This window comes from Dasypus novemcinctus, chromosome 28 (assembly GCF_030445035.2).
Source record: "Dasypus novemcinctus isolate mDasNov1 chromosome 28, mDasNov1.1.hap2, whole genome shotgun sequence".
Classification (NCBI taxonomy): Eukaryota; Metazoa; Chordata; class Mammalia; order Cingulata; family Dasypodidae; genus Dasypus; species Dasypus novemcinctus.
In genome coordinates this window covers 44,476,481-44,542,046 of record NC_080700.1, presented here as the reverse complement: position 1 = coordinate 44,542,046, position 65,566 = coordinate 44,476,481, and the positions used below count along the sequence as shown (strand labels likewise).

Here is a 65,566-nt window from a genome sequence, read left to right as displayed (position 1 = left end):
ACGGAGAGGCTGGCAGAGCCGGGGCTCATCAGATCGCGCTGGAATTACCTCAGAAGAACCAGAGAATCGGAAATGACTCAACTTCAACAAGGAAACCATAGTCTAGCTCCACAGAGAACATCTCGCAGCATTTACTAAGAATTAGAAAGCTCTCCATACACTGAGATGTAGAGAGAGCCCGGGACAGAATTTAGGTGTAAAAAAGATAAAGTGCATAAACTGTGTTATCTTTTGTTTAAAGAGAGGGACATAAAAATGTGTATCTGCATCAAGAAACTCTGGAAGGAGTAGAGAGATGGAGAGACCCAGTGTTGACCTTTTCATACTGCTTTGATGTTTGAAATTTAAGAATTATTAGCCATTAAAAAAGAAAAAAAAAAGCCTGGGGAAAACAGAACAAACAAAAAAATACCCAGCCTTCAGAACAAGGCAATGACTGCACGTACCATTCTGTGGTGTGCGTGTCCCAAGCCGGGTGACCCCAAGCTGGGGTCCTGGAAGGAGAATCCTCGGGGCCCATCGGCCGAGGCCGCTCACCTGGGCAGGTAAGAGGAGGGCACGGGGCTGCCACCTGTGCCCTCGGCCCGAATGTGGCTGGAGAGCACAGCCAGCCGGTGTGCACGACTCGGCGGCTTTTGGATAGTGAGATATAAAGTCTGTATTGTCACTGGAAAGAGTAACCTTTACAAAGGACAACCACCTCCTAGGAAGCCTGGAACTCTTCGAGTCCCGCAAGGCCCAGGGCTGACTGCTGGCCGTCGGGGCTCCGGGCTTTTTAACGTTCTGAACACACGTTCCCTGCTCCGCCTCCTGCCCCGGGAGCTCCCGGAGCCCGCGCACCCCGCAGCGAGGCGCCGGCCCAGATGCCCCTTTACAGAGCAGCACGGTGCTGTGACATGGCCACCAAGGGAGGACGTCACCAGAGCAACAACGAACCTCGATTACATCTTTTTCGCGGTAGGTTTAAAGCGCTGCGCCTCCCGCTCTCTTGGCGGCAGGAACTTGTAACAAGTTCCCTGGGGCCACTCTGACCTGATGGATACTGAAGAGGGGCCTTGGCCGCCGACTCCTCTTGTGCCCAGCTGAGCTCTGCTCTGGGCGCTCGCGGTCCCGAGCCTTGCGGCCCACCCGCCCCTGCCCTGGGGACCGGCGACCTACAGGGGACGCGGCGCACAGGGCGTCCCCGGGCCCGTTCCAGGCCAGCGGTACCGCCGCTCCCGTTGCTTTAAGGGCCCGTATAAGGCACCGCCGCCAACTTCCTGCCTGCGACAGGGGGCGCCTGGTGTGCCGGCCTGCGCTGCGTGATCTCCTGCGTGCCCGCGACGTCAGCTTACACTTTTTAAAAAGCTGGCCCTGTTCACTGGGAGACGCCTACACCAGACAGAGGGGTGGTTTGGCAACAGCTAAGGCTGCCGCTTACATGTCGTTGCTCTGGTGACTTCGTGGTGACTTCGTGGTGGCCGTGTCTACGCCGCTTCCTGCGTCCGTACTGGGCAGGGGGCCTGGCGTTGGGTGACCCGGGAGCACCTGTGCCTCAGGCCACAGTAGGCGCCAACTCCCTGAGAGCTCCTCCTGCCGGGGCCACCCCCTCCGCTGGGTGCAGGGGCGTCCCCAGGGCGCGCGCCAGGCCCCGCTGGCACCTGCAGGCTCTGACGTGGGCTCACCTGCCACCTGTGCCGTCTGCTGAGCCCAGCGCGATGGCTCCGAGGCCGTGCAGTGCCACCCGGCAACGGGGCAAACCCGACGGCTGCGGTGGGACCCGGTGAGGGTAGAAACCCCCAGCACACGCCCGCCTGCGCTTCCGGCTTAGGGCCCCCAGAACAGCGACACACGGGAGAAGCCTGAAGCAGGGTCAGCGCTGAGTCACCAGCAGCCCTGGGAGTAGAAAGGGAAGAGGCGGCCGCCCCAGAATAACCCTTACAGGGAAAGGAAAAGGCCCGGAGAATAGATAATGCATTTCTTCTTTAAGGACTAAGCTAAATAGACTGAAACGAGATGCAGCAGGGACAAGGGCTAGCTAGGGTCAGCAGATAGCACAGGGCAGCTGCTGAGAAACACAGGAGACGCCGCTCTCGAGGGCGCAAGCGGGGCTGTGTGGGGTCAAGTGCAGCCTCCCACCGCCAGGACAGCGTCAAGTGCCAAGAGCAGGGAGATTTGGACACACACCCTGTAAGCCAATCAGCATGCACGTTAAACTTGGAATTTCAATTTACTGAGGGCGGGGTCAGAAAAGCAAGCTGTTACACTTGCAAGTTTTAAAAAAAATCAAAACACGGTTTCAGTGATGAAATCAACTTATTCCCCACCTCTAACAACTTAGCACTAAAGGTATTTTAAAAACGAAAAACACACTTAGCAGTTAAAATTTAAGAACTGTTTATAGTTCTTAAAATTCGAAAAGACATTGTGTTTGGAATTTTCGCAATAAAATGTTGATGATAAAAGATTCCCCTGCCAGGCATCCCTGCATTTGCCCAACTTTGCTGTGCCGCTGCCCCCCCCCACCGGCCACCCCAGGACCCCCACGCTGGCCCCTCAGTGCTGAGATGGGCAGGAGCTCTGGAGAGGGTTATTTTTGAATTTAAGTTAGATGCTCAGTATGAGACTACTTTAAGCTGTAAGAAATGCTGTGCCCCTTTGGGGTTTTGTTGTTATAGACATTTCAATTGAGAGCATTAAAAATGAGGTTCTTGTTCATCTAAAAACTGTCCAGTTGGGAAGCAGATTTGGGTCAGCCAATAGATCGTCCGCCTACCACATGGGAGGTCCAGGGTTCAATCCCAGGGCCTCCTGACCTGTGTGGAGCTGGCTTGTGTGCAGTGCTGACGTGCACAAGGAGTGCTGTGCAATGCAGGGGTGTCCCTGCATAGGGGAGCCCCATGTGCAAGGAGTGCGCCCTGTAAGGAGAGCCGCTCAGCGTGAAAGAAAGTGCAGCCTGCCCAGGAGTGACACCACACACAGGGAGAGCTGATGCAGCAAGATGATGCAACAAAAAAAAGAGGCACAGATTCCCAGTGCCACTGACGAGTACAAGCAGACACAGAAGAACACGCAGTGAATGGACATAGAAAGCAGACAACTTGGGAGGGGGGGGAAGGGGAGAGAAATATAAACAAACAAATAAATAAAAACTGTTGAGTAATTTCTCCTCTAATTCCTTTTAAAGGAAAGTGGGCATTAAGTTCTCCACTTTGACAAGGGGTTGGAAATGTAGCAAACAACAAAAGAAGCAACTGGCAACTGTAACAACCTGCAGTGGGATTTCTCCAGATACAAATGAGAAATTCTCATTGCTCAGATGTTTTAGATGAAACAGTTGATCTTTTAAAATTAGGGTAGGAAAAGTATTATTTCCCATTCCAATATTCTTTCAAAAAGGTGGTTAGCGCTACTGACTTTCAAGACAATCACAGCTCTGGCTTCTGCGTCAGCACCGGGACTTGTCAGTGCAACCGAGCACGTGGGATGAAGAGCAACGACTGATCTGACCTCTCACCCCGATGGGCACTGCTGAGCCATGGAATGTGCCACCCACGGCAGCTGATACAGGCCTGGCCTTAAAAGCAGATTCAAACAATGATCTCTGTTGCCTCTCAGTCCTTTAACCTAAAGCTTCCCAATTTTACACTAACAAGCCGTGCTGCGAGAGGCAGAGAGAGGTCAACAGGGCAGAGAAAATTCACAAGGACACTGAACCCCTGAATGTAAACCAGGTCAGCGGGGCCCTGTCCTGCGCCGACACGGGCACCGCCGCCCCCAGGAGGGCCCACTCCCGGGGTTAGCTCGAGGGAGCTTGTGGGATTGGCTGACCAGCGAAATCTCGGTACTTCTCCACTCCCAAGTCGGGTTTATGGGGACATGCAGACCTGGCCATCTGTCCTTCCACAGCGTGCACCGCGCCCTGGGCACACGGGAGGCCCCAAGGAGGCCCAGGCCTGGACCAGGAGACAAAGGGATGCGGCCAGGGTCCCGGGGTCAGCACAGAGGGGCCGGTGCGGGGAGGGCAGTGCGAGCTCAACCCCCAGGGCCCGGCGGCTGCCCGGCAGCGGACGCGGGAAGCACCACGGCTGAAGGGACGGACACGCGGGGGCTCGGGGGCAGCCCAGGACCACCGCCAAGTCCCCCACTGATGCTCCATTTCCCCAGGAAGCAGGGCAGCAGGCGGGCACGGCATGCCCATGAGGGCCACAAAGCCAAAACGGTTTTTCTAGAAAAGGGAATAAAGTGGTGACCTACTTTGAAGTAATCATACTAGAAAATTTCCTATTCAATGTAAAACAAATTTGAGGGCTACCCACCAAATGGGGAAATTGGCATTTTACCCTCCTGTATTTTTTTTAAAGAATTATTTTAGTTCTCCCTCTCCATCCCCTCGATGTTTGCACTTGCTGTGTCTGCTCATTGTCTCAGTTTCTTTAGGAGGCACAGGGAACTGAACCCAGGACCTCTGATGTGGGGGGGGGGGCACCTAATCTCATGAACCATCTCTGTTCCCTGCTTTGTTGTGTCTCTCATTATGTTTTTCTTCTTGTGCATCATGTTGCATCAGCTTGCCGTGCCTGTATCTTGTGTCAGCTTGCTGTCTTGTCTTTAGGAGGCACTGGGAACCTCTGCTCCCTGCTTTGTTGTCTCTTTTTTTTGTTGTTGTTGTCTCTCTCATTACGTTTTTCTTCTTGTGCCTCTTGTTGTATCATCATGTTGCGTCAGCTTGCTGTCTTGCTTGTCTTCTTTAGGAGGCACTGGGAACCTCCACTCCCTGCTTTGTTGTCTCTCTTATTATGCTTTTTCTTCTTGTGTCTCTTGTTGTGTTACTTTGTTGCATCAGCTTCCCACACCTGCCTGTAGCACCAGCTCGCTGTCTTCTTTAGGAGGTCCTGGGAGCCAAACCAGGGACCTCCATGTGGTAGGCGGGAGCTCAGTTGCTTAAGCCACATCCACATCCCCCTCATGCATTGTTAACAGAGCCTTCAATATTGAGTGAACATAATTATCTCCACGATAGTTTGGAATGTAACATCTCTAGAGATTTAGCACATTTTTTCCCTTTATTCTAGTTATCTTTAAAAATGAAAGTTACACTTTCCATCAGTAAGTTAGAGAAAAGGAGTTGTGGAGCACAGGTTTCTAGTTATTTTTCATTCAACTCCCTACAGCAGTTTAATGACAATATCCTCGAGCATGACAGAGCACACTGTAATTTCTGCAAGTTTCTGGTCTGGCTCAACTCCAGCCTCACAACTTCACAGCTGATCAGGGTAAGGCGTCAGAGTGCATGTGTCAATGCTAAATGTTTCTTTAGATAAAATGGATTCTTCACGACAGGATATAGACATGTTGAGAAGATTTAGATGAAACACCTCATGTTTCTAATGGATAATTACAACACTAACACCCAGTATGGCAATTGCTCAGTTGCCCAGAGGCCACGCGGGCTGGGGATGGCAGCTGGTGGCTGGTCTGTTTGTCTGTCCGTCCATTCGTCTGTCCCCCCTCCCTGGCTCTGGACAGCACTTCTGGTATAACTGGTACGAGCTGGGAAACCACCTCCTTCCATACTGCAATAAAGAAGCACTCTTAGTTTTCCCAATACATACCCAAAACCAACTTTATAAACTTGCAAGATAAGAAAAGACAGCCATTCTTGGCTTTGGAACAAGGTCTTTTTAACAAGGTCCCAGTCTTATGGTGATCATATACAGAAAAAAAAAAGTTTATTCTTATCAGTTGGAAATACATACTGAATTATTTTTGGGTGAAATGACAGATGCTTTGGATATTTTCAAACCCTACAGCATAAAAAAATTGGAGTGAAGATAGACAATACAAGATTTGCACAATGCTGGCCATTGTTGAAGCTAGCTGATATAGTGGTTCATTGTATTAGTCTCTCTATATTTGTATGCTTAAAAATTTCCCATACTAACAAATTAAAAAGTACATAAACATTACTTTAAAAGAAAAAGAGATACCCTAATTACATTCTTTTCTACCAGTAGGCGGTTTTTTTGTTTGTTTGTTTTTAAGGAGGTACTAGGGATTGAATCCAGGATCTCATACATGGGAAGCAGGTGCTCAACCATTTGAGCTACATTTGCCCCTTAATCCGTATTTTTTAAGCTTAGAGGGTGGCAGCTGACAACTTAGTCACTGTCTTACCACAACTGGTTAAGTATAGTGTTCTCAGATAAATTCCTCTAAAATCCTAAAAATGACTCTTTAAGGAAGTTAATGCAATTAGGAGGCAGCCGAGTGACAACGGGGACGAGCTCAGTTTCTACCACATGAGCAGTTATACTGGTTAGTAAAGAGGCTCATTTCACAACTGGAGCAAAACATTACTAGAAATTAACGTGTGTTCAAAAATCCCCTCAAATCTTTCCTCTAAAAAGGGGGCAAAGAGGACAGAAAATGAAAATCCATCTACTATGCCACAGTAGGAGTCACAAATCATAGGTTTCTAATTTTGGCATCAGATTCTTTATGCTGAATATTATTACTCTGCTAATCCATCTTAGATTTCAACAAATGTTAACAAGACACAATATGTTTTCAACAAAACTATTACCAACTCCCAAAATGTGATGTCATTTTTACTTAAATGCTGGATGGTAAAAAGAATAAATTCAATCTCAAGGCTAAATGGACTTTAAATCTTTTTCCAGGAAGACCGAAAAGTTACTTTTCTAGAAATGTAAATTAAAGGCTTCCTGAAAACTCAGAAAGTTGAGGGAAATGTATACATAATGTATAAATGTATATATTTATTACTAGACTGACCAAAACCAAATGATCTTCTCCTTCTGCTTTTCCTGCAGGCAGGAGCTATCATTGACCACCATGGCTTGGCTCCTCAGCAACTTTTATTGGTCAAAGGATGTGGATGGTACGTGGTACCTGTTTTTCAGTTAATAGGCTCATTTATAAACCAAATTTATTTTAAAAATTCTTACTCTCAAATAAACTGATTTGTTAGGATAGACATGCTCCCATCCCATGCAAAAAACTGTTAAAAAAAATGAGTAGCTAAGCAAAATGATCACAAACGAGGTGTTAAGTGAAAAATTCTTCTGGCAACATCCAAGAAGTAGTTCGGTCTGAAAATGTGCTTCAGATTTTGTTTCAAAATAAAATATTCAAGGCCTAAAAAACCAAAACTTAAAAATATCTAAAACAGATATATGCAGATGTTTTCAAAAGACACTTCCCAGGGTTTGCTGATTAAAGTGAAGCAACAAGAGAGGCAGTGGACACGTGCTGACTGAAAGTGAAGTGAATTTACCATCAGTGGCAGCTACCATTTACGAACACATGTAAAGGGAATAGATTTTAGCTTACAGAATTAAATAACACTCCATTCCAAGTTTCAAGCAAATTTCCATTATGTATTTTTTTGTATTGACATTTTAAGATATTAAAACAAGTCTTAGTAATACAAAATCTATTATGCTTCGACATACCCCAGGGGAATTAAAAACCAGTTGACTTGATGACTGCAGTATGGCATGTAAGTATTCAGCCAACCTATAAGGAAACTTCTTCATGAGTGGGGTCCCTTTGGTAGTAACTGAACTTAGTGGTTTTCTTAAAATTAACATGAAACAATGGAAGACTTAGTAAAGAGACAGTGATGCTAGACCACTGAACTCAGACAAGGCGTTTTCTCGCAGGGAGACCAGACCGACCGAGGGGCCGGCGGAGCTGCCCCGAGCCCCAGGTCTATCGCGACTCGCCAACCGCTGGGAGCCGAACCCAGCAGGCGGCTGGAGGGCCTGGAACCCACGCCTTCCCGCGGCCAGGCCAGAGCAGGCTCGAGAGGTGTGTTTCCTGAGTTGAGCTGGACGAAGATGCTTCGAAACCAACAGAGCAGGACAGTATAAAGTTAATGGGAAAAACTCCATTCTTTGCTTTATTTTGGTATGTTAGTGAATAACTACTGATCTAGCATTTCAAGCGCAGGCCGCATCAACACTATGTAGAATGTGGTAAACAGAATTAAATGAGGAACGCACTGGTCATCAATGCCAGAGTAGAGTCTCTGAATATCAGGTCATAAATATAACCAATATGTGCAATATAATTGACATGATGATAAAAGCAGACCTCACAATTAACAAATTTTAGTTCATATGATTAAAAAAAATAAAATACTAAACTGCATGTAAGGCAACATTCTAATATATCATACATCATATACCATGCTGAGGGGACCTACGGGGCTACGGGATATACAGTACATAGCCATGTTTTAAACTAAAGGTAGAAGGAAAACTGGGGAACAGGAAATTTGTACATACATGTATACATCTAATGGTATTGTCCATTGAGTTAGATTATATAGTTTGCTGTGCCACATCTACTAGCTGGCATTATACCCCAAATTACTTTTTCCCACAAAGATCTACTTCTGTGTAGAGTAGAAAAAGATGGTGGTAAAAAAAACCTTCAGATTCTTCCAGCTCCAACAATTGTGTCCCAAATACCACTGTATGTACACCTAAAAAAATATTAAGAACAATTTAGATAATTATCTAAAGAATTACAATGTATAAATAAGTGTAACTTAGTAGCCCAAGAGGGAATTAGAGAATATTGCCATCTTTAATTTAGTGCTTACCTATGCCCAGTAGATAAAGGTGACCATACATAAAAAGTCCAGCGGTAATGGGGAAAAAGAGGAAGCTTTAAAACATTAAAAACCTGCACTGGCTAACTTCGTAAACGAGGCTTCTATTGTAGCAAAGGGCATGCTCATTGAGACTTTAACCAGGACAGTCTCTCACGGACATAGAGGCAAGAGACTCTGTCACTCCACGGATGCGTGTCCTTTCCTTCCAGCAAGAGCGCTAGGCGTTCCTACAGTTTAAATCCTTGCAGTCACAACTAAGCTTCAATTGTGTCATCATATCTCCTTTTTGGAATTTAGCTGCAAAAAGCAGCAGAACAGCCGCTCGGGCTAATTCCACCGTGAGGAGCCCGGTGTGGAGAGGCCACGCGGCCATCGGAGGGGACGGGGGTCCAGCACCGAGGGGACGGACGCCACTCACCTGCGCGGCCGCGCCTAACAGCCGCACTCCTGCGCCCCGGGCCCTTGGGCGCGACGGGGCGACCGCAGCTGCCTCAGAGCGGCGTCCCCGTACTGGATCCCTGAGCCCATTCTTTCTGGATCCAGCTCACCTGAGGACCAACCGAGAAGTTTTTTGAGAAAGTTTCATGTTTCTGGGACCTTCAAAATATATTAAGTGGGAAAAAAGCAAGACAGAGAGCGCCGTGGGTGTGTATGCCAGCATCTTAGTGGAGGACACATCAGCCTGGACACGTGCGTGCTTGCCTGCACAGGCACAAGTAGCACCTCTGGAAGGGTGGTGACGGTGGGTGACGCCAAGCGAGTCCCCATGGCTTGGGGACAGGGAAGGCGTGGGAAGGGAAGGGACCTTTCACCCCAGGCGCTTTTGTACTTTTTGCATTTAGAATTACGTGCATATGTTATGCACACACAAATAAACACCGTCTTTTCTGCACTGGGATTGCCCTCCTGTCCTCCGTGTTATCTCCAGTACCAAATGTAATTCCTGGCACAGAGTGGGCTCTCAAAATGCATCTGGTCAATGAATCGATAAACTTTTTACAAAGAAGCTGAGGTTCTACCACGTCAATTTATATAATTAAAAGACGAGGGGAAAGGGAAACGGACTTGGCCCAGTGGTTAGGGCATCTGTCTACCACATGGGAGGTCCGCGGTTCAAACCCTGGGCCTCCTTGACCCGTGTGGAGCTGGCCCATGCACAGTGCTGATGCGCGCAAGGAATGCCCTGCCACGCAGGGGTGTCCCCGCATAGGGGAGCCCCACACGCAAGGAGTGCTCCCCGCAAGGAGAGCCGCCCAGCGTGAAAGAAAGTGCAGCCTGCCCAGGAATGGCGCCGCCCACACTTCCCGTGCCGCTGACGACAACAGAAGCGGACAAAGAAACAAGACGCAGCAAAAAGACACTGAGAACAGACTACCGGGGGAGGGGGGGGGGTGGGGATTAAATAAATTAAAAAAAAAAAAGACGAGGGAAAAAAAACACATCTAAAACTAAATAAAACTACAGAGATACTATTTTTCAGTGATCAGATTGGCAAAAATCCAAACATGATAACATACATTGTATTTGCTTGGCTTTAGTGAAATAAGCCCTTTAATTCATTCCTAGCATGATTATAAATTGCTACAACCCCAAAAGGAGACAACTGGACAGCCTCTATTCCAAACCTTATCCATGTGCTTTCACCCAGCAATTCCACTTCTGGGAATCTATCCCACAGGTATACTCTCACATAAGTGAAATGATACATAAAAGGCTATTTACTGCAACATTGTTTCTAACAGCAACATGCTGGCAACAATCCAAATGCACAAGGTAAACTGGTAAGTAATGGTCACACAGACAAGGGAGTAGTCTACATTTCACATACACATTTACAGTGTGTGCATGTGCGCACGTGTTTATGGAAGCTCTCTTACTACGGTACATGAAAAAAGCAAAGATGTAGCAGTTAAAAAAACACTAATTTGTGTATATGGGGGAATAATGGTTTTTGAACTATGTGGATGTACTGCCAATTTAAAAACTAAAAATAAAAAATTACTGCTTGAGAATCCTTATTTAGGGAAGTGGACTTGGCTCAATGGATAGTGTCAACCTACCACACAGGAGGTCCAGGGTTCAAACCCAGGGTCTCCTGACCCACGTGGTGAGCTGGCCCATGCGCAGTGCTGATGTGTGCAAGGAGCGCCATGCCATGCAGGGGTGTCCCTTGCACAGGGGAGCCCCACGTGCAAGGAGTGCGCCCCATAGGGAGAGCCGCCCAGTGCAAAAGAAGTTCAGCCTGCCCAGGAGTGGCGCCGCACACACGGAGAACTGACACAACAAGATGATGCAACAAAAAGAGACACAGATTCCTGGTGCCACTGACAAGAAGAGAAGTGGACACAGAAGAACACACAGTGAACAGACAGAGCGGGGGCGGGGGAAGAGAAATAAATACAAATAAATCTTAAAATAAAAAAAGAATCCTAATTTATATCTTCATAATTTTGTATGTTATTACTTCAGAAGATGTATATCTTAAAAGGGTTTACATGAGGCAGCTTACATCTGTGTTTATGGATGTGATGATAAAGTTGCAAGATAATTTAAATAAAGTGTCATGTTGAACCTAATATTCGACACTAAACCAAATTTATGATAAATGTTTCTTACAGCATCTTTAAGAGTTCCTGTACCAAGTTTAGTAATTTTCTTTTCAGAGTGAAAAAGTACAAAAGGAGGAAGTGCCTTTTTCTGTTGAGATCCAGTCCCCCGTCTGCGCCCTGGACCGGCTCTGCTCCTTGCCCAGCGCCCCCTTCTCTCTCGCTCCCTCTGCGCAGCTCCTCCACGCAAACCCTCCGTTGCCACGGCCCCTGTGCCCTCCCGACAAGCCGCTCCTCTCACCCCTTCCCACCTCCCGCCGGTCGGAGCTGGCGGCTAGTGTTCCACCTTCCCAACCTGGAACGGTTCCAGGTAACGACGACCTCGACTCCCTAGTGCCCCACCTCCCGGCAGGCGCGCCTCGGCTTCTTAACCTCCTCTATCGCATCTGATCTGAACACGCCTTCGCCGTTCTAAAATCTGGGCTTAAACGACACCCACCTCGCTCCTGTTTTTTCCCTGTATCTCTGACCATCTCCTGTTCTCCTTCTCAGCTCCTCTCCTCGGCTCCTCTCCCGCTTGTGCTCGTGAGCCACTGCTCGCTCACTCTGGACTCTCTGGATGGGCACCTCCTTTCTCAGTTCCAACCATTCCGACAAGCTGGTGACTCCCAACGGTCACTGCAGACCCAGAATTCTCCCCAGAGCCGGCGAGGGAACTCGGCGTGTCCGCAGAGCCAGCACGCCAAAGCCAGCCTCGCCTCTGTCCCCGACACCTGCCTGTCCTCTGGCTTACGTGGCGCCCCTTTACCGACTTGCTCAAGGCCTCAGCCCCCGCTCTTGGCCCCACGCGCACACACCCTCGCTCCCCCGCGCAAAGCTGCGGCCCTGCCCCAGTGGGCACTGCCCAAGTGTCTTAGACTCATCGAGACCTCTCCATCTACTTGAGTCTGGTTCGCTTTATTCAGCCACCTTGACTCAGATTGCCCCAAAACGCCATCACCTGGGCTGTCCCCTCCCCCCCAGCACAGCCCCCTCTGTCCACGACTGACCTGAACCCACCAGCCCCACCACTCGCCGCCCAACACCCTCAAGGGTCGGCGGCCTCCATCTGGGGAGCCCGCGAGGACCCTTGGGGGGCTTTATGCTCGCGCCGTGTTCCGGGCTCACTGTTCAAAGCCCCCGAGGTGGCCCCGGCAGGGACGAGCATTTCCTAACGCGTCCCCGGGACACTCGTGAACAGGCAGGGCTGAGAACCGGCCGCCGGCGAGGCGGGAGCGCCAGCTCCGTGACGAGGCTGAGCGGGCGCCGCTCCGGCTTCACCCCTGCGGGGCGAGGGCTTAAATGTCGCTTTCTCCCCATCTCAATCACGCCGCCCCTCTGCTGAACCCCTCCTTCCCACTCTCCCTTGGACTTCAAGAGATGACACTTAACTCCTCACCTCTCCTGGAAGCTCTCCCCAGCAGCTGCAGATTCCCTCTCTTTGTGTGACCGTGAGAGCCAGCGCATCTCAAAATTACTACATCTACCACACCAGCTCACAATGTCTTTATCTTTTTTTTTTTTGGAGGCACCAGAGATTGAACCCAGGACCTCGTACGTGGGAAGCAGGCACTCAACCACTGAGCTACACCTGCTCCCCAAAGACAGTTGTTTTTTTGAAATTATTTTTTATTAGACAAGTTTTAGATTTACAGAATAATGCATAAAGTTCAAGAGTTCCCATACCCCTCTCACAAACTCAATTTTCCCTGTTATTAACAATTTGCATTAATGTGATACTTTGTAACAGTAGATGAAACAGTATTATAATAATTACACTGTTAACAATAGTCCATAAGCAACTGTGGGGTTGACTGTGTTAACAAATCTCTGATTAAAAAAATATTCTGGGACAACCTAAGTTTTCTGTCTTGGCCACTTTCAAATGTAAAATTCAGTGGTGTTAACTATAGTCACAATGTTGTCACTACTATCTGCTACCAAGAGTTTCCATCACCCCACATAGAAGCTGACAGTTTTTTTGTTTGTTTGTTTTTAGGAGGTACAGGGGATCGAACCCAGGACTGCGTGCTTGGGAAGCAGGTGCTCAACCACGGAGCCACATCCGCTCCCCGTAATTGTCTTTTGATTGTATCCCATGAAAGCTTGTTGAGGGAAAAGACAGCAGTTTATTCTAGCACCTGACAAACACTACGCACTCAGATACTTGAATGAATTAATTAAAAAGGCGGATGCCCACATAAAATTTTGGTAATATTTAAATAATCCAATTTAAGAAATGACAACTACATAGTACTTTAGTTCACTATTTCTAAATTAGGAGTGACCTTAAATTTATTTTTACTGAAGCAATGCTCACAACAATAACAGGACAAATTACAATTCAGGCTCAGTTAGCTCCAGAACTAAAAATTTACACTTGATCACACTGCTGATGACCCAATCTGAAGCTACCAATGTGACATAATTTATTCAAAACCCCATCAACATTTCATAACTGATCCCCCAGCCAGGACAGATGACAACTCGTTCAACAGGATGAGCAGGCTTTTGAAAGAGTAGGCAAAGGCCCGTTTCCAAAAACAAACACTGCCTGAAACTTGTTTCAACTGGCTTATTTATTCTCTTTTATTACTGGCCCGTGGAAACCTTCCTGACGAGAGCGGCAGGCTTTCTTCACCTACATGAACATGACCTTCAAAACAATAAGTGGCGGGAAACGGACTTTGGCCCAGTGGTTAGGGCGTCCGTCTACCATATGGGAGGTCCGCGGTTCAAACCCCGGGCCTCCTTGACCCGTGTGGAGCTGGCCATGCGCAGTGCTGATGCGCGCAAGGAGTGCCGTGCCACGCAAGGGTGTCCCCCGCGTGGGGGAGCCCCACGCGCAAGGAGTGCGCCCGTGAGGAAAGCCGCCCAGCGTGAAAAGAAAGTGCAGCCTGCCCAGGAATGGCGCCGCCCACACTTCCCGTGCCGCTGACGACAACAGAAGCGGACAAAGAAACAAGACGCAGCAAATAGACACCAAGAACAGACAACCAGGGGAGGGGGGGAAATTAAATAAATAAATAAATCTTTAAAAAAAAAAAAAAAAAAGCAAAACAATAAGTGGCAATCCCAGGATGCAGAAGGTGAGAGAATATTTTTGGGGAAATCCCTCCTAAAAACATTAAAAAGTGATCCTATTGAACTCAAAAGCGAGATATGCAGAAGTTTATTAACACAAAGCTTTTTACCTGATTCAATTTTGTTAAGTATTTTTCTTGCACACTGTACAAAGGCCTCTTCGACATTCTCCCCTGTTAGGGCACTTGTTTCCAAAAACATCAGCTCTAAAATTGACATCAAACAAAATACAAAGCCGTGTTTAGAAGACGATCATAATTTTTGAATTATTAAAAGCCCATTTAATATCCTCTTAAAGGAGCAGATGGAGTGTAAATGATGACTTAAAACCATATGTTTCTGTAAATAAAAAATCAATATATGCCAATATATATTTTTAGATGTGCTAGGAGAACTCTAGCCCTCTGTGAACAGTGACTCTCACTACACGAGCACGTGTCAGTAGGGAGCAGGCTGGTTAGAGCGACGGGTGGGGGCTCAGATGAAGGGCCTCCCTTCTCTAAACGGTCTCCCACCACGAACGCCGCTGACGCGTGCAGAGGCACGTCTGGGACGATGCAGTTTGTCTGTCTGACCTCACAGAATTCACGTTCCTTTGTCCACCAGAGCAGGAAGGACAGACCCTACCACCCGAGCCTGTTTTCTTTTTTGTAAAAATGAGATTCACCTAAATGGCATCTCTAATATTCTATGCTTCTCTGTTTCTAAACAGCTTCTTTACAAACTTCTGTGATGGCTTATGCTTCCCATTCATGTTTATGTTCTTACTAGAAAACCAGTAAACTTGTAAAAACATAATCTGGTAGCCCTAGAGTCTAACTGAGCACTGACGCGAGGACGCTCTCGCTCTTGGCGAGTTGTGTCGACCCAGAAGTAAACTTGGCCGCGAGGCTTTGCTTGGAGTCGCAGACCTGGTTCAGGAGGCCAGGTTCGTGCCTGCCAGGCTGGGCCCGTCTGGGCGCTTCGGGCCAGGGTTTCACGGAACGGACCGTGGGGTGCTCTGGCTGTGCCGGGTTGGAGAGCCGGGTCTGGGGGTGCCTCTGGCACCTGGGTGTCTGTGGGTTTGGAGGAGCAGGCTGGCTGGAGCCTCTGCAACTTGGCGGTTTGGGAATCTAGAAAAACCACCCAGCTCCCCGCCAAGTCCCTTAGCCGGAGGAACTCTAGTTTGCCATTTCTTCTTAAAGTTCTAGAAATTAAAATTATTTTTAAGTGTCTGAATTTTTTTTGAACTTTATTCAACTTCCAAAAATAAAATAACAGACAAAAGGCAGTTAAGCAAATTACAGAAGCAGTACCCTAAAAAAATTCTGTCCAGGCACATTTATCTCATTTAGTCTTAAAAAATAAACTCAGTTGTTTCTCCAGGGTTCAGATTGGTTAAACGGCATGAAGAAAATGAAGGGAAAAAGCTTGCCCATATTCACATCTCATAAAACAAAATCCCATCTTCTTTTTTTGACCCTTAGCATTGACATAATATCTTCTCTACCTTTGCTACAAAAATATTACAGTGTTACTGTTAAGTATAGTCTGAGCTACATTAGTTGTATTTTCCCCATGTATCACCATATTCTTAAAATCTTGTAGACGAATATTCTTGCATTTGTATTATCAACCACAATCCTCACCTACCATGAAAATCACTGTTACACAGTCCCTAGATGATCCTCCAGCTGTCGTTCAATTGATATTAACCTCCTCAGACGACCCCTTTCAGCCACAACCCCATTTATAAGCCCGCAGAGTTAGTTACACGCATCATGAAGTGCTACCACAGTGACCTGGGAAGCACGACCACGGGGCTGAACCCTGAGGACATCGTGCTGAGTGAAATACGCTGACGCAGAAAGAGGAATATTGTACGATCTCACTGATGTCAGTTAAATACGATGAGTAAACTTAGGGGGTTAAACCACAGAGCTGGGGCTCTGAGCCTGTTGTCCTTGGATTTCCATTTGAGCTCACAGACCCCTGGCTAAAAACCTCCGCCAGGGAATACAGGTGAGCAGGACTGAGTAGGGGGAGCTGATACTGAACGTATGTGTAATGTTTAATAAGGTCAATTGTAAATATGTAAAAATCTCTGAATATTTATCTTGCAATCATTAATTTTATGTGGCATTTGTTTTAAGAGCACCTATAATCAAATGACTTAAATTTAGTCCAAGTAAAATATGACAAATAAATCCACTATTTCATCTGTTGCTTTTTTAAAAAAAATTATTACTAATATTTCACCAGCTTTGCTTCAAATTACATTTTAAAAAAAAGATGGCATCACGTGGCTAGGGTCTTTTAAAAGTATGGTTATTAATTTCAGTTACCTTGCTCTATGTGAATATGGACAGTTAGCATTTACCAACATGTATCTGTCTACTTTCTCGTTTAAAAAAAGAAAAAAAAACTAAAAAAAAAAAAAAAAGAACTCAAGACCTCCAATGCTCAGGGATTCTGAAGTGAAAAGCCATTACAGCAAGTTAATACATTTTTATCATTATCGGAACTTTTATAGACAGAATGAAAATAACTGTAAAGATGCTAAATAAGTCTAAATTTATAGTAAAAAAAAAAAAAAAGGAAAATTCCACACTTCCCCAGTATAATCTCCATATAAAAAATAAAACTGGAGCAGGTGTTCTAACTTAGAGGCGTGCCGGCACCTCCGCGCCTGCGTGAGAGAGGACGGGAAGGCACTTGCCGTTCTCCTGCGCGAACCTGGACGCCTCCAGGAAGGTGACCTCGCGCTCGGCGTCCAGGTCCTTCTTGTTGCCGCAGAGGATGATGACGATGCCCTGGCTGGCCAGCATCCTGGCATCTGTCAACCAATTAGTAAGCGCATTGTAGGTTTCCCGGCTGCGTGATAAGATGGCGAAAATGATGTATGCATTTTACCAAACGGCGGCTCTTAACCACTCTAAACACCTCGGGGGAGCGGCAGCCCGGGCGACACGCGTGCAGGGGACATTCCCCACGCCCACCGGGTGCTGCCAAAGGGCAGACGCTTCGCTGCTTTTCTTTGCCCTCGCCAGCACTGACCCAGGCTCCGCCACTTAGACCCCTCCTAAGACGCGGGCAGGGCAGGGACGCTCTGAAGTGACGCTCTCCACAAGCAGCTGAGACCGAGGGCCGCGCCTCTTACTCCCTCTAGTTTGAATTAACGTGAAGGGCGCGCGTGGCCGCCAGCCACTGCCCAGACAGAGCCGGCTTAGTGCTTGATGGGGGCTAACCTACGACCCCGCCAGCTCAGGGGCGTCATCGCCCCGTCCTACCCACGGAGCCGAGGCCGCCGGGGAGCACGCCTGGGGTCCTCGGCCCTCGGGCGCTGTCCCTGACCTCCGCCCCGCACGTCGGTGGTCGCCAGGCGCGGGCTTCGCTCTTGCCCGCGGAGGCCCAGCGTGGGGTCAGGAGCGTAAGGGGCGCCCAGGCCTGCTCCCGCCGCCCAAAGCCCAGGGCGCGTCCTCCTCATGCTGGCTGCTAGAGGCCACCAGACGTGGGTGCCCCCCTGCGCCCGCAGAGCCGCCTACCTGTGATGGCACCCACCTGGTGATGTCGTACACCAGGAGCGACCCCGCCGCGCCGCGGTAGTAGCTTCTCGTCACAGACCTGGAAGAGCAAACGGCCTTGACCCCTCCCAGCCGAGCCCCGACCAGCACCGCCGCCCCCACCCAGCCCACCCAGCCCTGTCCCCCACCAGCACCGCTGCCCCCCCCACCCAGCCCACCCAGCCGAGCCCCTACCAGCACCGCCGCCCCCCACCCATTCTGGCTCCTTAAATCACAACGCGAGGACAGACGTCGCTTTAAAAAGGCAACGATCCAAAAACATCTGACAGCATTTTTCCTTCTGGAGTAATGAAATAATTTTAAAATTTTCTGGGATGGTGGATGCACAACATTGTGATTATGCCAAAAGCTACTGATTATATACATTATTTTATTTTTTTTAAAGATTTATTTTTATTTATTTCTCTCCCCTTACTGCCCCCTCCCTGCCGTTGCCTGCTCTGTGTCCATTTGCTGTGTGTTCCTCTGTGACCGCTTCTATCCTTATCAGCGGCACCGGGAATCTGTGTTTCTTTTTATTGCACCATCTTGTTGTGTCAGCTCTCCGTGTGTGTGGCACCACTCCTGGGCAGGCTGCACTTTCCTTTGCGCCAGGTGGCTCTCCTTACGGGGCGCACTCCTTGTGTGTAGGGCTCCCCTACGCGGGGGACACCCCTGCGTGGCACGGCACTCCTTGCGCGCATCAGCACTGCGCATGGGCCAGCTCCACACGGGTCAAGGAGGCCCGGGGCTTGAACCGCAGACCTCCCCTGTGGTAGACGGACGCCCTATCCATTGAGCCAAGCCTGCTTCCTGTGATTACATACTTTAGATAGTTCATACAGTATGTGGGTATATCTCAATAAACCTGCTTACTAAATGAATAACTGTGCAAGAATAGCCAGAAATAGTAGCTATGTACAGCAGGGGAAACAGAGATTGAAAGGGGAAGAATTTTCTTGTTTTTAGTTTATTATTATTAGTATTGAAATAATGAAATGTTCTAATAATGATTGAAGTGATGAATGCACAACTATGTAATTATACCAAATACCACTGACTGTACATTTTGGATGGATTGTATGCCTTATTAATATGTATCAAAATTAATTTGTTAAACAAATTCACATATATATAAACACCATTGAAGTACTCTGGTTGAGAAGCTTTCATTCTCCACTTAATACAAACATGTTTTCCCATGTCACCAAAAAAGCATTAAAAACCAAAATGATTGCATCATATATCGGTGTGTATGTGTGTGTGTGTACCATTAGTCTTTTAAGCTTTTCCCTAATTGGACTTTTAAGATGTTTCCAACTTTTTATGCAATAAAGCAAAGCTGAATTATCTATCACTGACTTAAATCTTTGTCCTTACTGATAATTGACTATTTTAAGTGGAATGACTGGGTCAAAAGGTATGAACTTCTTTTATAGCAGCTTATTGATATGTGATCACATACCATAAATTAGCCCTTTAAAACTGTCTAATTGAATGGTTTTTAGTACATACGCAAGGTTGTGCAACCATCATCACTATCTAATTACAGAACACTTTCATCAACCCAAAGAGAAATCTGTACCCGTTAGCAATGACTCCCCATTCCTCCTAGCTAATGAAAAGGCATTAACTTTTTAAGTATCTTAAGACATGTTGCCAAACTGCTTTCCAGAAAGGCATGCTGTGTCCCTATCAGCAGTATTTTAAAAATGCCAGTTTTTTTCATATCTTCCCCAGAATTAAAAATGATCATTTTAAAAACTTAAGCAGACGGGAGCAGATGTAGCTCAGAGTTTGAGCGCCTGCTTCCCAGGTATTAGGTCTCAGGTTCAATCACTGGTATCTCCAAAAAAAGAAATTACATAAAACTTAAGCAGAAATAATATACTTTTCTCCTGTGTTACTGATTTTTCCCTCTTTGCTAGATTTTTTTCCCATTAGCACAATAAAGTTTGCTCTGTTATCTCCCATATTAAAAAACAAAAACAAAATATGCCGCACAATCCTCTCAGCTACTGTCCTCTGATCTGCTCTTCTGCACATCCAAATCTCCCAAGAGCTGCCTCGCCATGCTGCCTCCATTCGCTCATCTCCACTCCTCCACCAATGGCTTGTCCAAGTGATTGTAAAATAATTTCTACTATGTTACAGTTATCTCAGTGGGGGCTCTGGGAGGGAAGGACAACTGAGTCCATGTCTAATCAGCGCTTCCAAAGGGTGACTGTGATTAAAGACGGTTACGATATTTTTGGAGTGAACAACTACGGAGCATTCAATATACATCACATACTCAACCCTAATCAAGTAAAATGCTTGTGGAGGGATGAGCTTTATTTAACTGAACTTTGAAACTAAGAATATCTACTGTTCTGATTTTGTGTGGGTATGGGAAACACACAACTACAGTATCAATCTACTTTCTTGCTTTAGTAGTTACAGACCACTAACTTGTAACCTCATCTTTGGTGCTTTAAAACTCTGCAGTGGTATGGGTTCATCATTTCAAATGTCGATTATAGTCTTATTGTAAAAAAGAGTGGGAGAGAATATTTTATGGAATGTAACAGAATGTGCTCCATAGAAAACAAACAAAATTCAAAACACAAAATCTCCAAAACAAGTTTTAAAAAGTCTATTTTAAAGGTGAAATATAAGGAAAAAATAGTTTGTGCTATTACTCTGCCTTGGTTTTAATCTGAAAGTATATATAGTGCCATACCCTCCCAATTCTCTCACTATTCCCAAAGAATAAGTTAGTCTCTAAATTAGGATGTATCCCTCCGCGACTCTAACATATTTGTAAATCAATGCTGCGTGGAGCTAAACTGGGGTTGGGCTGTCTTATCAGTCAAAGCTCCCAAAAGTGAAGTTTCTGAAATCAGTGCAAAGGGGTGGAGTGGGGGGGAGGGGGGCAGGGGTGACCCTGTAGGTTAAGAGACGGTAATGAATCACATCAAATCCAATTCGCAACTATTTAAGTTAGAGAAAAAGCTACCTGAATCGTTCTTGTCCTGCTGTGTCCCATATCTGTAACTTTACATATTTACCACCGACGTTTATTATCTTTGAGCCAAATTCCACTCCTATTGTATGATTTGAATCATCTTTGACTGAAAAAGAAAAACAAGATATTTAATTTAGAACATTAGGGAGACATGCTTACAGATGTAACAAGCAACACTGAAACACAATTTACTTCAGCCGTTCATTTCCACAACAGTCTGTGAGAAGCAGGAGTTGCTGCTGCAAAGAGAAACTGGTGTCTATTCCCAACGAGACAAGAATGTTTTTTCTCAAAACTCCAGTAAATTTTAAAGCCTAAGCTTTGGGCTGTCCATGCCATATCAAGACCTTATCAAATGTCCACTGTTCAGGGACTTACAAACGGTGAACGTATAAAACACTAATGTACCCCCCTGAAAGGACTTAACTGCCCAGCTCAGAGTCACGACTTGCTCAGTAATGAGGTGGTGAACGTTTGACTATTTGAATGGATAAATATCCTAGAGAAATAAAGGTAAAAAAAAGGCAAGGCTGGGTCACCCAGCAAAGATGAAAGGAAAAGGAGAAGATGGGGCCCAAAGGAAAAATATTCCCCAAACAAAAACCTCTGCACATCACAGCTGCTGAATTTCATGAATTTTAGCATTGTGTGGTAATGATTTGGAATGACTTTGCTGGCTATATCAATACTATCTGTTTGGAAAAAAAAAATAACTGTTTGAATGGGCAGGGAGGCAGGAATATATGTACTTTAATAAGTCTAAGTGGAATTAAGTTATTTAAAGAAAGTTTCTGTAGTGATGAAAGGATAAGCTAAAATCAGCTACCAGTTATACCACTGACTAGTTTAGATTTTTATAACTGTAGGACAAATTTTCTTGTACCAGAAATCAGGGAGGCCATTTGGCAGTTGTCTCTACTGTCTTCTGGGGAACTGGACGGGGTGAAAGGCTAAAATGGGCCGGGCCAGGCCAGCGTGTTTCAGGCTGGACAGGTGAGGCCAGCACAGGCGCCCACCAGAATTCAAGTACCAGGCGAAAAGTGAGGAAAAAGGAGATAAATGAAGGCTCTGATTATGTCACTGCCGCGGAGAAATGAAAGGAGACCTCTCTCATCATTACTGTAACCATGGAGACTAACCAACACACGCGTGAGAAGCCGGGGGTTTCGCCAAGCAGGGGTGGCTGAGCAGGCGGCACCCCTGAGCCAGCGGCCCCGGGGATTATCTTCTGAGACTGCACAACGCAGAGTTTTGGCAACTTGTAATGAAACGTGAGTGCTTGTTAAATTCACCAGGAACTGGTTCTATCGCTAACCCATGCTGGGTCTAAGTCACTAAACAGAGGCGTCAACTAGCTCTTGGTTGATGAAAACGGAAGGAGCAGAATCAATTTCTGGCATTTTGTTTTTCTTCAAAGGTCTTTGCCAAATGCCCTGTACTGCCTCTCCCCCCGCCATCCAAGGCACCTGACTCATCCTTGCTTAAGGAGCACTTCATTAAATCAAATTAATTGTTTTCAGCCTTCATTCACTGTCACTAAATAGGCAGGTGATGCTCCACAATTCTTTTTGTTACTATAAAAGCACTGTTTACCTCAGGGCCTTTAATCCTTCACAGTCTCCCAATGTCTCACACAGTTTGGAATAAAAAATTTAACCTCCTTTATAAAACAGTACAAGTGAATGGCAAAGATGTGTTCTGTGGCCGAAAGACCTGTTTTGTTTTGTTTTTTTTATTGGAGACAAAGATGTATATTTTATGATAAAAGGGTTAATACATCAAGAAGATATAAAATTATGTGTGCTCATACCTAGAAAGAGAGCCCTAAAATACCTAAAGCAGAAACGAACATAATTAAAAAGAGAAATAGGTAATTCAAAATTAATGGTTCAAGATTTCAATATTCATGCTTAATAACTGTTAAAATGATTTGATAATAAACAAAGATATAGAAAACCTGAGCTAAAGTCCTGGTTTTTAATCTACCAATTCCTAGGGGACTATCTCAAGAGCTCACAACCACCCTCTCTGGATCGCTGTCTCTTGTCCTACCTGTAAAAGCAGAATCGATGGCAGTAACTGCCCTAACCATGACACAAGCTACCACGAGAACCAAATAGTGCTACTTCATCCTAAATGTGCCCTAGGGCTGCTCTGGTGTCCCCTGTCAGGAAATGGAATTCCTGCCAGAGAATTCCTTTGCTGTCTTCACCATGATCAGTTGAAGCATCTGTAAAATGGACAGTACTGTTAACTAGACACTGGGCACTATAAAATTGAAATGGAAACTCAAGGAACACTTAACGATGTAACATACAAGTTTAACAACATGGACTTTTTATGTTATTTAAAAGCATTTCCAAACAACTTTTTTCCCTGAGAAAATATTTTGAAGTTTTGCTATAAACAAATTGGCCAAGAGAATTCTCTCAAAGCAAGACATGCGTCAAACACTGACCATTTCATGCCACTTACATTTTTTTTCAATAAACTGATGAAGTAAGCAAGACTTGCCAGTTCCCGCATTTCCAATAACCAAGAACTTAAACAAAAAATCTGAAAGATAAAGAGAGACCATGAAAATTAACTTCAACACAGGTGCTCTGAATTTATTCTTGATCATTATAAAATTTAATGAAATCTTTGTAGTTATAATTACAGAATAAAAGAGGTAACTGAATATTTTGTGAAAATGACAATGAAAACGTTGAATTACCTTCTCACATTTAAGTATTTTTGACGTTTGGCTCACATGTTAATTCAGTGGTTTTTCAAACCAATTTCTTGGGACACTTTCCCTTGAAGTTGAAAGCTGAAACTATTCTATTTGCAAGCCACTATTCAAAGAAATATATACACAAAAACAGCCTAGAAATTTCATGTGTTGTCCACATAAAAGGAAAAGACCTGGTACACTTACAGAGATAGGCTTTCGTAAATCTACTCCTTTCTTCTTTTTAAAAATGGGTGTGGGAAGCGGATTTGGCTCAATGGATAGAGGGTCCACCTACCACATGGGAGGCCCAGGGTTCAAACCCAGGGCTTCCTGACCCGTGCGATGAGCTGGCCCAGGCACAGTGCTGATGCACGCAAGAAGTGCCCTGCCACACAGGGGTGTCCTCCATGTAGGGGAGCCCCATGCACAAGGAGTGCGCCCCGTAAGGAGTACCGCCCTGTTTGAAAAAAGCACAGCCTGCCCAGGAGTGGCGCTGCACACACGGAGAGCTGATGCAGCAAGGTGACACAACAGAAAGAGACACAGATTCCCAGGGCCGCTGATAAGGACAGAAGCGGTCACAAAACACACAGCGAATAGACACAGAGAGCAGACAACTGGGGGGGAGCGGGGGAGGGGGGAAGGGGGGCAGGGAAGAGAAATTTAAAAAAAAACTTTAAAACTTTTAATAAATGGGTGTAAGTTTCCTCCCCACTTGCAGATTTTTCTAGTTCCTCCATTTATAACTTCAGGGAAGGACTGATGCTTCAGTTGTTTGGGTCGGTATTTCCACTTTAAGTGTGAAATCTGTCTTGCTTCACACGACCCCTTACTTACTTTTTTTTGAGATACCTGGCCAGGGATGGAACCTGGGGCCTCGTGTGTCGAGCCACACCCGCTGCCGCTACTTCTTCACAAGCATTTAACCTGGGACACGACTTTCCTTAAAACGGAAGCCACGGGCGGCCCCGCTGGAATCTGCTGCGACGTGACGCAGCCCAGCAGCCCGGCTGGAGACCCCTCATGCACACCGTTTTTCGCCCAGTCCCTCGCTTCGCTCCTGGGCTGCCGCCCGCTCTCCCCAAGCTTCCGCCCTATCCCGGGACCCCCAAGGGCCCACCGCCCGGTTCCCACGTCCATGCCGGGGACGGCGCAGCCTCGCGGCCTTCTCCAGGTCCGGCCCTGGCCGCCCCTCCCCGTCGAGCCCTAAGGAGTCAGGGCTCTGCCCACCCTTGGCGCGCAGGACGCGCCTGGAGGAACACTCACTGCAGCGACGATCAAAGGTGAGGCCTACTCGATTTCCAAACGGTTATTTGGCACTTGAACTTGGGTCGGCGTTTAAAAACACCAATGGTTTTATGCTTCTTGGCTTTTTAAAAACTATCACCTGCATAATTTTGCATGCCAAGCCTGATCATGTCGTTGAACAGTGATGGTTAAGTTTGCCAGATTGAAATTGGAATACTGGGACTTCTGAACCTTGCTCAAGATCCCCTTCTCTTAGGAAACAAAGTCCAAAACGCTGTATAAGTAGGAAACAGAAGACAGAAGGAAGGAAGGGCAAGGAGGCTGCCGACGTGCAGGCAACGGAAAGCCCTGCGGGAAGAGATTGTGGATGGTTTAAACGCAGCAACGCTTCTACACAAAGAAAAGAACAGCGATTTTCACAAATCCACATAATCCAGGCAGACTTGGCTTACTGCTTGTTCTGCCGTTCTTTTCCGCTAAGATGACTTATTTAAATGTTCTCTGGGAGGGGTTCTGCCCTCTGCAGCACAGGCTCAAGAATCACCTCACCTGGCCAAAGGGTAGCACTGCAATGGAACTGGACTTGCCGGACAAAAGGCAAGGACAACGTGTCATTTCCGTAAGTACAGATATTTAATTCCTCTAACAAATTCTTCATACCCCGAATCTTGTAGCTCAAAGAGGTAAGTATTCATAGTTGAGCAGAAAGCCTTTTTGTCTGAAAGCTGTTTTGGATCAAACACCTAGAAATCCTGGATAAAGTATACTTTAAAAAATGAAGAGTTGGAGCAGGCGTAGCTCAGTGGTTTGGGCACCTGCTTCCCACGTGTGAGGTCCCAGGTTCAATTCCTCCTACTTCCTTAAAAAAAACTGCAGAGCCCAGTTTCCAGGGAAGCAAAGGAAATGTCCCAATGCCTGGGGCAGAGAGAGAAATGAAAGAAGCAGTGCAGGGACTGGCAGGGTCAGAGTGCGTGAGCCGGGACAAGAGCTACATCCTGTAAAGCAGAGGACAGACAGGGACATCCCAGTTCTCCAGGGCCTCACCGAGCGGAAGGGTAGCCTAGGGAAAACACCCACTAGCAGCTCAGGCTTCCTGGCCCTCAGCAGAACGGGAACGCTTCTCTTTGAAAACTAATCATGGGCTGGGACCACAGGTGGGTTTGGGATTCAAATTTAAATAACCATTGAACAATGAACCAGAGTCAAGAAATTAATAACAGTACAAAAGGCGCTGACTCTCACATCCATGGCCAATTGATTTTTTTCTTTGTTTCTTTTCTTTTTGTTCCTTTTTTCTGTTTTTTACTTTTTTACTTTTATTTTTTCCTTCCAACCGATTTTTAACAAGGCTGCCCAGTCTACTCAATGGGAAAGAATGGTCTCTTCGACAAATGGTGCTGGGAAAACTGGATATCCACATGCAAAAGAATGAAGGGGGATCTCTGTATCACCCCATAAATAAAACTTAACCCAAAAAAGGCCTAAAAAAAGGAACTAAAACCACAAAACTCCTAGCAGAAAATATAGGGAAACATCTTTAGTACCTTCTATTAGGCAATGGTTTGTTAGACTTTATACCTAAAACATGAGTGACAAAAGAGAAATAAATTAATGGGATCAAATTTTAAAATGTTCATACATCAAAGGACATACCAAGAAAGTGAAAAGACAACCTACAGAATAGAAGAAAACACTTGGAAACCATGTATCTGGTAAGGGTTTAATATTCAGAATATATACAGAACTCATATAACTGAAGAACAAAAAGACAGACAACCCAATTTAAAAACGGACAAAGGACTTGAATAGACATTTCTCCAAAGAAGATAGACAAATGGCCAATAAGCACATTAAAAGGTCCTCAACATCATTAGACACTAGGGAAATGCAAATCAAAACCACAAAGATGGTAGCACAAGATTGTGAATATAGGGAAACGGACTTTGGCCCAGTGGTTAGGGCGTCCGTCTACCATATGGGAGGTCCGCGGTTCAAACCCCGGGCCTCCTTGACCCGTGTGGAGCTGGCCATGCGCAGGGCTGACGCGCGCAAGGAGTGCCGTGGCACGCAAGGGTGTCCCCCACGCGCAAGGAGTGCACCCCGTAAGGAGAGCCGCCCAGCGTGAAAGAAAGTGCAGCCTGCCCAGGAATGGCGCCGCCCACACTTCCTGTGCCGCTGACGACAACAGAAGCGGACAAAGAAACAAGACGCAGCAAACAAACACCAAGAACAGACAACCAGGGGAGGGGGGGAAATTAAATAAATAAATAAATCTTAAAAAAAAAAAAAAGATTGTGAATGTATTTATCACCCCTGAATTGTACACTTTAAATGGCTAAAGGCAAAAATTTTAGGTTGTATATATATTACCAGGAAAAAAAAGCACACATAGATTTGTACAACACAATTATTATAGTAAATAATACAATTTTAATACTTAAAAATTTTTTTGGTTTTTATTTTTCTATTGCTTTTTATTTTTATTTTTTTATTTTTTATTTTTTTTAAAGATTTATTTTTATTTATTTAATTCCCCTCCCCTCCCCCGGTTGTCTGTTTTCTGTGTCTGTTTGCTGCGTCTTGTTTCTTTGTCCGCTTCTGTTGTCGTCAGCGGCACGGGAAGTGCGGGCGGCACCATTCCTCGGCAGGCTGCTCCCTCCTTCGCGCTGGGCGGCTCTCCTTATGGGTGCACTCCTTGTGCGTGGGGCTCCCCTACGCGGGGGACACCCCTGTGAGGCACGGCACTCCTTGCGCGCATCAGCACTGCTCATGGGCCAGCTCCACACGGGTCAAGGAGGCCTGGGGCTTGAACCGTGGACCTCCCATGTGGTAGGCAGATGCCCTAACCACTGGGCCAAAGTCCGTTTCCCTCTATTGCTTTTTAAACAATTTTTATTTATTTCTCTCCCCTCCCCTCAATTATAATGCAGGTACCACAATAACGCAAAACGTTACTGATAAGGAAAACTGTGTGCAGGAAGGGGGTATATGGAAACTCTGTATTTTCTGCTGATTGTTCAGTAAACCTTCAGCCATGCCAAAAATATAAAACCTAAAACAAGGAAGTCAGAGATGTCAACATCTCAAATATGACCCTTACAAAGTATGCCTTTCAACAAATCTTTTTGTACCATGATCTCATGTTCATATTAAAATGTTCTAGATATGGAAAAAAAAACGCTCTATAAAGTGCTATCACTGGGATGTCAGGAAAAAGCAAATGATCGCGCTGGAGAGAGTCAGCCTCAACCTAAGATACATGGTATCCAGACACACACAGATATTCCGAAGACGAGCTCACAACCCAAAATTATGGGAACAGTCCACCCCAATGAGTCAGCAATTAGCAGACAATAGAGCAAACCTTCAAGAGTGTGGTCAGAAGAACAGCTGCTAAAGTGTTTTCAAGGTGATTAATACCATAAAAAGGGAACTGAATCCAAAAGAATAAGATGCCAAGGAAAATCAGGTAGATCTCTAGAAGGTCTAGAGATAACAACTGTAGTCATTAAAATTACTCAACGGATGGGCTAAAGAGCAGAAGGCACAAAACTGAGCAGAGAATTAGTGAACTGGGATAAGACCGGAGGAAAGTGGTAGGAAAGGAGAGTCTCAGGTCATGGATATTATTCAAAGGAAAGCTAAAAAATGTACCATGGGACTGTTCAGCATTGTAAAACCTCACGTGAAACATGAATATGGCAATACTGCATATATGACTGCTATTCTTTGAAACTAAACAAAAGTGTTAATGTTAACAAAAAGTTAATATCATACCAAACAAATATTTGCTAAATGAAAGAAACCAGACCCAAAGTACTACATATTGCATGATACCACTTATTTAAAATATAAATATAAATCAATTTGTTTCTAAGAAAAAAAGAGTGGAGGGAATCACCAGGAGAGAATACAGAGAGTGGAAGAAAGAGGAACTAGGAAAGAGTTAGAGACATGGAGGACTGAATGAAAAGGTCCAGTACAGGTCTAATAGGCATTCTGGAATAAAAGAATAGAGAATCAGGTAGAGAACCAATACAAGAAGAAATAATAACTGAGAATTGCATAGAATCAAAATTAAAGTATAGCCAGATTTAAAAATAACTGAGCTCTGAGAAAGATAAATAATATATATTTACACATGAACACATCATCATGAAATTGTAAAAAAAAAAAGACTGTAAAAGCAGTTAGAGGGAGTGGAGGGGGCTCAGGCAATTGGGTGCCTCCCTCCCACATGGGAGGTCCTGGGTTCAGTTCCTGGTGCCTCCTGAAAAGATGACAAGGAAACAACGAACAGAGAGCAGACAGTGAACGCAAACAACGAGGGGGGGGTACTAAATAAATAAATCTTTTAAAAAAAAGCAATCAGAAAGGGGGACTGGAAATTCAGTCTAGTGTATAATTCTATGTGCAAAATAATTATATATATATATCCTTAAAGCAAGGTGGCCTTCTGCTTCCTGTAAGACGGAGAAATATTTTTCTTACTCCTCCCACTAAGTACAACTGAAAACCTAGACGTTATTTACAAAACAAATGGAAGTCCTCCTGGAGGGGGGCCGAAGGGCCCGGGAGTGCCTGGTGGCTGAGGAACGAAGGGGAGGTGAGTCTCCTTGATTTTCTTTTTGCTTCACAGACCTGAACTTGGAGATGAGGAAGCTGGCAATCAGGAAATACCAATGTTTAGAGACAAAAATGAGGGCCCCGAAACCCTGCTCAGCCTGGCAGAGGCACAGAAGAGAGGCCGCCAGCGAGGACAGCACCGAAACCCTTGACCCTATCCTGCCCCACTCGGCCCAACAGCAAAGAGCGCCCTGAGGCCACCCACACCAGCGAAGGTGGGGGGAGCCCCGACAGCTGCCCCAGCAGCACAGCCAACACCCCAACACCGCAGGGGCAGCCCGGGGAGGCCGAGCGGAGCGGGGCTCCTGGCTGAGCAGCCCCACCTCCGGGTGGGCGGCGGGAGAGGACGGCGGGCAGCAGGGGCCCGGCCCACCTGCAGCAAGCAGGAGCACTCGCTTCCCGTCGGCGTCAACGAGGCCGTGGGGAGCCACCTCTGCCGGGCAGTAATGAGGTGGCACCTGAGAAAGGAAGCCAATCAGGTAAAAAAACCTAAAGACGGAGCAATGGCCTCGTGGCACACTATTAAAATGCCCAGGTTTCAAGGGAAAGTCCCTCGTCGTACCCACACTGAATGAGAAGGTACTCCCCAGATCCCACCACCACGATGACACAAAGTTTTAAAAGCAGCCGACACCAAGATGCTTCCACAGTATTATAAGCAGGCCTGAAGCAAGTGCCAAAATAGAAATCCTCGGTAAAGAAACAGAGAGAAACGGAAACGTTAGGGCTAAAACCAACAGTGATTGAAAGAAGCTCAGTGGCTGGGCTCACGAGCAGGATGGAGGGGACAGAGAAAGAGTTAGTGAACTGGAGGAAAGAACAAGAGGAAGTATCCAATCTGAACAACAAAGAGAAAGCAGACAGAAAAAAACAAAAAGAGAATTCAGTTTCATGGTCTCACGGCTCGGTGGGAGTGTACTGAAAGAGCTAATGTGTCATCGGAGTCCTAGAAAGAGATGGAAAAGATGATGGAGTTGAAAAAGCACAAAGCAATAATGGCTGGAACTGCTAAATTCAGCAAGAAACATAAATCTACAGATTCAAAAAGCCCCAAACAGGATCAACCCAAAGAAATGCACGCTTAGTCGAGGGTTGACTTTTTGTGCCAACCTGGCTAGATACGGCTGCTGCCGTGCAGGGTTTTGGGGTAAATGGAACCAGCACCTGTGAACAGTATGGGGGTGACCATTAAAGACGGGGTGGGGGTGCAGCCCTTCAGAGCAGGGAACGGGGGCCAGGGAAGAAGGCACCTGCCCGGGCGCTCACCCCACTTCCAGCTCAGCGCTCCGTCCCGGGGGTTTCCACTCGAGGCGACTTCACTCCTGCCGGACCTCCCACCTGCCTGTGGCCGTGGGATTGCTCCACAAGCACAAGCCGTTCCTTAAAGTAAACCACGCACTCCACACACACAGCTTGTGGGTCCTGCTTCTCCAGAGAGCACTCGTGATGCACCAAGAAAGGTCAAAATTAAAGTTCCGTAAACAGAAGAAAATTGAAACGGTGAAAGCCGCTGATGAAGATGACGCATCATCAATAGGGCAAAGGCACTGCAAATAACAGCGGATCTCTCCTCAAAAACCACAGAGGCCAGAAACGGCGGCGTAATCGTTTTCAAGGGCTGGGGGAAAGGACTCCCAGCCCCGCGGCCTCACCCGGGGACACAGCCTTCAACACGGAAGGGGATCAGGCGGCCTCGCAGGGAAACCCCAGGGGACCCTGCCCGGCCACCCGGGCGGCTCAGGGAAGGTTCTGGACAGACAGGAAGTGGTGGGAGGAGCCTGGGAGCATCAGGAAGGGAGAGAGAACCCGGCAAGCCGAGAAATGGGTAAATACACTCGGCCTCCTTTTCTCCTGAGTTTTCTTTTTTTTCACTGTTTAAGCAAAAATTACAGCGTTGCCTGATGTGATTCTAAACGCACATAAAGGAAATATTTAACGTCAGTTCTATGATAAATAGGGGAGGGCACAGGGTGTAAAAGGAGGTGATGTCTCTGAGTTCACTAGTACTGGTAAAACGATGGCATCGGCACCTGTGGTTAAGTTCTACACATGCAGTGTCACCCCTCGAGCGACTACTAAAAATGTACATAACGAGATACGCTCAGGAACGCTATGGGTAAGTAAAAACGGAATTCTAAAAATTGTTCAAGGAGGCTGGAAAAAGAAAACAAATGAAAAATAGAATATACATATATATTTTTATTTTATTTTTTTGAGGTGCTGGGACTGGGATTGAACCTGGGACCTTGTAGGCAGGAGGTCAGTGCTCAACCACTGAGCCACATTAACTCCCCCTGAAAGAAAAGAAAAACACAAATAGCAGACATAAGTTCTAACATATCATATTCACACTAAGTGTAAACTGTCTAAGTATATGCTTTCTTTCAATAATTAATTGACCAACTAGACAGAAAACCTAACACGATCAACCAACAGCATCTCGTCGGTATTTATAAAACACTCCACCCACCACCAGCAAATCATCTATATCTTCTCAAGAGCCCATGGACTCACACCAAGATAAACCATTTCCTTGACCATAAAACAAACCCCAACAAATGTTTAGAAGTTGAAATCATGCAGCATGTGTTGTCCGACCACAATGGAATCAAACCAGACAAGAGCAGGATAACAGGAAAATCTCCAAACACCTGGACACTGGACCCACTACTGTACAACCCACAGTTACAGGAAGAACCCTTAAGGGAAATAAAAAAATCCACTGAACAGAAAACCACAAGAAACCAAAGTTTGTGAGGCACAACTAAAGCAGCAGAGCTGAGAGGAAAATTTATATATAGCACCAAATGCATACCCTGAAAAAGAAGAGCAGTCTCAAATCAGTTATCTAGGCTCCTGTGGTCAAGAATCTAGAAAAATAAGAACTTAAAAAAACCTTGCCTACCATATGGAGGGTCCAGCATTCGATACCCAGGGCGTCCTAACCCGTGTGGAGCTGGCCCACGCGCAGTGCTGATGCACGCAAGGAGTGCCGGGCCACGCAGGTGTGTCCCCCACATAGGGGAGCCCCACAGACAAGGAGTGCTCCCCGTAAGGAGAGCTGCCCCACGCAAAAAAAAAGCACAGCCTACCCAGGAGTGATGCCGCACACATGGAGAGCTGATGCAGTGAGATGATGCAACAAAAATAGCAAAAGTTTACTGGTGCCACATGACAAGAATACAAGCAGACACAGTGAATGGACAGAGAGAGCAGACAACGTGTGTGTGTGTGTGTGTGGGGGAAACAAAACCCAAAGCAAGCAAAACTCAGAACAAACTCAAAGCAGGAAAAAAAGAAAACCAATGAAACAGCAGCTGGTTCTTTGAAAAGATCAACAAAACAGACAAATCTCTAGCAAGACCTGACAAGGAAAAAAGAGAGCAGATCCAAATCACCCACATAAGAAATGAAACATGATTGCATTACTATGAACCAAATATATCATGTAACATATTGTATGACTCAAAAATAAAATTTATGGGAAACAGATGTGGCTCAACTGATAGGGCGTCCACCTACCACATGGGAGATGCAGGGTTCAAACCCAGGGCCTCCTGACCTGTGTGGTGAGCTGGCCCACGCACAGTGCTGATGCGTACAAGGAGTGCCGTGCCACACGGGCGTGTCCCCCGTGTAGGGGAGCCCCACAAGCAAGGAGTGCACCCCGCAAGGAGAGCTGCCCTACATGTAAAAAGCGCAGCCCACCCAGGAGTGGCGCCGCACACATGGAGAGCTGATGCAGCAAGATGATGTAACAAAGAGATACGGATTCCTGGAGCTGCTGACAAGAATGCAAGAACACACAGCAAATGGACACAGAGACCAGACGATGTGTGTGTGGGGGAGGATTTAAAAATAAATAAATCTTTAAAAAAACAGAAACAAAAATAAAATGTATAGATATTCAGTATATTTGAGAAGTATGTTTTTACCCAACTGTGTTTTCTTTTTAAATTATTATTTATATTTTCAATTATTAAATGTACAAAATAAAGGCTAAAAAAAGTAAAAAAAAAAAAAAAAGAAATGAAATGGGATATGACTACCGACTCTGCAGACAGCAAAAAGATAAAAAGGGATACTATGAAAACTCTACACACAATCTACACACAAACTTGACAACCTAGACAAGTGGATGAATTCTTCAAAAAACAGTAATGACCATAACGCACCCAAAAGAAAATTGATCATTTAATAGCCCAATAACTGAAAGAAACTGAATTCCTCATTTTAAAACTCAAAGAAAAGACATTTCCCGGCCCAGATGGTTTTGATATAGAATTCTACCAAACATTTAAAAAAGAAATCCTATGCTACACAATCTCTTCCAAGAAATAGGGAGGGAATACTTCCCAATACATTTTAGGAAGAAAGGATTACCTGACACTCAAACCAGACAAGAGAGTATAGTCTGTCGTCATTTTTTAAAAATACTAATTTAGGGAAACAGACTTGGCCCAGTGGTTAGGGCATCCGTCTACCACATGGGAGGTCCGCGGTTCAAACCCCGCGCCTCCTTTACCCGTGGAGCTAGCCCATGCGCAGTGCTGATGTGCGCAAGGAGTGCCGCGCCACGCAGGGGTGTCCCCCGCATAGGGGAGCCCCACGCGCAAGGAGTGCGCCCGTGAGGAAAGCCGCCCAGCGTGAAAGAAAGTGCAGCCTGCCCAGGAATGGCGCCGCCCACACTTCCCGTGCCGCTGACGACAACAGAAGCGGACAAAGAAACAAGACGCAGCAAATAGACACAGAACAGACAACCGGGGGAGAGGGGGAATTAAATAAAATAAATAAACTTTAAAAAAAAAAAAAAGAAACTGGTTTGTTTAAAAAAAAATACTAATTCAAAAAAGGGTAATTATACTGATTACAATATAGCTGGAAAAACTCCTAATAAAATATTAGCAAATAGAATTCAGCAATATATATAGTATAAGAAGTTATATACATGACTAAGTGGAGTTTATTCCTGGATTCAAGGCTGGTTCAATACTTGAATATTGATCAATACAATGATGCTATTAACAAAAGCATCATTATATTAAAGAAGAAAAATCACACGATCCCATCAATCGATGCAGAAAAGCATTTGACAAAAGTTAATATTCATGATAAAAACGCTCAGAAAAATAAGAATAGAAGGGAAGTTCCTCAATTTGATAAGGAGCATTTACCAAAAACCTATAGCCAATATCATATTTAATGGTGAAAAACTGAAGGCTTTCCCCCTAAGACTGGGAACAAAACAAGGACATCTGTTCTCACCACTCTTAATCAACATAGAGCTGGAAGTTCTGAAAGCCAGTACAAAAAGGAAAGAAAAAAAACAAAAAAGGAAATAAAAGCCATACAGATCAAAAAGGTTTGCAAATGACCAAATTGTCTATGTAAAAAATTTCAAGGAATTTACACACAAAAAATTCCTAAAACTAATAAGTGAGTTCAGCAAGGTCAAAGGATACAAGATAAACATACAAAAATCAATTGTATTTCTGCATTCAAAGAACAAATATATGGGCATTAAAATACATTTTTAAAAAAGAAACAGGTGTAAATCTAACAAAACATGTATAGGAATTGTATGTTGAAAATGACATAATGCTGAGGAAAAAAAATTAAAAATGAACTAAAGAAACGGAGAGATCATGTTCATAGATTGGAAGACTTGACATAGAAAAGATGTCAATTCTTTCTAAACTGATATATGTTTGTTATAATCCCAATAAAAATTCCAAGGGCGCAGATGTGGCTCAAGCAGTTGAGCGCCTGCCTCCCACAAGGAGGTCCTGGGTTCAGTCCCCTGTGCCTCCTAACAAAAACAATGAGCAGAACGAATAAACAGAACAAGTCAAGGCAGCTGATGTGGCTCAGTGGTTAGCGCTGGCTTCCCACACATGAGGTCCCGGGTTCAATCCCCGGCTCCAGTTCCTGAAAAAAAAAATTCCAGCAAGATATTTTGTAGATACAGACAAGATTATTCTAAAATCTTGTATGGTAAGGCAAAGGAACTAGAATAGCTAAATCAATTTGGAAGAAGAGGCTCAAGTGGTAAGAATCAGTGTTACTATGCAGCGAGTGGCACTGGAGGTGGGAGAGACGCGTCCAACAGTGGAACACAACAAAACCCCGGAACAGACCAACCGACTCTGAAAGGTGCGAAAGCAATTGAATGAAACGAAGACAGACTTTTCTTTTTTTTTCTTTTTTTGTCTTAATTTTTAAATGTTACACTCAAAAAATATGAGGTCCCCATATACCCCCCACCCCCCTCACCCCACTCCTCCGCCCTTAACAACAGCCTCCTCCATCATCATGAGACATGCATTGCACTTGGTGAATACATCTCTGAGCATCACTGCACCTCATGGTCAATGGTCCACACCATAGCCCACACTCGCCCACAGTCCACCCAGTGGGCCATGGGAGGACATACAGTGTCTGGTAATTGTCCCTGCAGCACCACCCAGGATAACTCCAACCCCCGAAAATGCCCCCCACATCACATCTCTTCCTCCCACTCCCTACCCCCAGCAGCCACCATGGCCACTTTCTCCACACCAATGCCACATTTTCTTCGATTACTAATCACAATTGTTCATGATTAGAATATCAGTAAGTCCACTCTAATCCATACTCTATTCCTCCATCCTGTGGACCCTGGAATGGTTGTGTCCACTCCACATCTATATCGAGAGGGGGCTTAGATTCCACATGGAGGCTGGATGCAATCCTCCTGCTGTCAGTTGTAGGCACTCTTGGCTCCCTGGTGTGGTGGTTGACCTTCTTCAACTCCATGTTGGCTGAGTGGGGTAAGTCCAATAAACCAGAGTGTAGGAGCTGAAGTCTGTTGAGGCCCAGGGCCTGGCTATCACATGGTCAGTCTAGAGATTCAGGTCCCCTGGGTATACACTAAACCCCAGCACCAACTACAGATCTGGTAAAAGTAACAGGAGAGGCTTGTGAACAAAGATCACATTTGAGTCCAGCTCCATCACGGAGAAACACAAACTCCAAAGTAGGACCAACTGACATGGCACTGAACTCCATCTGCCATGACCAAGACAGACTTTTCAACACATGGTGCTGGAGCAACTGGATAGCCACAGGACCAAAACAAAACAAAACAAAACACATGGCCTAAGTCTCACACCTGCAAAAATGAACACAAAATAGACCACAGGCTTAAAGGTAAATCAGAAAATCTATACAACTTTTAGAGGAAAAAGATCTTGGGCAGGCAAAGAACTCTTAGACATGACACTAAAAGTAGGATCCATTTAAGGAAAGACTGTTAAATTGGATTTCATCAAAATTTAAAACTTTTGCTCTGCAGAAGACTTTATTAAGAGGATGAAAAAACAAGTTACAGACCATATTTACAAGACATATATATGACAAAGAACTATTATCTATTCCCATCTATATCTCCATCCATCATCCATCCATCTATCCATCCAGCCAGGCAGCCACTCTTTTTTTTCTTTAGGAAGTACCAGGGATTGAACCCTGGACCTCTTACATGGGAAGCAGGTGCTCAACCACCGAGCTACACCTACTCCTCTCTATATATACTCTTAAGACTCAACAGTAAAAAAACAAACAATCCAGATGGAAAATGGGCATAAGCATGAAGTGATATTTCACTGAGTAGGATACAGAGGACAAGTATAAGCACATGAAAAGATATTCGGCATCATTTGCCAATAATAAAAGAAATGTAAACTAAAACTTTCATTTTGAGATATCACTATCCAGAATGGATAAAATAAGAAATAGTGATTAGAGTGGACTTACTGATATTCTAATCATGAACAATTGTGATTAGTAATCGAAGAAAATGTGACCTTGGTGTGGAGAAAGTGGCCATGGTGGCTGCTGGGGGTAGGGAGTGGGAGGAAGAGATGAGATGTGGGGGCGTTTTCGGGACTTGGAGTTGTCCTGGGTGGTGCTACAGGGACAATTAGCAGACATTGTGTGTCCTCCCATGGCCCACTGGGTGGACTGGGGGAGAGTGCGGGCTATGGTGTGGACCACTGACCATGAGGTGCAGCGATGCTCAGAGATGTATTCACCAAGTGCAATGACTGTCTCATGATGACGGAGGAGGCTGTTGCTATGGGGGGAGGAGTGGGGTGAGGGGGTGGGGGTATTTGGGGACCTCATATTTTTTGAATGTAATATTAAAAAATATAAAAAGAATAAAAAAGAAAGAAAAAAAATAACAACAAAAAAGAAATAGTGCTATTCCCAAATGCTGGTGAGGAAGTGGAGAAAATGGATTACTCATACACTTCTGGTGGGAATGCAAAATAATCATTCTATACGAGAAAAGAGCTTGGCAGTTTCTTAAAAAATTAAACATGCAACTACCATATGATTCAGCAACTGCATTCCTGGACATTTACCCCAGGGAAATGAAGGCTTACGTACACAAACATCTACAGCAGAGTTATTTGTAAAGACCCAAATTGGAAACAACCCAGTTGTCCTTCAACAGGTGAACAGTTAAACTACGGCACATCCCAACGAGGGACCACTACTCAGGAATAAAAATGAATCAAGTACTTTACATACTCCGCCATAACCCTCTGAATGGACCGGGGAAGAGTGTGAACGACAATGGGAACCATAATCCAAGCGGTGCGGCAGCGCTCCAGAACGTGTTCACCGAGTGCGGCGAGTGTGCCACGAGGAGGGAGGTTGTCAGTGTGGGAGGAGTGGGGTGGGGGGTACACGGGAACCGCTTATATTTTTTAATGTAACATTTTTAATGTATATATCTTCAAAAAAATACAATTTACAAAAATGATGGGGTGGGGGGTGGGGAGTGGGGTGGGTATATGGGAACCTCTTATGTTTTTTATGTTTTTTTATGTATCGTTCTTTGTGATCTATTAACTTTAATACAAAAAGTATAAAAAAAAAAAAAAGAATCAACTACTGACACACACCCTTGTCTGAATCTCATGAGAATTATGCTGAGTGAAAAAAGCCTGAGGAGGGGGAGGAGGCAGGACGGAGGCGGCGACCGGCTGTAACGGGGGCAACGGCCCCTGTGGTGGTGGAAATGCTCTCTAGCCTGCCCGTGGCAATGCCGGTTTTACAAGATGTTTCCACTGGGGAACACTGGAAAAAGGGTAAGTGGGAGCTCTATGTATTTTTTCCTTAAAATTGTATGAATCTACAATGATCTCAAAATAATGAGAGGTGACTGCTAAGGGGTGTAGAGTTTCCCTTTCTGGAGTAATGAAATTGTTCTAAAAATTTCTGTGGCGACGAATGCACAGTAACGTGGTTATACCAAAAGCCATACACTAGGCTTTGGAGAGACTGTATGGTGTGTGCATCTATCTCAATAAAAAACGCCAAAGGAAAAAGACTATGTGACACTGTCAGACGATGACTGTGGGTTCACTACACACAGTCCCCAGCAGAAAGAATTACCACAGGATTTCCTTCAAGAAGGAAGGAGCAGCAGACGGGAAGCAAGGCTGTCCACTAAACTGTTTTCTCTCTGGAGACACGTGTTTGGCGATCACGATGAAAGAAAGCCTCGTGACGGGCAATGAAGTATTGGACCAACTTTGACACGTAATTATAATACAGGTACAGTCACGATCCAAGGTGAGTCCTTTGGGAGGACAAGAATTCAAGCTCATGAGGCGTTTCTGTTAACACCACCACCTGTGAGGATTTTCGGGTCACACGCTTCTTGGGGCTGCGTGCCACTGGCTGAAGGCCACCACGCCGCTGTCACCGGGCTGGCGGCGGGAAAGCCCAGGCCTGCTCCCCGAGGGGTGGGCATGGGGCTGGCAGCACCGGAACCAGGCAGGCCGACCCCGTCTGCACTGGTTTTACTCACTTGCTCTATTTCTATAACCTGTGTTTTTTTCCCTTTTTCTTTTTCCTTGCTTTCAGTTGAACGACATACATGTTATCAAGTGTAGGTTTTGTATGTTAAGTGCACAGTGCTTAACAGCTAAAAAAAAAGCTTAACGCAGCAAGTAAGTAGCCACATTATAGGGAAATTAATCAAAGAAAATGCCCGGGTAGATTGCATTATGATAACTGAATGTGAACTAGTTAAATAATTATGTCTATTTCAATTAGATTTGGTGTTGCTTTATTATAGTGGGTGTTGATTCGGGGGCTCAGAATCACATGCAATTAAATTACGTCCACCCGCTGAGGGTGTCCTCATTAATGTATTAGACTGCAAAGTGTGGGAAAGGCTTTTCAAAACAGAAAATCCAAAATGGATACACTCCACTGGTGTACTTCCAATTTTTCAAGAGAAATATTAAATGAGAAAGGCATCAAATTATTAGAACTCGGTCTTGGGCAAATGTCAGCCCTTCTGAACAGACAAAACGCAGAGCAGGAAAAATGGCCTTTCGAGCTTCCGAAGCGGCTCCTGCACAGCCGAAGGTCAGGGGGCCTCATTTGGAACCCCCCGGCTAGCTCTACATTCATTTCAACATCCTCCATTATCTAATTTTCCAGACCACAGCGGATTAGAAGCACATATTAAAATATGAACATGGGGAGGTGGATGTGGCTCAACCAGTTGGGCGCCCGCCTACCACACGGGAGGTCCTGCATTTGGGTCCCGGTGCCTCCTAAAAGCAGATGCTGCCTCCCACTGCGGCCCCCTACCCCCACCAAAAAGCAGATGCCACAAGCCAGCAAACGCTGCAGTTCGCAGGGAATGGGCCCTGGGCACTCGCCTCCCGTGTGGGAGGTCCCAGGTTCAGTTCCCGGTGCCTCCTGGAGAAGGCGAGCAAACAATGAGCAGAAAGACAAAGAGAACCATCTGGGAGGGGAGGAAGAAATAAAAAGGGAAAAAGAAAAAAGTAAATTTAAAAAATCTTAAAAAAATACATGTGTTGGGGAGCAGGTGTAGCCCAGTGGTTGAGTGCCTGCTTCCCATGTACGAGGTCCTGGGTTTGATCCCTGGTACCTCCTAAAAAAAACAAGTGTGTGAACGACGGGCACAATGACAATCCACCGCTGATGGCGGAGGCCGCGCTGGAAGAGTGACTACACTAACAGCACAGCATAACGTGTTCAAGATGATATTCAGTGATGACCTTGAGTCTTCAAGAAAACGTCAGTTAACAAGATGGCCTTTGCCGTCCGAGTTTCTCTGCCAAGCAACGATTTTGCTTTCACGATTTCCACAGGTCGGAAAGGAAACTGCGGTATTCATTCCCTGCTTTACTTTCTGGCAGCAGAGGCTCAGGGGGTGAGGGGAGAAGGATGGACACACGGAGACATTAGAGTTTGGGTAGAGAAGATCCATTTGGATGATTCTTTGAATTCTAGCTTAGAAGACCAATTAGTGTGTGACACTGTGTTAGTCAGCCAAAGGGGTGCTGATGCAAAATACTAGAAACTGGTTGGTTTTTATAAAGGGCATTTATTTGGGGTAGGAGCTTACAGAGACCAGGCCATGAAGCAGAAGTTCCTTCCCTCACCAAAGTCTATTTGGAGCAAGATGGCTGCCGACGTCTGCCAGGGTTCAGGCTTCCTGGGCTCCTCTGGGCTCAGCTCCTCTGTTTCCTCCACAAGGTCAGCTGTAGACTATCAGGCAAACGGCTCTGTCTCTCTCTCCAGGGCTCCAGCTTAAGGCTTCAGCATCAAACTCCAACATTATAAACCCTCAGCTCCGTCCTTTGCCACGCCTGTTACCTGTGAGTCCCCACCCAAGGAGGGGGGACTCAACGCCCTGATGACGTGGCCCAATCAAAAGCCCTAATAAAATCACGCCCAGGTACAGACCAGATTACAAACATAATCCAGTATCTAATTTTGGAATTCATAACCATATCAAACTGCTACAGACACCAAGAACTAGGATGAGAAATACTGAAGATTTTGAGTCAAAATGATGAGTCCAGAATCAGAGCTATTAAATAAAGATACCTGTGAGCCAACCAGGTGAAGATTTGGGAGGCAGTTCTTGTAAGAGCTGGATGTGAAGGAAGCTAAGACACAGGCTCCAGTGGGTTTGCCCACCAGCAACGTGGGGCAACGCAATCCACTTCATCTGAGGCGGGGCAGAGCCACTGTCAATAAGAAGTACTGATAATGCTTCTAAAAAGCCTGACTGTGATGTGAAGAGCTGGAGTGAGAGAAAGATGCAGAGGGGAAGAGGAGATGACTGATAGAGTGAGTCCTGAAAATCCAGGGATGGGATTCAAAGTGTAAGGGAGGATAAATCCCAGACAGAGAGAGGAACGTGCCTCTGAGATTACAGATGTGGTAAGAGCCAGGGTGGAGGCGTGTAAGTCTCGGAGGTCCAGGATTCAAACCCAGGGCCTCCTGACCCATGAGGAACTGGCCCACGCACAGTGCTGATGCGCGCAAGGAGTGCCGTACCACGCAGGGGTGTCTGCCGCATAGGGGAGCCCCATGCGCAAGGAGTGCACTCTGCAAGGAGAACTGCCCTGTGCAAAGAAAGCCTGCCCAGGAGTGGCGCCGCACACAAGGAGAGCTGACGCAGCAAGATGATGCAATGAAAAGAGAGGCAGATTCCCAGTGCCGCTGACAATAATGCAAGTGGACACAGAAGAACACACAGTGAATGGACACAGAGAGCAGACAACTGGGGGGGGGGAAGGGAGGGGAGACAAATAAATAAAAATAAATCTTTAAAAAAAAAAAGGCACCTTCTTCCAAGTCCCTAAAGGGGTGAGACATTGGGTTTGAAGATTAGGGAAGGTCTAAAACAGTGGAGGTAGAGAAGGAGCGCGATGACTAGGATAGGAACTGCTAATGACATGGAGCTGGAAGTAGACGCCATCAATCACAATGATTAAAGAAATTTTTTTTAAAAAAATTTCTCTTCCCTTCCCCCCGTTGTCTGCTCTCTGTGTCCATTCACTGTGTGTTCTTCTGCATCTCTTTTTTGTTGCATCATCTTGCTGCGTCAGCTCTCCATGTGTGCAGCGCCACTCCTGGGCAGGCTGCACTTTCTTTCGCACTGGGCAGCTCTCCTTACGGGGTGCACTCCTTGCATGTGGGGCTCCCCTATATGGGGGACACCCCTGCATGGCACAGCACTCTTTGTGCACATCAGCACTGTGTGTGGACCAGCTCACCACATGGGTCAGGAGGCCCTGGGTTTGAACCCTGGACCTTCCACATGGTAGGCGGATGTTCTATCCAATGAGGCACATCTGCTTCCCACAGTGATCTCAGTCTCAAAAGGCTTTTGTCCAGCGAGGCTCCACAGCTGCTGCACAGCAGCGGGCGAGGAGATGGCTGGGGAGCCGGGGCTCGGGGTCTGCAAGGATGAACAAGAAAGAGGCACGAGGGTGCAGGCAAGATGGAGTGGAAAGGCCGAAGGGTCACAACTGGAAACGGCGGAAGGGCTGGAGCCCGGAGTTCTTAAAGTGAGGACGGGCTGCGGCGGGAGTGACCTTAAGGGCGCCCGCCACTGTGCCCAAGGGTCAGCCAGGGAGGCGGCGCTGAAGCGGGGCAGGAGGCGCCTAGAGGTGGGGTCAGGGAGCCGCGACACGGCGGCGTCGACTCACACCTGGCCGCGGGCATTGCCGTCACCCAGAGGCGGAGCTCAGGGGGCAGCGCGGCGCCAGGGGACCCTGCCGAGTAAGGAGCGGCCACAGGTCATCAGAGAACGGCAACGAGAAGACGCCAGCAGGGCACGGGTGGGAAACGACACGCACTTCAAAGGAAAAAGCAAAACCCGTACAGCGACCAGGGAGGGATCGGGCAGCCGCGACCTGGGTGAGACGGCGCTCAGGAGCGAGGCCGCCCGCGGCGTGGCGGGCAGGTGAAGCAGGAAGCGGGGAGCGGCGCACGGGGTCCTGCCGAGGGCCGTGGGGCCGGAGCCTGCACTGAACTCGGCGGACTCGGGCGCCCGTGGCTCGCACCTGTGCGGCAGGTGAGCGGGCCTGCGGCTTTGCTGAAGGACTCCCCGGAATCACCGGAGACAAGCTCCACGCGCCAGCCGCGCCGCTGCGCTCTCCTAACTGCTTCCTGGCTGCGGTGATGTAAAAGGCTTCTCTCCTAGGGTGGGAAACCGCCCAGGAAAGGAGGCCGGCTGCCAGCGCGGGGCTGGAGGGAAGCGCCCCAATACGAAGTGACCCTTAGCCTGCGGCCGAGTCTCAGGAACATGGAGGAATAGAGCGTCACGTCTGATTTCGGCTTATGACAAGCTAACGCCTGCCACACGCTCTACGGGATAAGAAATGGCCAAGAACACTGCAGCTAGTGGGGAAAGAGGGAGGGAGACTTAAATACCAGAACTGTGTGTGTAACTTCAGAGATTCACCGGCTCCACGGAAGCCAGCCGCGTGTGTGTCAAAGGTCCCCGCGCCAGCTTACAGGTGCAGCTTCACTCCCCCGCCCCCGCTCAGCCCTGAGTTCAGAGATAAGATTTTGGCTAAACAGAGGGTGGAAATATCTACTACCAAAGCTGTCCAACGATCATCCAGAACGTGCTGCAAAGCACTGGGATCCAGAGGCCAGGCAAACTCGAGATCAAATTCCAGCTCCCCGAGCCACGGAGGGCGCGCGACCTGAGACTCGGTTTCCTCCTTGCTGCGGGGTCGCAGACTTCACCCGCAACAGCCCCCGCGAGGACCAAAGCCCCCGACAGGTCGTTCTAAACGCCAGCCTCTCTTTAGCAGCTAGGACTGGGGCTCGGGCCACACATGCCAACGTTTCTCCACAGAGATTCTCCGCACGGCAAGGAAAACGGGACAAAAGGCCAATGCCAGGAGACTCTTCCATCAGGACACATTCAAGGACATCGATGGGCACGTTGCTTCAGGTATGCAAACGGTGAAAATAGAGCTCTTCGTGGGAAAATAGAGCTGGGGAAAACTAACTGCATCACTAAGCAATACGTACCAGAAGAAACAGACATGGGTCCCTTTTAATTCGTAATGCTTTTGTAATTGTCAACATTTACGGGATCTTATATATAAAACAACAGAACACACTTAATGTCAATTGTACCAGTGAAGCTTTCTTAGGCAACGTCTTGACACATGGGCCCCTGTGGCTTTTAATATAAAAAATACGAAATAGGGGCTTCATTCCCATGAAGGCATGCGAGTTGCAGTATCTTAATTCACACATGATTTATGACAAAGTTACCTGAGGTTCTTTGAGAAAATAAGGAAACGGCAACTGTCCCCAGCAGCCCACTTTCAGCCCCTACCCCACGGCACTGTCCTGCTGAAGGTGGCTCTGGCGAGGACTGTTATATTTCAAAACACCAAATATTTTCAGCAGGTTCACAAAGACAATAAGGCCTAGATCAAATGCAGGTACACTGTGTTTGCCAAACAGTAACAGAAATGTGGCTCTTTCTCCAAGAAAAGAGGGATTCATCACAGTCTGTGTGTACCCAACTTCAAAGCCCCTGCTCTGCCCTCTAATGAGCTTTTCTGAGACATTTTGGAAAATCAAGCCCATCTCATTTTGATGTGTACATGGACATAAATCCATCATCTAATTCAGTGTAACGAAAAACACTGAAATTGCAGCAACAAACCAGCTGAAGCTCATCTACAGCTTATGTTTCTGTGCGTGTAGGAAACGCAGTTGGGTGCCTGCCTAGCAGTCACACCCAGGGCCCAAAGCAACCTAGAGAAACACAACGCCCACCGCAGCCACAGGGCAGACCCTGGCCAGTTCAAGCCACTCACAGCCACCTCCCCCCCGCCAGACGGGGTCACGGAACTGGGTGAGGCTGATGGGCACCCCGTGTTACCCGGCTCCAGAGGCGGCGCGGGGCTAAGTAGGGCCAAGCAGCTGGCGCGGGCGGCCGTTGTCTTCCTAGGTGTGGGGAAGGGCTCCTCCTCTACAGGACGGAAACACGGACGCTTCCTGATTACAGCAGCTACTCGCGGCCGGGACCGAGGCAGGAGGAGAATCCTGCCAGGAGAGCCCCGGAGGCCCCACCAGCGCCTTCCGCAGGTAGCGGAGGGAAGTCGTTCCCGAGTGACTTCAGGAGTTAGCGCCGGGTCTCCTGCCACTTCCAGGCGAAAGCATCCCACCTGATAAAATGACCGAGCGCCAGTAATCCCCTAATAGAGTTTGCCTGTTATACAGATACATTTTTAAATTTATAAACAGATACATTTTAAAACTATTTTTGACCATATTAGCAGAAAGTGGTTAACCAAACGTGGACATGGAGCACGGGGAGTCGTTCAGCAGTGACTCAGGGGACAAGTGTTAAATGCCAGGCACGTGGCTCTAAGGACTACGGATGAGGTCGCCTGATTCAGCACGCCACGGCACGGCCGCCGCTGGGCGCGCCTGGGTTTGTTTCTGGGCAGGGAGCTGCCCCCCGACAGTGCTCAGGGACCCCCACCAGAGTCCGCCTCTGTGACTCTCTGCTTCCCTGCTGACCGCCAACTTCCTCTCCCCCCAGATACAAAGTTGCGTTCCATCAGGCCACAGAAAGCCCCGCAGGTCGGAAGCCAAAGCCAAAACCATCACAGCTCTCGGCTTGGATCCGTTTTGAACTGGTTTTGTATTTGACTTGTCAGAAGGGAACGTTATTTTCAGGCTCTTCAGGATGCTGGGTCCCAGCTGCTAAAACCACCACCCAGCCACGGGCCGGCGTAACAGCAGGGCTGCAGAAGCTGCTTTCGCCCCAAGGCCGGTATCCCCGGCTGGCTGGAAACCTTTGGGGTTCCTTGGCTTTTTCCATCATGGACGGAAACCCTCAAAGGATGGGGGGCCCTGAACGTGCCTTTCGGGGGCTGTGCCTCGTGTGACCTCCTTATTTCAGGCAACGCGGGGCGGCGGCAGAGGCTTGACTTGGTTACGTTTACATTACTCACACTAACACGTGGGTCGGCTACGCTTCCCCATAAAGGAAACACCTACACAGTGCTTCACAGTCAGGTTTTCTTTTCAATCCTGGCCTTTTGCTCCCACCTGGTGCCTGACAGGAAACGCATTGCCACTCAGGTGGAATCAGCAAAGGCACTCCTGCATTTCCTGAAAGCTGTGGTGGAAGGTCCAACGAGCAGACCCGCTCGCAGGGTTTACGGTCGAGTCTTAAAGCAAGGTTTGCCTTGATCCTGACTGAGGGCTGACACAGGTGCTCGTCGCCTCAAGCGTCCACACGGGGCACGACTGTGTTTATGAGTCTCCCCGTGACAACCAGGGACGCAAATGAGCACAAGAACAAAGCTGTAACTAAAGGAGCACATTGTTCTAAATTACAACAGAGAAACGCCTTGTTTTTAATTCCTCAATTACTTGTCTGCATGTTAAAAATTGCTGACAAAATGACAGACCTCCCTCTAAAACAACCTTCTCCTTCATAATTTACTAGCTCTTGGGACCAGGACCCCTTCTCTCCCCGAACACACACATGGTTGACTGTACTGCAAATACATGACTCACTGGGTGACTGATACTTAAACCCATACCTCGGCCCGGCTCGCCGCCTCTCGACCAGGAGAGCTGGCACGTAGGGGCCACTGACCGTGACCCTGTGCCAAGCCTTTGTCCAGGGCTTGGCCAGAGAAACCAGGCGGGGGAGCCAGATGGCCAGAGCCCACCCAGAGAGAGGCGAAGGCGGTAGGGCCCCTCCGTTTCCTGACGCTGCACTGAAGCATTCTTTTCCTGCCTCAGTGCTGGGCACGACCCAGACAATACCAAGAATGCCCAAAGCACAGCACACAAGGGAAGTCAAAGAATTAAAGGACAGCGATCACTGAGAATATGAGAACTTGCCATTCTTGTAGGGCAGGACAGCATTTCGAGGTGGCAAACCCATAAAGCATTTCTCCTGTCATTTTTACAGGTTTCTTTCTGTTGACCAACTCTCTCAACATGAACTTTTACCTTTGCTGGAAAAGCTAAGACAGGAATTGGAGAGAAGGAAATACGTGCTACAGTATGCTACCCTTTGGGTTGCTAACGATCCTTTAAATGACAGTACCCTGCACATCATTTCAGGTTTTAATCCACATGCAGTTACTGAGAAGCAAATGTCATGTATTAGTCAAACATATGGAACATAATCCCTTACTGAGATGAGACTGAGGGCAGTGAATTCAAAGACAAGTGTTACAGGAGCAGAGGCTCCCGGGGGTGTCCCTCACTTACTGTCATTGGGAAATATTCTTATGGGGTTATCAGGAAATTTTTAAAAATCTATTACGTCAATCCTATCAATCTCTAGAGGTAGAGAAGAAATTCAAGAAACAACAGCTGCTTTCTTCTCATTCCAAAGAAGTATTCCGAGCAAAGGTCACGCTTGCCGGGTTGCGCCTGCCGAGAGACACGCTCTGGGACTGAAAGCTGAAAAACCAAGTTGGTGACTGCACAGGAGAGAGTCCCATTTTAGACCCAAAGCTTGTGTGAAACTGTTTCTCAAGGAGCTCGAAGCTTTGGGAATACAATTAATCACATCCTCTGGATCTCCCTGGGAAGCGGTGGCCTCCGCTCCCAGCTGCTGGCTCCTTCCCAGCGTGGCCCTGCGAGGCACCCCACCTCTTTTCTTCTTGACCCTAGACCTGCGCGGCGGCGTGAGGCCAGCTGCTGACGGTGTGCACACAGCCAGCAGCACAACACTGGCAGTTACTCAAGTCAGTGCAATGACGAACTTTGGGATAAATCCAGTTTTTATTTTTTATTTTTTTGGGTCTTATAATCCACTAAATTTGCCCCAAATTAATGTTTCCTTATATCAATAACTTGATAACTTGAATTATGTTAGAGGTCAGCTTAGACTTAGAAACCAGCTGGACTCAGGAGATGAGGATGAGGAATTAAAAATGGGTTCTAAATAAATAAATAAATCTTTAAAAAAAAAAAAGGGTTCTAATTTTCTTTCTAAAAGCGAATGGGTACATGGGAAATATGGAAGACTGGGGACAGGAGTGGGTATTTTGCTGAGTTTGGGACACCCCTACAACATCCATTCATCCACAAATGTGATCTTTAGATGGTGTAAATGATGGGACTGGAAATATAAATTTGGGAGTTGTCAGAGAATCAGGGGTAAAGTCACAGGAAAAGAGCAGAACGCTTTGTGGTTCAAATGATCAAAAAATTATCATAAATGCTTGCTTTTCCCAAAGGTCGCTGGTTACACAGTTGGGCAGCACGAAGCACTGTACAGCGCAGTGCCTTAGGCTCGACGCAGAGCCACGGAGGAAGCCCCCCCCCCCCCACGACGGGTCACTCGGGGTCTGCTCTGGACATCCTGGCGGGCTGGTGGGGAGCACTGCTGCAATCTCACCAGCTTTGGTCCTTGAAGGGTTCACCAGTTCTCAGAGAATGAGGGGAGGAAAAACGAATACAAAAATTTTAAATGATAGGTTTATTAAATTTAAAGAAATACTTATTCTGATGTTATATGCTTCTTTTTGATGTTGCTATGAAATTAAGTGTTTTTAACATCCTTACTTTTCATTTCCCAAATTTTGTTTGAAATCCACAAATTTGGGAAGCAAAGCTTTGGAGGTTAAATTTTGTTACTCAAGGTCCCATAATCCTGGACAGTTATTCAAGCGAAAATCCAGGTTCTAACCTATAAAATAATGATATTAAGTACTTAACAGGGTTGCTGAAAGTATAAATAAAAGAACAGATAGAAAGCTACTAGCATGCAAACCAACAAACAGAAAGTACATACTAAATGCTAGTTTCCCCCCCATTCCTCCTCCCTGCAAATTTCCCCATTTCCCATGCATTTCTGGTGAATTTTTCAATATACATTTTATGTAATTTCTCTAATAACAAGTTATTTTATACATTTTTAGAGCCAGGTGACTTTGAAGATGCTCTTTGCCTAGAATATCTTTCTCATTCCATCTTGCCTTATCAAGTCTAAATTTCTCCGTAAATCACATTCGACTATCAAAGCCTACAGTGATACATTTTAAAAAGATAATATTCTGATAACTCTCAATATTACAGAGCGATATATAATGCCATAAGGCTGTGCTGCTTTAAAAATGAAAGCGCTAAGAGCCTGTTACAATAAGGAATCACAGCATCGGGATGCACGAGACGGGATCTCCGAGATGCACCTGCGGACCTGCGGGTCGGCGGCTCCGGGCTGAGCGTGTCCTGGGGGCTGCCGTGCCTGGGGGCTGCCGTCCCTGGGGGCTGACCAGCAGCATGCAGAGCTGGCCGCCAAGGGCGCCGACGCCAGGCTGGCCCACCAGAGGCGGCCCCGGCCCCGGCCAGGCAGGCCATGGTGTGACAGGTGCGCATGTGCCAGGAGCTGAAGAGCTGGCCTGGGCAAGGCGCTTGGCGCCCACCCCCGCAGCTGGAGGCAGGAGGGCAGGCCGGCGCCTGGGCGGCAGAGCCTGCGTGTTCAGCGGGGGCCCCTCTGCAGGTGCCGCTCAGGTGGATGGGGCTCCAGGTGCTCGGCTGGGCTCTGGGCTCCTCCTCGCACCAGCCCCACAGCACCGTGGTGGGCAAGCCCGAGGCGCCTGACATCCTGCCCGGCTCAACCGCCGTGCGCTGCCGCTCCCAGCCCCCCACGCCACGCCTGCCCAGGCCCCTTTCTGCCCATGAGCCCAGCTAGAAGCCTATTTTTCCCCAAGATAAAGCCTCAGTGGGTTCTGCTGAAAACAAAAAAGAAAAAACCCACAGGGCCAGTAATTTGTTTGTTCTGTTTCATAAAGTGTTTCCATTGTAGATGACATAAATTCCAGAGCAGAAATTGCCCTTGGATTTTTCCTTACTCTCAAACAGCCTTAACATTTAAACTCCTCTCTTATCCCACCTCCCCTGCCACCTGAACTTCCTCTTGCTTTGTTGGTTTTGTCTCACACATCTTGGTATCTGGAGTTACTTATTGCCAGTTTGGGACCTGGTGGGTTTTGGACAGCTGCTGTGGGTTCTGGGGAGCCCAAGGGGACCCCCAGCCCTTACTAATTGGCCTAATTATGCTGTGACTCTAATAGTATCGGGGAGAACCCTGTTTCAAGTTAGGGAACACGCAGAGTGCGGGACTTAGGTTACCTATGTTTAAGATTGCAATTACTACATAAAGTGCATATTCACAAGGAGAACGGCCCCAGGGCACCAAAACGTTTACTACTCAGCCCACGAAGGTGAAATACTGCTTTCTTAGGTTGAAAAGCATGTAGAGATGGCTAATTAACATGGCACTATAACCACCGGCTCTTTATTTTGCACAGTATCCCAGTCAAGCCACACAAAAGAGAGAAAAGGAGCACAGAACACAAAGTCATTTAAAGGTTAAGCAAACATCATTTCACCAATTATCTCCAGGCAAGTCTCTGGAAGCAGGGAATCTGATTATTTTACTTTTCAGTAACGATGTTATACAAATATGGCCAAAAAACCAGTAATGGTGGCGACTTAGTTGCGGTGACTTGTTTTAGGTGGGCAACTTCAGCTGCCACACTTCCTCTTTCTAAACCTGATTTTCTCCAATGAGGAAAAGATTAAACTCAGAGTGTAACACGTGAAAAAATAAACATTTCACTTTTAAGTGAGCTTTTAAGGGAATTAAGAATACTAATGACCAAAACCTGAAGATAGGAATTTAATCAGTTCATCTGTGATGCTCAAAAATCCAGCGAGCTGTGTCTGAGGAAGTCAGATGCCCAAGTCATGCTGTATTTTAATCAATGTTATCATTTCATATTAAGAAAAGAAACACACAAAACTCTACCTCCCAAATTCACCCAGTCGTGACCTACCCCCCACTTGGTTTTCTTAACTGGACTCCCCACCTCTCCCTACTGCTCCTTACCTACATTAAGAAAAAAAGCGGGGGGAAGGGGCAAAAGTGTCACTAAAGAACGCGAGAACCGCGTTTTCCCGATGAAACCTGTCGAGAGCACCCACGGCCGTGGCCCCCAGCCGCGCTTCGGCTCCTGCACCTGGCGCTCAGAACCTTGCCAGGAGACGCCCTGGCCTCCGAGGAGCAGCACCCACCGGCCGTGGCCACCAGCTGCGCTTCGGCTCCGCACCTGGCGCTCAGAACCTCGCCGGGAGATGCCCTGGCCTCCGAGGAGCACAGCTTCATGCCCCCGCGCGACCAAGCACAGGGCCAGCGCCAGTCATCAAGGTCGGACCAAGTCCACTCTGGCCCCAGCCCTCTAAGACTTCCCCCAGGGGTTAGGAGAGAGACCAGGGCCCTCTTCTTCCTCTCCGGCCTGGACTCACGTCGCGCCCTTCCTGGAATCCGGTTCTCCACGGGCCCCCACCGCCCGGCCTGGCCGGCTTCTCTGACACACGGCACCGCGCGCTGCCTCGAGCACTCCTACCTGGGCTTGAGTTATTCACTCAGCCTCATAACCGGATTAACACCGCGCTCCCCACTAGACCGCGTCCGTCTGGCTCCCTGCTGCTTCCCCTGCTCGCTGGCTCCACCGCTACTCGAGGACTGACGAGCAGGATGCCACAGCAGATGGAGAAGGGCTGACGAGGCTACACCCTGCTTTTGAACTGAGCTTCTGCTGGGACTGCAGATGCCAAACCTCCAAACCGAAGTCCTAAGCTGAGAACACACACGCCGGAAAGCCTGCCTCGAGCCTGGTAAACATCTACTCAGTCCTGGCGCAGAATAAAACTATACTGCACTGTCTAGTCTCACTACTACAGGCCTTAAAAAAAACACCACCGTCTACGACTTGGGAGGGTGTGTGCTGAGGACCTGCAGCTCTGGGTGCTGTAGGAGAAACAAGGTCCACCAGGGCTCTGCTTCCAGGTACTTATGTTCTTAAAAAGGAGACAGAACACTCCTCAACAGCGGCAACAGCAGGCAGAGGCGACTGCCAGCTCGTGAGGGGAACAGAAATCAGCGAGGAAAGAGGTTTCGGAGGAGAGATGAAGGAGCCCACGGGTAACTCCCCCTGCATCCTCCTGGATAGGAAGGGGTTCAGAGAGGGGAAAGGTCAACGTGGAGGTTTTGAGGAACACTGACAAACAAGCGTCGCCCTTGCGCTCCCTGGCTGGGGTCTGCACCGCAGCTGAGAGTCTGCCTTCCCGAACCTGGAGCTACGGAGATGTGGTGAAGGAAAGGGCGACCTCAGCCTGGGGCGAGCAAACTAGGAAGCTGAGCCGTCGGCGCGCGTCTCGCCGCCGGGCCCTGGACCGCCGCGCCCCCGCCCCGCGCAGCGCAGCCGCACCGGCACCCGCCCAGCTCCGGCTTGGCGCCCGCACCTGCCCTGCTCCCGGGGGCTCCCGCACCGGCCCTGCGCCCTCGCCTGCCTTCCTCCCGCGGGGCTCCCCCGCCTGCCTTGCTCCCCGTACCTGCCCTGCTCCCGGGGGGCGCCCGCTCCTGCCCTACTCCCTCGGGAGGCGCCCGCTCCTGCCCTGCTCCGGGGGTCGCCTGCACCTGCCCTGCTCCCGGGGGGCTCCCGCACCGGCCCTGCGCCCTCGCCTGCCTTCCTCCCGCGGGGCTCCCCCGCCTGCCTTGCTCCCCGCACCTGCCCTGCTCCCGGGGGGCGCCCGCTCCTGCGCCGCGCCCGCACCGACCCTGCTCCCGCGGGGGGCGCCCGCACCTGCCCTGCTCCCGGGGAGCGCCCGCTCCTGCCCTGCTCCCGCTCCTGCCCTGCTCCCGGGGGGCGCCCGCTCCTGCCCTGCTCCCGCGGGGGGCCCCCGCACCTGCCCTGCTCCCGGGGGGCGCCCGCACCTGCCCTGCTCCCGGGGGGCGCCCGCACCTGCCCTGCTCCTGGGGGGCGCCCGCACCTGCCCTGCTCCTGGGGGGCGCCCGCACCTGCCCTGCTCCCGGGGGGCGCCCGCACCTGCCCTGCTCCCGGGGGGCGCCCGCTCCTGCCCTGCTCCCGCTCCTGCCCTGCTCCCGGGGGGCGCCCGCTCCTGCCCTGCTCCCGCGGGGGGCCCCCGCACCTGCCCTGCTCCCGGGGGGCGCCCGCACCTGCCCTGCTCCCGGGGGGCGCCCGCACCTGCCCTGCTCCCGGGGGGCGCCCGCACCTGCCCTGCTCCCGGGGGGCCCCCGCACCTGCCCTGCTCCCGGGGGGCGCCCGCACCTGCCCTGCTCCCGGGGGGCGCCCGCACCTGCCCTGCTCCCGGGGGGCCCCCGCACCTGCCCTGCTCCTGGGGGGCGCCCGCACCTGCCCTGCTCCTGGGGGGCGCCCGCACCTGCCCTGCTCCTGGGGGGCGCCCGCTCCTGCCCTGCTCCCGCACCTGCCCTGCTCCCGGGGGGCGCCCGCACCTGCCCTGCTCCTGGGGGGCACCCGCACCTGCCCTGCTCCTGGGGGGCGCCCGCTCCTGCCCTGCTCCCGCACCTGCCCTGCTCCTGGGGGGCGCCCGCTCCTGCCCTGCTCCCGGGGGGCCCCCGCACCTGCCCTGCTCCTGGGGGGCGCCCGCTCCTGCCCTGTTCCCGCGGGGGGCCCCCGCACCTGCCCTGCTCCTGGGGGGCACCCGCACCTGCCCTGCTCCTGGGGGGCGCCCGCTCCTGCCCTGCTCCCGCACCTGCCCTGCTCCCGGGGGGCGCCCGCTCCTGCCCTGCTCCCGGGGGGCCCCCGCACCTGCCCTGCTCCTGGGGGGCGCCCGCTCCTGCCCTGCTCCCGGGGGGCCCCCGCACCTGCCCTGCTCCTGGGGGGCGCCCGCTCCTGCCCTGTTCCCGCGGGGGGCGCCCGCACCTGCCCTGCTCCTGGGGGGCGCCCGCACCTGCCCTGCTCCTGGGGGGCGCCCGCTCCTGCCCTGCTCCCGCACCTGCCCTGCTCCTGGGGGGCGCCCGCTCCTGCCCTGCTCCCGGGGGGCCCCCGCACCTGCCCTGCTCCTGGGGGGCGCCCGCTCCTGCCCTGCTCCCGGGGGGCCCCCGCACCTGCCCTGCTCCTGGGGGGCGCCCGCACCTGCCCTGCTCCCGGGGGGCGCCCGCTCCTGCCCTGCTCCCGCACCTGCCCTGCTCCTGGGGGGCGCCCGCTCCTGCCCTGCTCCCGGGGGGCCCCCGCACCTGCCCTGCTCCTGGGGGGCGCCCGCTCCTGCCCTGTTCCCGCGGGGGGCCCCCGCACCTGCCCTGCTCCCGGGGGGCGCCCGCTCCTGCCCTGCGCCCGGGGGGCGCCCGCACCCGGCCTAGGAGGGGCTCGCTCGGCCCCCGCGGCCCCCGCCCGTACCGTAGGTCTCGGACATGGCCGTCTGCGACATCTTGGGAGCGGCGCCGCCTCTGCCCGGCGTCAGGCCGCAGCTCGGGCGGGAGGGAAGGGCCGGGGTCCACTCGCCGCGACGGGCGCGCAGGGCAGGGGGCGGGCGAGGGCCCCCAGGCAACCGCCCGCCTCGGGGCTGCGGCTCGGGGACTGCGGGCTCCGCGCAGGCGCACGTGGCGGCCCCGCCCTCCGGAGCGCGGCCCGGGAGGGGGCGGGGCGGGGCGTGCGCGGGGCCCGGGCCCGCCCCTTCGCGCCTGCGCACGGGGGTCCCGGGCGCGGGGCGGGGCCTGTGGCGGGGCGGGGCCTGTGCAGGGGGCGGGGCCTGTGCGCGGGGCGGGGCCCGCTGGGCGCGCGGGGGGCCCGGGGGCGCGGCCGGCGAAGCCCGCGGGGCGGGCGGAGCACGGATGTGTGTGTGTGTGTGTGTGTGTGTGTGTGTGTGTGTGTGTGTGTGTGTGTGTGTGTGTGTGTGTGTGTGTGTGTGTGTGTGTGTGTGTGTGTGTGTGTGTGTGTGTGTGTGTGTGTGTGTGTGTGTGTGTGTGTGTGTGTGTGTGTGTGTGTGTGTGTAGAGCTCACCTGCACGGGCGCCTTGCGGAGCTCACCTGCACGGGCGCCTTGCGGAGCTCACCTGCCGAGGGAGGTCTGCAGAGCTCACCTGCCGGTGTGTGTGTGTGTGTGTGTGTGTGTGTGTGTGTGCAGAGCTCACCTGCACGGGGGCCTCGCGGAGCTCACCTGCACGGGGGGGCCTTTGAGAACCCACCTGCTTCTCTCCAGCCTGGGCTGAGCTCGGGGAAATGGGACAAGAGCTGAAGCTGCGCAGGTGCTGGGGGGGCGGGGAGGGGCGGGGAGCCGCCCTCGCTCCCCCCTCGAGGGGACAGGAATGCGCGTCGCCGGCAGGAAGCGCCCCTCGTCCTCCGACGCGACGCGGCCGGGTCACCGGCTGGGAGTTTCGGTTTAAAGAGCAAAACTCAGTAGAGCCCCTTTCTGCTGGAAATGGGGAGACAGCCATTCGTTAGAAAGGAGTTTTGGTTGGGGGCTTGGTCGCTGGAGCGTGCCCAGGGCCCTAACCTATCCCTAGGACCCGGCCTTGGTAGGACCCAATGAAGGCCGTGGGGAGGAGGGTGGAGGGTGCAGGGTGGAGGTGCAGTCACCACGAGGAACAGGCCTTGGCCGAGCCAAGCATCGAAGGAAAACGCCGGTGCGCTCGTTTCGTGTGTCCGTTTGGCTGTATCCTCCACATAAATTGGCCTCAGACCTGCCCGAGGCCTCTTCCCCTCTTCCCCAGGGGCTATTCGGCTCTATATTTTACTCCTGCTTTTGATATTATTTACAAATAAATGTCCTTGCTTCTAATCACAGAAAAGGCCCCATGCCGAGATGTTTAGAGAGCTGTAATTTCCTAGAATTGTTTTGTATATGTTTCTTTTTCAATAACTTGGATACTTTGTTGCGTCTTTCTTCTGCCTTAGGTTTGATTTAGGCTCCTGATTGGTTCTGATTTAAAACCACTTCAGAGGAAAGAGAATGGGTCACATCTTAAGATCCTACTCACCCAAAGCTCCTGCATACACTGGGGCCACACCCATAGGAATGGATTAATTTTAAGAACATGCTTTTCTGGGGTACATACAGCTTCAAACCATCACACTAAGTTACACTGTGCTTAGGCCAAAACCTGGTAGTTCCCTTGACGCCTGTCACTCATGTGCCACCTTTGCCGCTTCAGCAAATCCTCTTGGCGTTTCCTCCAAAATACATGGAGTCTAGCACTTCACCTCCGCCACCGCGCCCGCCCCTGCCCAAGCTTCCTCTCTCCTCTGCTGCTCCCCGAGCGCCGAGTGGCCCGTACTTGTTTCCAGTCTGTCCATTTTCAATAGAGCTGCTAGATGATCCTATTAAAAGGTGAAAAAGCAAAAACAAAATCGAAGAACTCCTGTCCTAGAAAGCAGCCTGGGCGGGGAGGCGTGGGATTAAGGCAGGTCATGCCACTGTCTGCCTAAAAGCCCCCACCTCAGAATAAAAGCTGACGTCCTCCCACGGGCCTGTCCCACACTCTCCCTGTCCCTGCCCCTTTGGCCTCCACTCTCCACTTCTCAGAGCTCTGATCATGTGTTGGAAACTGAGGCACTGTGGCCTCACAAGGGGAGACATGCTGTCTCCATGGCTATGCGTGGACCCTAAGGAACGCGGTAATTAAGAGTTCTCGGTAAATGGGATGAAGCTGTTAAAGGCTGAAAGAAAAGATGAGCACATACCTTTTGTAGTGAATAGAACACTTAGACTTTGTACCTTGAGATAAGATTTTTTAAAAATCCTTAGACTATGGGTAAAGCTGCTTGATGTCATGTAGGCTATGTGTTCCTGCTTGTTGTCATGTACACTGGGGTATATAGAGAGCCCCTTGTAAACAATAAAGTTGTCTGAGGAGTTATTACTCGCAGACCCCCTGATCCCAGCTCTCTTGCTCGTTTCTTCCCCCTTTTCTCTTTCTTTCACTCCTGATACCCTTTGGATCCTGATTGTTGGATTCTCCAACAATCAGGCAGCCTTCTGGTTGCATCTTTTTTTTTTTTTAAAGATTTTTTTTTCTCTCCCCTTTCCCCCCACCCCAGTTGTCTGTTCTCTGTGTCTATTTGCTGCATCGTCTTTTTCGTCTGCTTCTGCTGTTGTCAGTGACACAGGAATCTGTGTTTCTTTTTGTTGCATCATCTTGTTGTGTCAGCTCTCTGTGTGTGCGGCACCATTCCTGGGCAGGCTGCACTTTCTTTCGCACTGGGTGGCTCTCCTTCTGGGGTGCAGTCCTTGCACGTGGGGCTCCCCTACATGGGGGACACCCCTGCGTGGCACGGCACTCCTTGCGCGCATCAGCACTGCGCATGGGCCAGCTGCACACGGGTCAAGGAGGCCCGGGGTTTGAACCGTGGACCTCCCGTGTGGTAGGCAGACGCCCTAACCACTGGGCCACGTCCGCCGCCCCCCTGGTTGCATCTTGAGCACGTCTAGCAGGAGTTTGCCTCAGGGCCTCTGCACTGCTGCTTCTTCGGCCTTGATGGCTCTTTCCCCAGGCGCCGGTGGGGCTGGTGCCCTCAGCCTCCGTATTTGCTGCTCAGGAGGGACCTCATGGGGCAGGCCTTCCCTTCTTGTTTAAATAGCACCCCCTCTCCTCCCCAGCCCGCCTGTGCCCTCGAGCTCGCTTCCCCCCCACAGTGTTTAACACCAGCTCACGTTTATAAAGTCCTTAGTGGATCACCCGCTCCCCCGCCAGGCTGTAAGCTTACGGCTCCTGAGGGCAGTGGTTGTAACCGCGGCATTCCCACTTCTGCTAACCATAGTACTTGGCACATAGTAACCCCGCAGCGATTAAACAATTGTTGAATGAATGGGTGAAAGGAAACATAGCAACTTTCTGTTTACTATGGGTTTTATTTAAAGTAATGAACTGAAATAGGTAAATACTGGATTCCATGAATGGGAGCAGCGTTACATCAAAATCACTCAGGGGAGCTCATGCCGCGCAGTGGTGGAGCCCCTGCTTCCTGCATAAGAGGCCCCACGTTCATCCCGGCCCCAGCACCTCAAAAACAAAACAAAACAAAAACAAAAACAAAAACCACAAAAAAAAAAAAAAAAAAAAAAAAAAAGAAAAAGAAAAAACACACACACACACAAAAAAAAAGATAAAGAAAAAAACACACAAAAAACAAACAAACAAAAAAACCCACCAGAACTTGGAGGGGAGCCCATGTGGCTCAGCAGTGGAGCACCAGCTTCTCTCTCTCACACACACATACATAAATCACTCACATAATATATATATATAAATATATATATATACACTTGGAGAGAATGATAATTAAACAGGTTTGTAAGGACTTTTAAAATACTTCTTCCACAGTTTACTGACAAGTAGGAAAAGATTTTTATTTAAAATATCAAAGCTCTTTGGTCACTCAATACTTTTCCTTATTTTCTACCTATGTATTATAATGCCTGATTTTAAAAATATTGAATATCTTAAACCTTAAAAAAAAAAAAAAAAAAAGAAAATAGGTCGGTCCTGCGGCGCCTTGGGCAGGTTTGCCCCCGGCAAGGGCGTGCGGCCGCCTGAGGGAATCCCCCGGGCAGGAGAGGGCAGGGGAGGCGGTGGCGCAGGTGCGGGGCGAGGCCGGCGCCCCTTTCCAGTAAACGCTGGTCTGGTCCGAAGCTGCTGGGGCGTCAGGCTCGGCCCCGGGGAGCCCGCGGCGCGCGGCGGGCAGCTCCTGCGCTGAGCCCTCCCGAGGGCGGCTCCCCGGCAGGTGCGCCCCCGGGGACCCGGTCTCCGCACGGCGGCGAGGGCGGGAGGAGGGCGCGGGCGAGGCGGGCGTTGGGGGCCGGGCCCCTTCGCCCTGGAGGAGCGGAGGCGCAGGCGACCAAGCGCAGCTGCACGAGCCACAGAGCGCGGGCGGGGACCTCCGCGTGGGGTCCTGAGACAGGTGCCCCCAGGGGCCGCTCGCCTCGTCCCGCCTGTGAAGCTGCGGCACCTGCGAGGCTAGCCAGAAGGCAGCGCTCGGTGCGTGCGCGGGAATGCAAAGCGCCGGCATCCCAGAAAAAAAAATTCTTGACGGAAATTTAAAAATGGATCCTATAATTATGGAAAGGCTGTTGTGAAACTATTTAAAAGTATCAAGTGATGCTTTATTAAGAAGTCATTAAACCCTAGGTTAAGTGTTTACATGGGTAATAAAACCAACTCCCTGCAACTAACTCAGGAGGTAAGGATTATCCCCCAAATTAGGTCCAGATTGGTTACATATCTTGCCCCGGTTCTCACAGCTACTATATATCAATGTTGGAGTTTTCCTCTGAAATCAAACGAAACTTGACCACCTCTCCTTTTCATCTATAATGTTTAAGAGGGGGAAAAAGTACAGTATAAAAAATATCCAAAGTGCAGAGGTATATTTTCAAAAGGCATTGACCTGTTTTCCCTCAGTGACCCCGAGGGAAATGATGCTCCTTGGAGCCAGGCCTTGTGCTGGCTGTGTTGTGTTAATACAGTTTCCCTTGCTCTTCATAGACGCCTGCAGGTAGTGATCTTCTGTCCTCTTTACCGTGGAGGAAACCAAGGCTCACAGAGGCCAGAGGAGCCGCCCGGGGCCACCCAGTCAGTTCCTGCCAGACCCAGGAGCTCAGGAAGGTCTGTGGCTCTCAAACTCCGGCTCTTCACTGCACTTGGATGCTGAAACAGTAGAGAGGTGGGCGAGAAAGTGTCTCCAGTAGGAAAAATTCCCACGGCACTTCTATAATTTAAACATAAGCTCAGTTTAGCTCTAAAACTGACAATAATACTGAATTTAACATCCGGTTGCCTATTATTAAACTCAACTCTGAGCTTATTTATCATCCCTTAAAGCATACTGATTTTCATTTCTCTAACAGGAAAATGTTGCCAATGCCTGATGTTACAGTGTACAATCTGAAACCAAGGTTAGCGTTGTGGGTGTACAATAATAATTCCCCATGTTTAGCCTTTAAAAAGGTATTGATTTCTGCATGCCCGCCCCGCCCCATTGTTTGTGCTTGCTGTCTGCTGTGCCCAAAAGCTGTGACTAGTTGTCTTTTTTTAGGAGGCACAGGAACCAAACCCGGGCCCCCCATGTGAGTGGGAGGCACCCAATCGCTCGAGCAGCCTCTGCTCCTGGCTGTTGTGTGCTGTCCCTTGTGTCCTCTCGTTGAGCCAGTTCGCTGTGCCGGCCTGTCGCGTCAGCTCACTGCCTCGCTCATCTTCTTTAGGGCGGCCTCCCATGTGGTAGGCGGGTGCTTCCCCCTAGCTTCGCTTTTAATTTGAAAGTTAACAGGAAATCTCTCATTTAAATCTGACACGGAATGTTTTTCTGCTTATTTCTGCACTTAGCATTTATACCTAGTTATTATACTATCAGAGTCATCTTAATTTTTGTTCTCTCTTCAGCGTAATTTAATTTTCTGGTTCCTCTTTTCTCGATCATATTTTATACATCAGATTAACAGTCTGGCTAAGGATACTAAAATGCATGTGATTTCTTCCCATTTTCTAATAAAAGCAAAGTACCACAGAACTATCCTTTTATTTTTCTATTTCTTTTTCATACTGTGTTTTAAATAAATGGCCTGTTTTTAGCCTGGTTTAACATTAACAAGATGATTTGTAAAACAAGCGTTTTTTTCCTTCGTCTTTTTCTCCCTGATCCTTACCAAGTACATTTAACAGAATTTTCTTTTATGAGATGATTTTTAAAAATTTTAATCAGCTTTGTGGAGGTATAATTTATATGCATCAACATTTCCCAGTTTTAAGGGTACAATTCAGTGAGTTTTGACAAATGTGCACGCTTGTGTAACAGCCACAACACGACATACAACGTTTCCATCACTGAGAAAGTTCTCTCAAGCCCTTCGCTCAGCCCATGTCCCAGTGCGCTGAGTTTAAGAATTTTGGCTGGAAGATATCGGCCCTCTCGTGGAGAAGCGTGCTGTGTCCTTGAGGCTGGGACGGGCATTCTCCCTCTGCAGAGCCCACACCGCCCCCTCCGTCTCGGACTTGGCCGTGCTCCGTCCTCCCTCCTTCACACCCCACGGCTGTGCGAGCCGCCAGCCCTCTCCTCCGCCCCAGCGAAGCCAACACCGTTTCCATCTGTCAGTGTGCAAAATGTGTCTCTTAATGGAAGACCTAGAAATACTCTGGCAACTTTGTAGCAGAGGTTTCTGGGAGTGGTCAGCACTTCTCTTCCTGTCCCAGGAGGAGGGTGGGCCAGCCGCCAGGCCAGCACAGGGTAACCAAGCGCGTGCAGTGTGGCACCGCGAGCCTTCCTGTCACCAGGTGCCCATCCAGGCACGAAAGCGGGCTGCAGCGACGCCCGTGCGCCCACAGCCGGCCCCTCGCGTCCTCTCTGACCAAGGATTTTCTGGCACAGCCTTTGCATAAGGCAGTGATTCGCAAACTTCGGGGGTCCAGTCCAGACTGGGGTCCAGGAGCCTCCAATTCTAAACAGACACCCCCGGGTGTTTCCAACGCGGGTGGTCCCCGTGCCTTAGGGAACCCTGGCAAGGGGTGGGCGGTGGCACCTGCTCCCTGCGGGAAGTGGGAAGGAGAGCAGCAGGGGGTGAGGAAGCATTGCCCTGCGGGGCTGCGCGGTGGACACGCTTTGGTCCAGACACGGATCCCTGGTGCCTTCCAGTGGTAGAAACACGTGCGGGCTGGAAACATGTCCTGGGCTGATTTCAGCGGTCAAGGGGTCACGCTTCGCCCCTGGCCTTAAGACACCTGGACGTTTTGTGTGCGGGAGAAGGGGTTTCGGAACTTGGGGTTCTTTGCAATGGGGTTTGGAGGCGGGTTTGCAGGTGTGTGGAGTGGGGAGGAAGTGGCTGCCCACAGCAGGCTTTTCCTGTAAAGCTTTGCTTCGGGCTGGAAACTGCCTCTTCCAAGACGGAAGATTGACTCCCCTAATTTACGGTCTCCCTGGCGTTCCAGGAGGGAGCTCCTTTTCCCCAGTGAAGAGGCACCACCCCACGGCTACATACGTGGGGTTCAGCTTTAAAGCTGCTTGGAAAGATGGGGTTGAAATATAAGGAAAACCTGGACTGTGTCTTTGTCATCAACTTTAAAGATCCTAGTAGAGGAAACCAATTCCTCAAGAGCATGTAATAGAACCAGGGCATTTTTGAGTGATTTTCTGGTCATGTGGTGCCCCCTGGTGGAAACTGAAAGACTCACTCCGAGCGCTTGTCCGCGGGGCTGTGCTTTGACCAACAGGGGCAATTACGGGGCAGTTTCAAAAATTCACAGTTCTGGCCTCGCCAGGGGTTCACTCTGAATTTTCTGCTAAGCTGTGAATCCGGGATTTGAGTCAGATGACCTGGTTTGCATCCCAGCTTTTACTACCTGTGGGACCTTGTACAAATCTCTTCAATTTCTCTGACCCTCAGTTTTATTAACTGCAAAATGGATAAATGAAACAAGTAACTGTTCCTCTATCCCAGTGAGGATGGGATGTGGTCATGCATGCGCCTGCATTTCGTTACTCACAGAACACTGCGCCACGCTCCATGCTTGCGTGAAGGAAGCTGGAAGGTGGAGCAGGGAAGGGATTAAGGCTGGGCTCTGCAGTCGTTCGGCTGCAGAGTGGAAACGTCATGAAGCAGGATATTGTGGAAACTTGATCTGAAGGAGCCAAAGGCAGTCATGCTCAGGAAAAGGTTTGTAAGAAGTTAAAGAGATGCTTTAGTTATGTTAGTTACCACCCAAATCCCAGGGGCTGAAGACACTAAGCATTTACTTTCCAACAGTTTCTAGGGGTCAGAAATCTGAAGCAGGTTAACTACGTGGTTCTGGGTTGAGATCTCTTGTGAGGTTGCAGCCAAGAGGTTGACTGGGCCATGTTCATCTCAAGTCTAGAAAGGAAGCTGACTGGGCCACGTTCTGCTTAAGTCTGGAAAAGATGTTGACTGGGCCATGTTCAGTTCAAGTCTGGAAAAGATGTTGACTGGGCCACGTTCCGCTCAAGTCTGGAAAAGATGTTGACTGGGCCATGTTCAGTTCAAGTCTGGAAAAGATGTTGACTGGGCCACGTTCCGCTCAAGTCTGGAAAAGATGTTGACTGGGCCATGTTCAGTTCAAGTCTGGAAAAGATGTTGACTGGGCCACGTTCCGCTCAAGTCTGGAAAAGATGTTGACTGGGCCATGTTTGGCTCAAGTCCAGACTGGCGCTGGAGGGTCCACTTTCAAGGTGGTCCGCTCACACGGCTGTTGGCAGAGGCTCCAGTTCCTTGCTACGTTGTCCTCTCCACAGGTTGCTGTAGGGCATCTGGCTGCCTCCAGAGGAAGTGACACCAGGTTATTTCTACGACATCCTGTTGGTTGATGGGCCCTGGTGGGCCCTGCTTACTGTGTGCGTGTGTGGGATGGAGGTGGGAGGGTGGGCGAGGGGCTGGACCAGGGTGTGCAAAGCAGGAAGCGAGGCTCGATGGTGCTGCTTCCACACGGGACCTTCACGCAGGCAGGGCCTTCCCCCGAAAACGTGACTGTGCCCAGGTAAATCACAGCACACGTGGTCTGTAAACAGATTTTTTCAATCCCTAGAAATCTAAAAAACTCTTTAAAGGCAAAATAAAATGAAGACAAAGAGCAGTGTAGACAGGGAGCATCGAGCAGTGGACGATAAATAAGGAAATGCAGAAAGTGGGGTTCCCCTCCAGGGTGCCGCCATCAGCCCCAGAGGGCTGGAGACAGAATGAGGAAGTTGGCAGAAAAGAGTTAGGCTGGCCCTGGGTTGGTGCTACCCTCGGTCCTGCCCGTTTGCTACTAGGTTGTTATTAATTTAAAGTAAAAGGAGGTGCTGACCCCACCCCGCAGCGGCCGTAAACTGGGATGGCTCTAGGCAGGGGGGAGGGATGGGTACCCCGGGACTGCAGGCTGCACGTGCCTTCTTCCATTTTGTGGCTTCTACTTTTCCTTTCTATATACTTTCCCTTTTTTAAAATTTTTTATTTATTCCTCTCCCCTTCCCCCCTGTTGTCTGCTGTGTCCATTCACTGTGTATTCTTCTGTGTCCTCTTGCATTCTTGCCAGCGGCACTGGGAAACTGTGTCTCTTTTTGTTGCATCATCTTGCTGCGTCAGCTCTCTGTGTGTGCGGCATCACTCCTGGGCAGGCTGCGCTTTTTTCCCGCTGGGCGGCTCTCCTTGCAGGGCACACTCCTTGCACGTGGGGCTCCCCTATGCGGGGGACACCCCTGCGTGGCACGGCACTCCTTGCGCACATCAGCACTGCATGTGGGCCAGCTCACCACATGGGTCAGGAGGCCTGGGGATTGAACCCTGGACCGTCCATATCGTAGGCAGACACCTATCAATTGAGCCACGTCTGCCTCCCTATACTACCTTTTTAAATGTATTTTTTATTGGAGAAGGTGTAGATTTATAGAAAAGTCATGCAAAAAATATGGAGTTCCTGTATATACCTCAATTATTAACACTTTGCTTTGATGTGGTAACTTTGTTACAACTGATGAGACAATATTATAATAATTATCCTATTAACTTTAGCTCATGGGGGTTCACTGTGTTACACAGTCCTATGATTTTCTAAAAATATTTGTTCTAATAGCATTGTACAACCTAAAACTCCCCCTTACCACATTCAAATATATGGTTCAGTGGAGTTAATTACATTTGCAATGTTGCACTACCATCACCATCCATCATGGACACTTTTCCATCACCCCAGACAGAAACTCTGCACCAAAGAAGCATTAACTTCCCTTCCATAGCCCCCACCCCGGTGCCTGGTAACCTGCATTCTAGTTTCCGACTCTGTGAATTTGCTTATTCTACTTATTTCATGTTAGTGGGTCCATACAGCATTTGTCCTTTCGTGTCTGGCTTGTCCACTCAACATGATGTCTTCAAGGCCATCCCCGTTGTTGCGTGTATCTTTTGGGTGTGAACCCAGAAGTGGGGCGCCAGGGCATATGGTAACTACAAGGGACGGCCAAGCTGTGTCCTGCAGTCCTGAAGGAGAGGCAGCGCCGCCCTTTTCAGGCGCGTGCCCAGTGGCCCGCTCTCCCGTCACGTGGGTGAAGCCCCACACTCTCCAAGCCCCGGGAGGTGGACAGTCTCTCCACGGATGCCAGGACACGGGCCCTGCCTGCTAGCACCGGGGCAGGGGCAGTCTCCCTGAACGACGGATCAGAAGCCCCCTCCAAGTTCTGGGAAAGAAGCCCCCAAGCTCAGAGGTGGAAGCCCCCCAAAGGCTGGGGCATAAGCCCCCCCAAGCTCAGAGGTGGACCCGCCGTTTCCACACACCCTGGGGGCTCGCTGTGGCCTGAGGAGGCCTCTTCAGTCCAGACTCTCCTTCCCTGCTCTGCCCTCGAAGTCGTTCTTCCTTCAATCCACCCTCCCTTGCCCCTTTCCGTCCAGGCTGGCAGTGGTTCTGCTCCTACAGATTTCACAGAAAGCTTGTTGGCTTCTCGTGCAGTTCACAGGGGCCCAGACCATCAGGGAGAAGGACTTTCCACGG

General features: G+C 49.1%; 1 protein-coding gene across 1 annotated transcript; it reads right to left on the bottom strand.

The window, feature by feature from the left end:
• Positions 1-5,694: 5,694 nt before the first annotated feature.
• RAB4A (RAB4A, member RAS oncogene family) lies at positions 5,695-54,724 on the bottom strand. Its single transcript, XM_004454569.4, has 8 exons — positions 54,505-54,724; positions 23,320-23,400; positions 20,836-20,950; positions 17,836-17,898; positions 16,994-17,148; positions 14,406-14,501; positions 9,045-9,174; positions 5,695-8,494 (listed from the first exon to the last, which is right to left on the bottom strand). Exons 1-7 carry the CDS (start codon positions 54,533-54,535, stop codon positions 9,059-9,061), a joined length of 657 nt encoding a protein of 218 aa, XP_004454626.1. The 5' UTR covers positions 54,536-54,724; the 3' UTR covers positions 5,695-8,494; positions 9,045-9,058.
• Between the last annotated feature and the right edge of the window lie 10,842 nt (positions 54,725-65,566).

Bases quoted from the DNA above. Each gene is read 5' to 3' on its own strand.
- RAB4A (XM_004454569.4), bottom strand. From the start codon at position 54,535: ATGTCGCAGACGGCCATGTCCGAGACCTACG. The intron at 20,951-23,319 runs GTAAGTGGCATG...TTTCTTTTTCAG, and splicing joins TCAGTTTATTGAAAAAAAAT to TCAAAGATGATTCAAATCAT. The intron at 9,175-14,405 runs GTAAAAAGCTTT...GTTGGTCCTCAG, and splicing joins ACTTAACAAAATTGAATCAG to GTGAGCTGGATCCAGAAAGA.